Source organism: Nicotiana tabacum, chromosome 14 (assembly GCF_000715075.1).
Source record: "Nicotiana tabacum cultivar K326 chromosome 14, ASM71507v2, whole genome shotgun sequence".
Classification (NCBI taxonomy): Eukaryota; Viridiplantae; Streptophyta; class Magnoliopsida; order Solanales; family Solanaceae; genus Nicotiana; species Nicotiana tabacum.
Genome location: NC_134093.1, coordinates 13,536,165 through 13,607,987, shown reverse-complemented (window position 1 = coordinate 13,607,987; position 71,823 = coordinate 13,536,165). Strand labels below are relative to the sequence as shown.

Sequence of the window (71,823 nt, the reverse complement as noted above, 5' to 3'; positions counted from 1 at the left end):
TTATGGTAGTTACTCAGAAGAGAATTATGACACTCAGAGAGCTCATGATCGGTAGAGAAAACTTAGGCAAATTTATAGGAAACATAGTGGAAAGGATTCCCACAATAGGGGAAATCAGAACCTTAGACCATTCCAATTCTTGTCTACAACCTGTTCATAGTTAGTTATTAATTACTGCATTTTCATTACGTGATATTTAATTAGTAAACATCCAAATTGTTATTTAAATATTTCTGAATATTGATTGCGTGAATTTGTGTGAGTCTAGTAGTTGTGCTTAATAGGTTAATTCCCTGTGGGATTCGACTCAGGACTTGTTAATCGGAATATATTTGCAATGACCGCTTAGTCATTTTTATAAGGCATAGTTGGGCGTGATCAAATTTTGGCGTCGTTGCCGGGGAATTAACGGTGTTATTAATTGCAACTAAAAGAAGTGCTAGAATTCTTAGTGTAGTCAATATTCTTCATTTTAAACTAAATACATTGAAATTCTAACGTTTGTAGTCTTGGGTGTTACAGGTGCATGCCTAGAAACTCCTCAAGAACTGGTGAATTGTTCGAAGCATTATCAGATCCTGAGAAAGTTTTCAAGGCACTGAATCATGAAAACAAGAAGGGCAAACAGCAATAGAACTCAACAGAACAAATCGAACCAGACATGGATGATGGAACAGAAAATCCAAACAACAAAATCAATACGAATGACCCGAACAATCAGGGTGTGGTGCCTCTTGTGCCAGAAGCAGCATTGTATGATTGAGCACAACCCACCGCCAAAAATATGGCAACCGCAATTGCAGTCCCTCAGATACAAGCAGAATCATTTCAAATCACAAACAACATGCCACATTTGTTGCAGAACAAGGGAATATTCTCAGGGTCTTACATTGAAGATCCTCGGCAGCATCTGAAAAATTTCATGTCGATATCTGTCACGCAAAGGCGACCTAATGTGACACCGGAATCAATAAAGTTGTTATTGTTTCCATTCTCGGTGACGGGAGAGGCTCAGACTTGGCTTAATTCACTCTCCATAAACTCCATCACTACTTGGGAGGAATTAGTCAAGCAATTTTTGAACAACTTCTACCCACCCAATAAGACTACCAAACAAATTGATGAGATATTGAGCTTCATGCAGAGACCAATAGAAACACTACAAGAAACGTGGGAGAGGTTCAAGGGTATGCTGGTTAAGTGTCCACATCATGGCATTCCATATCAGAAGTTGGGGCAGAGGTTCTACATGGGATTGGCAGACAGCTTAAAGGCCATTGTTGGTGCTTCAACAGGTGGAGCATTTTTGAGCAAATCATTCAGAGAATGCAAGATCCTACTTGATAAGATGGGTCAAAACTCAGGATGGATGATGTCACATCCCAATTTCCCCTCTGTTTGAGTATCGTGATGGCACAGAGTCTTAGGGACTAGGTAAGCCTAACATTAATTGAACAACAACCTTATTCAAATAAATCTAACAATTTAAATAGAAATCTCTTAAAATTTACAATTCCCAAAATCGGTGTACAACTCATAAGCTCTATAGAGTGTTTGCTAGAAAACTTCTAAATACAATTGTCCAGAAATAAGAATAAACAGTGCAAAACGAAAACTTGAAGGTAACTCCGAAGCCTACGAACGCAGCAGCAGGTTTACCTTGAGTCTCCACAGCAATGACCCACACAGCTACTAACGAACAAATACCTCAATCTGCACAAAAATATGCAGAAGTGTAGAATGAGCACACCACAGCGGTGCCCAATAAGTATCAAGACTAACCTCGGTGGAGTAGTGACGAGGAACAGTCAAGACACCCACAAGTCTAAAAAACTGAACAAGTATATGTATAGGAACAACAGAAAAATGATATCTACATAAGACTATGCAATATGGCTCACAATACAGTAATTGCAATAAGAAAGGAAACAACAAGTATCAACGGAATACCATAAAAATGACATAGAAAGTGAATGGAACACAACCTAAATCCAGAATCACAAATACAGCAAGGACAAGTAATAACTCAGCAACTACAACCGCTTTTACATCAGTTTTTAGTCATCAAACTCCACGAGGTACCGAATATCGAACAAATCACAACTCACAGGTCTTAATACCTGAACCCTAACACTTGGCATCATGTGCCCACATAACACCTCATAAATGTACTGACGACTCACGTGCCAATCACATAGAAGGCAAGTAAACAAGGGTGAGCATCTATGCTCAACAATATCAAGAACACCTTTTATCCGATAAGAGGGCTTAACTACGTGTATGCTTGTGCAAGTGTTCTAATATAGTCCATACTAGCAAATGAGCATAAGGAAAAAAAAGAACAGACAGCACGTAGAAACTTTTCACACAGCTTTCACAAGATAAAGCTCACACAGGTAAGTGTACCACTACATAAATATCAATAACAAGAATGCCCCCAGGCCATCACAAATCAATCCCTGACACAGCCTACCTTATCTCGCCACGTGTGCAATAATAAAGTAAGTGCCCGCCTTGTCTCGCCACACGTGCATAACAATGTTCCCACCTTGTCTCGCCACATGCGCAACCCATATATATATATATATATATCCCACCTTGTCATGCATCATGTGCAAATATCAATAGTATATTTCCCGCTTATCATACCGCATGTGAAAAATATCAATAATAACAATAGCACGGCAGAAAACTTGGGCAACCCTATAACAACAACCGCACGACAGAAACCTCGTGCATCACAATAACAACAACCGCACGGTAGAAACCTCGTGCATCACCACAACAACTACAATAGAAACAATGACAATAATACAAAGTACGGCAAGTAATTAAATTCAAGAACTTTAAATCACAAAGAAACGGTAGAACCAACTCACAAGGAATAACCACAGTAAAGAATGCAAGCCGTAAAGAGAACAGCTCAACAAGGAAAAACTAATATGTAGCAACGATCCTATAATATACATTTCAATAACAGGGAACCTAACACGAGTCAAATAATTCCAAATAAAACAAGTTGACTAAGATATAGAATATCTAAACTTCATTTAAGGTTGAGAAATTACGAAGGATATTCAACAATTCAATTAAGGATAAGCAGAGGAAAGATAATCATAACCTCAAATAAGACTGAACAATTATAGGATGAGATAATAATAATTCCAAATAAAGTTAAGCAGTTATGAAAAGATAGCATGACAATAGAAGAGATAAAATCTTCAATTAAGTCAAATAAGAGTCAAATAGGCAATAAGAGTAAATCCTGAAGCAATTAATTCTAGTTAAAGCATGTAGAGGTGAAACCAGTAAATAGGAACTTAATCATATCAAGAACAACTTCATACTCAGTGAATAGAAGGATCTAAGAACCCTAAAAGGCCAACTTTCCACAAATAAGTCCGAGCACGCACTCGTCACCTCGCGTACATGGACTACAATCAACATAGAAGACTCAAATCCTAAGGGGAAATCCCCCACACAAGGTTAGGCAAGATACTTACCTCGAACCAAGCTCAATCAGTCCGTAAGAATGCCCTTTCCTCGATTATCTAACTCCGAATGGCCCAAATCTAGCCAAACACAAATGCATATCATGAATACAACCATAATAGACTCCTCTAATTAATGAAATCAATACTTAAACAAAAATTCTAAAATCCGCCCTAAAAAGTCGACCCGGGCCTACATCTCGGAATCGGGTAAAAATCACAAAATACGAACACACATTCACTCACGAGTTCACTCGTACCAAAAGTATCCAAATCCGATGTCTAAATCCCAATCAAAACTCAGAAATTTGGTTAGGGAACCTTTCCCCCATTTTTCCAACTTTTAATTCCAAATCCGAAATTAAATGGAGGAAACAACTATAGATTAATGGAATACAACCAAAAACGAGTTATGAATTGTTACCCCAAAGCTCTCTCTGAAGATTCCTCAAACAAATGCCAATTCCCGAGCTCCCAAGTCCAAAAATGAATAAATGAATCAAACCCTCGATTTGGAAAAACTTATATTCTGCCGAGGCCTGAAATCATCGCGATCGCGGAAGAGGAGATGCGGTCGCGAAGAGGATATTCCATTAACGGTTACCTAGCTTAAGGCATTACGCGATCGCGTAAGGAACAGTGCGATCGCGAAGAGGGAAAGAAATAATGGCCCAGGAACTAGGCTACGCGAACACGTGAAGAGGCACACGAACGCGAAGGAGGGAAAAGCATACCTTCATGATCGCAAATGGAATCACGCGAACGCGAAGAACAATAATTCATTCTCCACAAATTGCACTACGCGAACGCAAGGGAACAGATGCGAACGCGGAGAAGGAGAATACAGACCTTCGCGATAGCGAATGTGATCATGCGAACGCGAAGAACAACGAATTCCTCCTCCAAAATTACTCTTCGCGAACGCGAAGGAAGGGACGCAAATGCGATTAAGGAAACCAGATGACAGAAAACAGCACCCGAGGCCCCCGGGACCCCATCAAAACACGCAAACAAGTTCCATAACCTAACACGGACTCGCTCGAGGTCTCAAATCACATCGAATAATGCCAAAAATACAAATCGCACCACGAATCGAACTTATGAACTTCCAAAACTTCTAACTTCAAAAACTCGTGTCGAAACCTATCAAACCAACCCAGAATAACGTCAAATTTTTCAAGCAAGTCCAAAATAACATAACAGAGCTGTTACAACTCTCAAAATCGCATTCCAACCTCGATATCAAAAACGTCCACTTCCGGTCCAAATCTCCACAAATTCGACTTTTTCCATTTCAAGCCTAAATCAGCTATAGACCTCAGATTCACAGTCCGGACACGCTCCTAAGTCCAAAATAACCCAACGGAGCTAACGGAACTGATGGAACTCCATTCCAGAGTTGTCTTCACACAGTTCCGACTACAGTCAAAATCCTAAGACTTAAGCTTCCGTTTTAGGGACTAAGTGTCCCAAATCAATCTGAATCATCCGGTAACTAAATTTAACCACGCACGCAAGTCAATACACATAATACGAAGCTACTCAGGGCCTTATGCCGACGAATGAGACTTAAATTCTCAAAATGTTCGACCGGGTCGTTACAGATGACAAGAGACTCTACGATCACTCATGTCGTTCACTCAGTGGCTTTGGACCCAAACAACTCCAGAGCCGAAAATATGGTCACTCTGATGACGCAAATGAGTATCCTCACCAAAAAGATCGATGAATCAGGCCAGAAGCAGAAGGTACACATAGTTGACGTGACTAATGGGGGCTTATGTACACCATGCATTAACCAATCATATGTATGCTCTTGGAGTGTGGAAAGTGACAACCAACACTATCAGAAAGATATGAACTATGTGGCAAACTATGGAGGACAGAGGCAAGGTGGTTAGAATTGGGGGAAACAGAATCAGCAATATAGACTCGCACAGCAGTAGTATAATAATAGCAACAATCCTGGAGTTATGCGACCACAGGGTCAAGTTGTGTCGTACCAAAGGCAACAGGGATACAACCAGCAAAATTAGCAACTAGCTTATCAACAGCCTCAACAACAGCAAATAGTGAGACAAGATGATGGGTTGTATGAAATTAAAGGAATGCTGCAACAATTGATTGGGTCCAATGAAAAGATGCAAGAGAGAGTGGACGCACACGAATCAGCAATAAAAGGCATTGATATTCAATTAGAACAGATATCAATGGCTCTAAATAATCGCCCCCAAGGGACGTTACATGCAGACACACAATTCAATCCAAAAGAGCAGGGCCCGAACAGCTTATGGCAGTGAGTCTAAGAAATGGTAGAGACCTAGATCTAGAGCAAGAAATTGCTCGTGAAAGCCAACCAACTGAAACACTTATGCCAGTACCCATTGAGGTAGATGATTCAACAAGGTTAACTGAGGTGCCGATACAACATGCACAAGATAGCACAAGCAAAGAAAAAAAAGATGACGAAGGAGACTGGGGTAGCACAAGAAACGACAGTAGAAGTAGTGCCTGAGTAGGATAAAACTCAAATCACATGAAGGAAGCGACCTCCAGCACCATTCCCATAGAGATTGGCCAAATATCAGAAGGATGAGCAGTATAAGAAATTCATGGAGATGTTGAAACAAATCCAGGTGAACATTCCACTGATTGATGCCTTGAGAGAGATGCCTGGGTATGCCAAAATGATGAAGGATTTGATATCTCACAAGTTCGACTTTCAAGACTTAGCCACTGTTACACTAACCCAGACCTGTAGTGTTGTCATGACGAGACCCATAGCTGAGAAGTTGTCAGACCCAGGGAGTTTCACAATCTCATGCACAATAGGCAGCTATGCTTTTGCTAAAGCATTGTGTGATTTAGGGGCAAGCATAAACTTGATGCCATTGGCTATCTACAAAAGGCTAGGCATTGGAATAGCAATACCCACATCCATGTTACTACAGCTAGCCGACTGGACAGTGAAGAGGCCATCGGGTATCCTTGATGATGTACTAGTGCAGATTGGAAAGTTTGTGTTTCCAGTAGATTTTGTCATTCTAGACTGCAGGGTTGACGGGGAGATTCCCATAATTTTTGGAAGACCATTCTTGGCCACTGGGAGAGCTCTAATTGATTGTGAAACTGGAGAGCTAAAAATGAGACTGAACGATGAAGAGATAACATTCAATGTGCAGAAGTCTATGCAGCGACCAAGTGAATTTGCTAACTGCTCTCTAATAGAAGTTGTGGATGTAATTTTGGATGAGGAAGATGAGACTCTGAACGCTAAAGACCCTCTAGCAGCCTGTCTCGTGAACTTAGATGAAGTAGATGGATAGGACTTAGCGGAGTGGGTGCTGGCTCTTGAAGGCCAAGGATTCTAGAAAAGAGAGCTCGAATTTGAGTCTTTGCACTTAGAAGAAAGAAAGACTCCTCCAACTAAGCCATCGATCGAAGAGCCACCACAGTTGGAACTGAAACCACTACCACCTCATCTCAGGTATGCTTTCTTAGGACCTAACTCAATTTTACTTGTTATTATCTCATCTGGTTTGTTAGATATGTAGAAAGAACAGCTTTTGCAGGTATTAATAGAGTGCAAAACTACAATTGGTTAGACCATTGCAGACATTAAGGGTATTATCCTGGCCTTCTGTATGCATAAGATTTTACTGGAAGACGGCCACAAACCTTCCATAGAACATCAAAGAAGGCTGAACCCCAACATAAAAGAAGTCGTGAAAATGGAGGTGATAAAGTGGTTAGATGCGGAAATCATTTTCCCCATCTCTGACAGCAATTGGATTAGCCCAGTTCAATGTGTTCCAAAGAAAGATGGAATGACTATTGTGCAAAACGAGAATAATGAGCTGATCTCAAAAAGAACAAACACGGGATGGTGAATTTGTATGGACTATAGAAGATTGAACAAGGCCACCCGAAAAGACCACTTTCCCTTGCCGATCATTGATCAGATGCTAGATAGATTGGCTGGGAGGTCCCACTTCTGCTTTCTGGATGGATACACGGGGTATAATCAGATCTCTATTGCAATAGAAGATAGAGAGAAAACTTCACCTGTCCATATGGCATCTACGCTTTCCGGAGAATGTCGTTTGGCCTATGCAATACACCCGCCACATTTCAAAGGTGTATGATGGCCATCATCACAGATATGGTTGAAGACATAATGGAAGTCTTCATGGATGATTTCTTAGTGGTGGAAGACTCGTTCGATGACTGCCTTAAGAATCTGAAAACAGTGCTAAAAAGATGTGTGGAGACCAATCTGATGCTCAACTGGGAAAAGTGTCATTTCATGGTATAGGAAGGTATAGTCTTGGGGCACCTAGTGTCAAGTAAAGGCATTGAGGTGGATCGTGCAAAGGTTGATGTGATAGAAAATTTACCACCACCCACTTCCGTCAAAGCAATAAGAAGTCTCCTTGGCCATGCTGGTTTCTACAGACGATTTATAAAAGATTTCTCCAAAATATCTAACCCCTTGTGTAAACAGCTTAAAAAGATCACCCTTTTGTATTTTTTGATGACTACAGGGTAGCGTTTGAGAAGTTGAAGAAGAAACTGGTGACTGCACCAATCTTAGTGGCCCCCGACTAGGGGCAACCTTTTGAACTGATGTGCGATGCAAGCGACTATGCTGTGGGAGTATTTCTTGGGCAACGAAAAGATAATGTCATGCATTCGATATACTACGCAAGTAGAACCTTGAGCGGCGCCCAACTGAATTACACAGTGACAGAGAAGGAGATGCTAGTTATGGTGTTCGCATTTGATAAATTAAGGTCATACCCGATAGGGTCAAAGGTAATTATTTATACTGACCATGCTGCCCCCAAGTACCTAATTGAGAAAAATGAGTCAAAGTCGCCCCTAATTCGATGGGTGCTACTGCTACAAGAGTTCGACTTGGAAATCCGGGACCGAAAGGGAACAGAAAACTAAGTTGCTGATCATTTGTCCAGGCTTGAAGGAGCGGAAAAGAAGGTTGAGGTGGAGGAAATCATGGAGACTTTCCCATATGAACAACTCTTAGAAACGAGCCTCGATGCTACACCATGGTATGCAGATATTGCAAATTACCTGGCAAGCGGTATTCTTCCCTATGACTTGTCTCCTGTGTAAAAGAAAAAAAACTTTCGTGATTGTCGCATGTATTTCTGGGATGAACCATAGTAGTTTAGGATTTGTCTTGATAACATGATCTGGAGATGCATTCCCGAGATAGATCAATCTTCTGTTTTGCAGCCATGTCATGCTTCACCGTATGGAGGACATTTTGGAGGTGTAAGGACAGCGGCTAAAGTGTTGGAGTCAGGTTTTTATTGGCCGACGTTGTTTAAAGACGCACACTTATGGGTGAATCGTTGTGATGAGTGCCAACGGACGGGGAATATTTTCCGTCGACATGAGATGCCCATGAACCCAATTCAAGAGGTGGAAGTATTCGATGTATTGGGAATCGACTTTATGGGACCATTTGCCATCTCATATAACAACAAGTACATACTTGTAGCGGTGGACTGTGTATCGAAATGGGTAGAAGCCGTGGCACTTCCAACAAATGATGCAAAGGCAGTTATTGGTTTCCTGAGAAAGAACATCTTCACCCGAGTTGGCACTCCAAGAGCTATCATCAGTGATTGGGGCACCCACTTCTGCAATCGAGCCTTTGCAAAGTTGTTGGAGAAATATAGCGTTCTCCATAAAGTTGCTACTCCGTATCACCTACAAACAAGTGGGCAAGTCGAAGTGTCAAACAGAGAAATCAAGAGTGTTTTGACCAAAACTGTAAATGCTACTCGGACTGATTGGGCAAAAAATATGGATGATGCACTATGGGCTTAACGCACTGTATTCAAAACTCCGATCGGTATGTCACCATATAAATTGGTGTTTGGAAAGGCATGTCACTTGCCGGTAGAGTTAGAGCATAAAGCCTTCTAGGCGTTACGACAATTAAATCTGGACTTGGAGGCCGCTGGAACTAGTAGAGTCACAGAGCTGCATGAACTAGACGAGTTTTGTTACCATGCTTTTAAGAGTACAAGGTTATATAAGAAAAGAATGGAACTGGTGCACGACAAAAACATTCTTGAGCGAAATTTTAAGCCAGGAGACGTGGTATTATTCTTCAATTCGAGATTGAGGTTGTTCCCGGGCAAATTGAAGTCGAGATGGTCAGGACCATTTCGTGTGCTAGAGATTCATCCCATCGGAGCCGTTGAGATTGCTTTAGAAGACGGTTCTTGCAAGTTTAGAGTCAATGGTCACAGGTTGAAACATTATTTGGGCATGGATAAGACGAAAGTAGTATCGGTGACTCATTTGCTAGAGCCAACAATGTTGAGCAAGCCTTAAGTCGATTTCATGCGTCATACAGTGACGTTAAATCAGGCGCTTCATGGGAGGCAACCCATTGTAATGTTGTACTCATTATGTCGTGACGTTAACTAAGGCGCTCATTGGGAGGCAACCCAATTCGTAGTTGATTTTTAGCATAATTAGAAGTTGTTCTTTTCGTTTGTAGGAACTAACATGTTTGCAGGCAGTTTCGACGGATCGTGCACTGGACCTCGCGTTGCCAGGTCCCCACTGAGCTAGTCCAGGCGGAAAGCCTCACGTCGCCAGCATTATTTCTCGCGTGGGAGCTCGCCTCGCATGGGTTACAGTGAGGTAAAACGCGCGTACTATCTCGCGTCGCGCACCCCACATCTCGCGTTAGAGCTCGCTTCGCACGGGGTATAGCGCGCCATTAGCCTCGCGTCGCCAGGTAAGTATTTTTTTCTGGTTTTCTTTTAATCTTTTTGTTTTGTTACTTTTAAAACCCCTCCCTTAAAACATAAACTAAACACCTCAAGCATCACTCATAACAATCTCACACACTCACGCCTCAAGAACCCTCCCTCACAACCCCTTTGAAGACAAGCATTCTCTGCTCTTTCCTTCACCTGTAACATCAATTCAAGGGAATTCCTTCCTCTTAAACATCTAAGGTATGATTTATACATCCATTCTTTGGCAATTTTGAATTGTGAATGCATGTCATTGGATACAAATTTTTGGGGTCGTTCTTCATTGTAACAATGTTTTTGTGTGTCCCAACCCCATGAACCCCATAGGAATGGTGTTGTTATTGTGTGAACAAGTGGTAGAATGAAACTCCCAAGCCGATTTAGGAGGGTGGGGCAATCCCTCATCCCTACAAGCACTCCCATGGCACTAGCGCATGCTAAGTGTTTGTCATAATGCCTCAAAGGCATTCTTTGTCCCCATTGGAGCCCGAGTCTCTGGGATTGTGAGACTAGTGCTATGTAGTCGTGCACCACTTTAAAATTTTAAGTGTGGGGTGGCTCACTGGTAGCCCGATGCTTCAAAATTGGAGAAAGCACCCATGTATCATTGCTTGATTCTGATACTAAGAAAAGATGAGGTGAAGTTTGAGTAACCTCAGAAATTATGGGAAATCATGTGTTGAACTCTTAAGTATGGGGTCGCAAGACCATGTTTTGAATTTTGCAATGCGTCCTAAACTGATTAATGCTCACTTATGTAGATACAAACATTCCTCCAAGGAAGGACACCGGTAAAGGCAAGGCCACATCCACTACTCCGTCTAAGGCTAAGGCTTCCTCCGCACCTCTACCGAAGAAGAGAAAAGGGGGTGAAGCCACTGCAAGACAAGTTGAAGGACTGCAAGCAGTGGCAGCTATAGTAGCCACTCACCCACAATCTTAAGGACAGAGGGAGTTTGGACTCAAGAGCATACCTCCACATGTTAAGGACTAGTACAAACGTTGTAGGCAGAGACATATACATCCGGAATCTGCTATTAATGAGCGTCCCCTACAAGCCAAGTACCAAGCAATCTGGAGAGGTATTAATAAGTTGGGGCTGAGTTATGTGTTAAAATAACTGGGGATATCAATGTCAATCTGGTTCGAGAATTTTATGTCGGTTTTTATCCAAAGGATCCTGAGCAGCTGGTGCCCATTTGGGGAAGGTTGATAGATTTTTCAGCCTCAGCAATATGCAATTTCTTAGGTGCTCCAGATTTTCCTCAGGAACCCTTGGACAATTTCATCACCCGTCCTACATATCGAGAACTGAGACACACTCTTTGTGGTGTCAATTCTATGGTGGCGTGGGTTCGGGATAAGAAAACCAATTGTCATAGGAAATTCCCCAAGAAGCAGATGAGGGCAGAGGCTCAAGTATGGCTGAAATTGATTAATACACGGCTCCTACTTTGAAATCATGACACTCTTATTAGCCGTGAGAGGGCGTGGGTGCTATATTTCCTCATGACTGGCCAGAGGGTGAATGTGGGTCATTTGATCTGCTGCCAGATGACTCAAGTGAGAACTAGTATGAGAATTGATCTAATGCCCTTTGCAAACATGTTAACACAGTATTTGAGACGGGAAGAAGTGGAGGGGGAGAAAGCTTTCGATCACATCATTGATCAGCCCCTACGACTAATGGACATTACAAGCATCCGGGTTAAGGAGAAGACTGTTATGCCATCAATGACAGGTGTCAAGCGCAATGCTCACGATGTTAGCTTTATGGCCCATTTTTATGGGATGATGGACTTGCAGCTTCGGATTGGGGGACGTTCGACCACTACAGAGGAGAGGGCCATATTGGAGGAGTGTTTTTCGCTCAATGCTCATGCTCAGCAACTAGTTGGGCTAGGTGATGGCTACAGACTCCCAGAGGATGAGGATTTCAACACACCTAAGCAGTCCGAGGTCGAGCCGGAGCAGTAGGATGAGGAGGAGGAGGAGGAGGAGGAAGCAGAAGATGAGAAATAGGCAGCCTTCGAGGATGAAGGCAATGACGAGGCTTAATCGGGAAGTTTTCATACACCCTACTCATTTTTTTCTTGTTTTGTCAGTTTGTGTATGTACTGAGGACATTCCATGAAAAATAAGTGTGGGTGGTAACTTTTAAATATTAGTCTTGTTTTAGTTATTTTTTTATATATATAATGTACTAATTTTTTTAGTTAGTGTCATCTTAGCCTTTTAGAAAAAAAATGATAAAAATGTGTAGTGTCGTCTTGCTAAGTAGAAAAATTGGACTCTTCCTGACGATGGATCTCTTAGACAGTTTTTTTGAGGGAATTAAGTCTAAAGAAAAAAAACGATTTCCTTGTAGGTAGTGTAGTAATTCCACCTTGGTTTTTCTTTGTACCGTGGTTCTTTTCCAAGAGTTTTAGTTGAACCGGGTGTAGTTAGTTTTAATTTTCAGGAGTAGAAACCACTGGGCTATGAATTGAATTGCAGCGATATCTCTTAACTTTGTTATGCCTTGAGAATAGTGAGTACTCTGGTTGTGACGCTTAGGCTCAATGTTTGATTCTAGTATAAATACCTTAAATCGTAGATTCTTAAATTTGCTTAACTGCTTTGACTAGAGTGTCGTGATAAAACCAATTCTGAGAGAGTTATGTGCCATGTATGTGTGAGGTTTGCATGTATTCTGTGCATTGCAGTTGATGTCTAGAACTTGCCCCGTGTGTGTGCGAAGCGAAATAGTAGTCTTGTTCAGTCTGGAAAGTGATAGAGGTGTTTCTTTGTTGAGCCAGATATATATAGTTTACCCGCCTAAATGTCATATAACGTAGTTAACCCCTTTGAGCATGTAATCTTGTTTCTTTGGTAACCACATTACAAGTCTTACTCGTTATATGAATTGAACATATATTTGAACCGTGTCACCTCTCATGAGCACTTGAATTGTGATGAATTATGTAAAAGTTAAAGTGTGGGGTGGTGGTTTGGCTTTTGAGTTGAACAAATGTAATAAGGAGAAAGGTGCACCATTTTGAAAAGAAAAAAAATATATATCAATAAAAGCCACTTGGATTGAAAGAAAAAGAAAAATATACATATAGTTGTATTGTATGAAAAATAATTCTTGATGGTTGTGGCTAGTGTTGTAATTGTGCTTAAAGAAGTATGGGGTAACATACATTGAAGTAAAGGTGGAGTTTTGGTTTGACATACGCATGGGCTTGAGTGTTAAAGTATATGTATTAAAGTGCTTAAGGGAGGTGTAGTTACTCATATCTAAATACATCATATCCGACCCGCAGCCTACATTACAACCAAATAAAGTCCTACTTGATCCTAGATTGAATGAGCTCGATTAGTAGAGTATTACACTACGGGCAAGTCTATGGTGCATCATTTGTGGCATATGAATGTTATTTCTGAGAGCGAGTGAATTCTTCCTATCTTGAGTTCCTACGGTCTTAAAATTTATTGTGTGTGGAACTAATCTCTTTTTTTGTGTGAGGGCACATGATTCATAATAGAGGGGTAATGTCGTTGACCTCCATGTTAGAGTAAGTAAGTGAATTAAGAAAAATGCATGGTATTTGTGAGTCAAATCGTGAGGTGAGGATGTAACACCTTTGTGCTTAGTATATTTTAAAGATTCTTGGTGTGACGAGTTGAGGAAATTGCTTAAAAATGTCGTGCCTATAAGTGTAGTTTGATTTCTCGAGGACGAGCAATGTTTAAGTGTGGGGTATTGATGGGTGGCTATAATTTCATATTTTAGTACATTATTTACCTTACATTTTATGTGCTTTAATGTTAAACTACACTTTATTTGCGCGTAATGGGGTCTATTTTATGTGTAGGTATATTGGAGATGAGAGTAGAGCAAAAGGAATATTTAAAGTCTAAAGCGTGCTCGAAAACAGTTGAAAAGAAGAAAGAAAGAAGTGAGCAGCGGAAAAATGAGGAAGCTGGCGAAGCGAGCTATTGACCTCGCATTAGAGCTGGCAAGGCGAGCCTTTGAGCTCGCGTGGGAGAAGGCGACGCGAGGGATAAGGCGAGGTTGAGCTCGCATGGAGGTAGGCGTCGCATGGTCTGGGGCGAGGTTCATCTCGCGTTTTACCTCACGAGGCACGGTCTGAGGCGAGCCTAATCTGGATTTTGAAGGCTTATTTCGTATCCTTGTTTGACTAGGACTTGGGCTATGTCACTTAGGTCTTTTCCTACACATATAAATAGACATTAAACACCACTTTTGAAGGAGTTTTGCGATCGGGGGCAAGAATGGCTCGTGGAACACCTGTTGGGGAAAAAAATAATCGATTTCTACATTCCTTCATCTTTACTTTGTAATTTATTTATGCAAAATACTTGGGATATTGTTACTATGAGCATGAGTAGCTAAACTTCTAATCTAGGGTTTTGATGGAACCTATTGGAGGATGATTTTCCTGGTACGTTAATATAGATTTGCCGTAGTTTTTCTCTATTTGTTCAACTACATTTATATTGTGGTTTGTTGAAGAGCTCTCAATCAACTGTCCTATTTAGTGTGTATTACTCGGAAGAGAGTGCATATTTAGGTAGTTGTTGAACAACATCATTACTAACGTATATGAGGGATCAATACGGAGGGTTTAAAGGTGGGATTAGGAATAACGAAACCTTGGTGCGATCCGAGTGAGCCGTGACTTAGTGCCAGCTAGCGTAATTCGGAAGAATATGTCTAGTAAATTCTGGTAGTTACTCAAGAGAGAATTACGATACTCGGAGAGCTCATGATCGGTAGAGAAAACTTAGGCAAATTTATAGGAAACGTAGTGGAAAGGATTCCGACAATGAGGGAAATCAGAACCTTAGACCATTCCAATTCTTGTCTACAACCTGTTCGTAGTTAGTTATTAATTACTGCTTTTTCATTACGTGATATTTAGTTAGTAAACATCCAAATTGTTATTTAAATATTTCTGAATATTGATTGCATGAATTTGTGCGAGTCTAGTAGTTGTGCTTAATAGGTTAATTCCCTGTGGGATTCGACTCCGGACTTGTTAATCGGAATATATTTGCAACGACCGCTTAGTCCTTTTTATAAGGCATAGTTGAGCGTGATCAAACCTATACCGGGTTTCGGAACCAAAATACGGACCTGTTATCCAAAAAGTCAAACTTTGGTCTAATATTTTAAATTCATTAAACCTTTAACTTTTAAATTTCGACAAAGTCCGATATCTCGGGCTAGGGACTTCTGAATTCAATTTCGAACATATGCCCAAGTCTCAAATCACGATACGGACCCACCGGGACCGTCAAAATACGAATTCGGGTCCGTTTGCTAAAAGTATTGACCGAAGTCAACTCAAATGAAGTTTTTAAGCAAACATTCTTCTTTTTCTCAGTTTATAACATAAAAGCTTTCTGAGAAGACGCCAGGACTACGCACGCAAATCGAGGAGGATAAAAATGAGATTTTTAAGGCTTCAAATCGCAGAATCAGGTTCTAAAACATAAGATGACCTATCGGGTCATCATAGATCCACGTCTTGGAACCCGACAAAAGGTACAAAATATGAACGGCCATTCAACCACGAGTCCAACCATACAAGTTTTACTAAAATCCGACATCAACTCGATCTGCAAATCTTCAAATTAAACCAAGATGGTTTTCTAAATCTTCCAACTTAAATCACCAATTAAATGTTAAAAATAATCATGGATTCGGGTAATTTGACCAATATTGAGTTAAGAACACCTATCCCGTTGTTTTTCTTAAAAATCTCCCGAAAATCGCCTCTTCCCGAGGTCCAATTTGTCAAAAAATAAAAAATGGGACGAATTTCAGAACTTAAAGTTTCTGCCTAGGAATTTCTTCTTCGCAACCGCGACCCTCGCCTTGCGTTCGTGAAGCACAAAAATGTGCTGCCCAAGATTTTCTCTTCACGAACGCAAGGGTCCTCTCGCGATCCCAGTCCTTCGCGAACGCGACGCCTTACTCGTGAACGCGTAGGCTAACGCATGAAATCCACCCCGGCCCTCACTCTTCTTCGCGAACGCGTCTCCTCTCTCGCGTTCGCGGTGCACATTGGTCCTCACCCTTCGCGAACGCGTCCATTGCTTCGCGAACGTGAAAAACAAATCTTCGCCTGCCCCAGTTTCCCTTCGCGAATGCGAGACCTCTCTCGCGAACATGAAGAAGGAAACCAGAGCTGGACACCAGAAATTCTTCAACTGTTCTCCAAGTCAAAAATTGATCCGTTAACCTTTCGAAACTTACCCTAGGCTCCCGGGACCTCAACCAAATACACCAACAAGTCTTAAAATATCATACGAACTTATTTGAAACCTCAAATCACATCAAACAAAGCTAAAACCACGAATCATACTCCAATTCAAGCCTAATGAAACTTAAAAATTCCAACTTTTACATTCAATGCTGAAACCTATCAAATCAAGTCCGATTGACCTCAAATTTTGCACACAAGTCATAAATGACATAACAGGCCTATTCAAATTTCCAGAATTGGATTTTGACCCCGATATCAAAAAGTCAACTCCCGGTCAAACTTCCAAACTCAAATTTCTATTTTAGCCATTTCAAGCCTAATTTAACTACGGACCTCCAAATAATTTTTCGGACATGCTCCTAAGTCCAAAATCACCATACGAAACTATTGGAATCATCAAAATTCTATTCCGTGGTCGATTTTATATAAGTCAATATCTAGTTAACCTTTTCAACCTTGAGACTAAGTATCTCAATTCATTCTGAAATCTCTCCGGACCCGAACCGACTACCCCGGCAAGTCACATAACAGTTAAAAAGTACAGAATGAGCAGTAAATGGGGGAACGGGGCTATAACTTTTAAAACAACTAGTTAGGTTGTTACATATATATATACTTTTAAGACTTTATAAAGAATTTTATTTAAAAGATGTCTAGAAATATTTGAGATCCCCTCATGGGATATAATATTGAATAGAACTATAAAGTGCATTCATATGTCAAGATTTTTTATATCTTTTTTGAATTTGAAGTGGTAATTCGATAATCTATTACATGGAACCTATCATTATTTAGTTATCATAGTGACTTTTATGTTTAATTAATAAATTCGGTTAACCTTGAAAGCGTACATCAACCAAAAATTATTGGTAGACGACTAAGAAAATAAACTATTATGTGTTATTAAAAAAAAACCTCTCACAAGAACACTTTAAGAGATCATATATTTGTTAATTATTTTTAATTTTTAATAAACATATATTCACTTATCAAAACTTTATCTATAACTTTAATAAAGAAAGATTAAAATAATATTTATGTAATAAAAAAAAGTTCGAAAAACCCGAAAAATCCAACAAAACCGAACCAATCCAAACCGATATAATCGGTTTGGTTTGGTTTTGATAAAACCCTAACCAAACCGATCCGTGTACACCCCTAGAAGACAGTAAAATGATCTAGCCATAATTGCAATATCAGGTACAACTTATATATAGTTGAACATTAATGACTAGTATTATAGATCAAAATCATCTAGCTAGAGTTTCACTAACCCGAAAGAGCTTAATTTTTATTGTATTAAAACCATTAGCATCTACTTCTGCCATAATGATAAATAAATTTAAGTTATATACAATGGCAAATTTAATAATTTTTTTACAACATTGATGTAAGTTAATCCATTATATATAACTCAATAGGTAAGTCATATTTTGAAAGAACAAAAAAATCGTGCGTACTTGATATAAAACGCACATGTATACCATATTGTTAGGAGTGACTTTAAATTAATTGAACCCAACAATATCAATGATGAATAAAAAGTCACCCACGTATAAGAAATTAACAATACTGGCAGGCTAATTTGATAAATTCTCTTGCTCACACCTCCCTTGAGATTGTAACGGCGGAGGCAGGATTAACTAAAGAGGTTCAAAATAAAAGAGATTGTGGCCAGCGAGAACTGAACCAATGATCTTACGAAGGTTTTAAACCGATTATGCCCCTTTAAATCCGCCCCTCGACCTTTGAAAAATAAAAACTGTCCAAACATATTGACGGCAGGGGAGACTTGGAATCTCTGGACATATCAGGTAATGAAACAGTAACAAATTGTTTCTGTTTAGGATAATAGATGACAAGTTGATTCATCGACTGCCCATGGAAGAAAATTTCACCATTTTCACTGCACCACAAAAGCTTCATATTACATACAAACGATATGCAAATTGTGGGCAAGTTGTAAATTTTCATTAACAATTTCCAACCATCTCGTTCCATAATCCATATGTCCAATCCTTCATTGTTGTGTGTGCCGGCCGCCATATAAACTAAGACAACCTTTAAACTAGTCAAAACAAAAATATCTTTCACACCCACGAATTCTGGCTTTGGAAGCTTTTTTACTTCATCTGATTTCACGTTATATAATTATAGAAGTTCTAATATCTACATAATCGCTGATTAATCCCCAACTCAGAGACCAAAATACACAACTTTCTATGTTAATCCCCCGATAGCAATAACTAATAGATGGTACGAGTGGACAAGGGAAACTTGTTTTCTTTATCCAACAACCCTTATTCAAAGAGCAAACAACATAAAACATACTCATAGGACTTATGGTCCTTAACAAGTACCAAACCATCACATGAGCACATGATTTCAGCACATTGTTGTAATCTTTTTAGAGGAAATAGTTGTTTTTCCATCAAAATTAATTGAGGATTTTCCAGGTCTCTAATGAAATAACCAGTAGGTCTTTGTACCAATAGCTTTTTGCGGCCTAACGCTTTGGTTTGATGATGGTGAATTTTTGTGAATTCATCGTCAGATATTATAGCATTCCATGGTTTAGAAACAGATTTAAAACGTAACAAAGATTTAACCGGAAGCCTAGTAAGTATGGAAAAGATGGTATCAGTTGGAACATCAATGGATGTTTCACCTTTAATGGCTAGCCTCTTTTGAACTTTCATCTTTGACATTACGATGTCAAGAGCGGTGGAAGTGGTAAGTTGTTGAGGGAGGAGGGTTGTTTAATGTACCTAAATATTTATAGTTTTTTGTTTCTTTTCTATTTCTATTTGGAAAAGTAATTGTATCTCAATATAATTTTTCCTAATTATATTTGGAAAAGGTATGTTAAATGTTGAACGACTAAAATATTAACTGACACTACTAAAAAACAGTGTAATTCGATCGGCTATTTCCGACCGAATTCCGACCGATTTTAATCGGTCGGAAAAATGATGGTCGCAAACGTGTACCGACCAAAATCGGTCGGAAACATCAAAGCGTTGACTGACTGTCAAACTTTAATTTCCGACCGAAATCGGTCGGAAACTATTAATTTTTTTTATTATTATTTTCATTTTTCGACCGAATTAAGTCGAAAATTTAAAAAAAATAATTATATTTAATTAAATAATTAGTTGTAAATTGTAATAAATTATTAATTTATTTTAATAAATAAATAAATATTCATAATTTCCTAATTTCCGACCGAATTCGGTCGAAAATTTCAATAAACTGGAGAATGTATTTGAAATTTCCGACCGAATTCGGTCGGAAATCTGGGTAAAAACTGAGCAAAAAATGCCTATTTTTGAGCTACACCACCTGCCAATTACAACCAATATCCATCCTATAATGGCAGCATTACATTGCTGCCATTCAACCATAATTAATCAACAACAATGAATATACTAACAACAACAACAACAACAACAATAATTAACTAACAAAAACTATTAACTAACACTAATAACCATTATCAAACAACAACAACAACAACAACAACTAATAACAACCACAACAACTAATAACAACCACAACAACAACTACTAAAATGTTCAATAACAAAATAACAATATAATCATCATTCAAAACTAGTCTCAACTAAATATTGACAAGTTCAATACTTTGTTTAGCAATACACACCATTCAATGAGTTTTTTATCTAGCATCATCTCCATCTTCACTCCTATAACCTTCATCGTCGGCACATGGGGAAGGCTCATGAGATCGGGTAATGGAGAAAGCACCACTAGCAAGAAGATTGGCCAGCTGACCTTGAAGGAGATTAAATTGTCCGTCCCTCCTTTCTAGCTGAACTTGAAGGGTACCAAATTGTTCATCTCTCTTTTTTTCTCTAGCCTTTGTCTCTTCAAGCTCTGTTGTCATCTTTGCGATCTTCTGTTCCATAGAAGATATAGTCGACCTATTAATTACCTCGCCTTGGGCGGAAGTCCCTATACTTTACAATCCAGCCCTGTAGCGCCGAAATGATTTATCTGGAAGGTCGTATGCTATCCCCTTTTTAGGACCATCGACAACATCTAACCATATCCTCTGCGCTTCTTCGTCTGAAATGGGCGGTCGCTCGCCTTGCTCATTCGGTGGCAAGATCTGAGTGTACTCCTCCACATTAATCTTGTAGCGACCCTTTATTTAGAAGATAGAAAATTACTAACTATATAATATTATAAACATTTATAGTAGTTATGAAACTTACATGTGTAGTCTCCGCCCGGTCCTCAACCCATCTAGTTGGATCTGTCGGTGCCTTCTTTTTCCGGATGTGAGTCTCCATAAAGAACTCATCATGACTCATCTTCATCTCATATTTTTTTTCCTACAAATATAATAAAACGTGTTAATGAAATTAACATATATAAATATAATTCCATAAAAATAGACCAAAATATTTTAAGGAATTACCAGTTGTCTCCTCGTATCCCCCATGCTCCTTGAACCCAGACAGTGCAAGGAGCCACCCTTCTCAGATGCTCGGGCCTTCTTTCTCAGTTCACTCTGCTTCTCGAATTTCTCGGTGGCCCAATACCTCTGCAGATCCTCCCATAAATCCGGTAGAACCCATGAAGGCTTCTTGTTAACCTTTCGAGCGGAGCAGAAGGAATTAGAGAGTCTCTTACGGCATTTGTACTCCTAATTTGCACAAATTTCACGGTTATATCGGTCCTCCCAGGCCCACTTAATCTGCAAATAAAATATGTAACGTTAGATAAAAATATTATTAATATAATGCTTAAATAGATAAGAATTGTATTAAAACCTTAAATTGGTTGAACATTTGTTGCACGAGATCCTCTGGAAAGTCACTCCAAGTCGGATAGGGTGCATTATACAACCCGCCAAGAATATCAGTGATTATCTTTGTAACCTGATGATTAGGAATGAACCTGCAACATAGCAATTACATTAAATAAATAAGAGTAGCTATTCCCTTCCCTTAATGGACGACTAACGGCCTCTAACTGTTCATAAAAATATTTTGCCTCTTCGTTAGGAGGTTGTTCAACACTTTCATGGGTTTCAAAATTGAAGTGCATCCCAAATGCATCCGCAACCATTTCATGGTATCTAGGATGTTGAACGTTATTACCCACCGACCTACTACTTTTACCAACAACTACGTTATGAAATACACCATCACTACCATCAATCTCTTCATGACTAGTCCACATAAAATAATTATTCATAAACCTTTTTTTATAAAGATGAGCCTTAACATCCTCCGATCCAAAAAAATACAAACACTTGCACTTTACACAAGGACACCTAATCAACCCTCCAATCCGAAACGGTTCAAGTGACATTGCATGCGTAATAAATTCCTTAACCCCTTCTATAAATTCCTCCCTCAAAAACCGACGATTAGGATAATTCCTATTATACATCCAACTACGATATTCCATCTACATAAAGAACGAATAAATTATATTAATCATAGTTCAAATTAATTTATAGAATTAAGTTATATAATAAAATTTAGTTATAATATAATTAATTTAAATAATTTGAGTGCTTATTAATTTGAAAGTTCATATATATCCCTAAATAAGTATTTTTTTTAATTCAATTAGACCATTAAAGGGAAATATAATTAAATGAAATAAAATTAGCTAACCCTAGCATTAATCATAATTAAAATAAGTTAAATTAAAAGAATTAAACTCTAGCATTAATCATAAATCATAATTAAACTAATAGAACAAATAATTGAAAGAATTAAACCCTAGCATAATCATAATCAATATAATTGAAAGCTATAAAATTATCTAACCCTAGCATAATAATAATCTTCTAACATAGATAATGCTAGCATAAACATAATCAAGAGGTGTAAACCCTAAATCTAATTAATCATTAACTAAACCCTAGTTTATACAATAGAAGAATTAAAATTACTTAGATTAAAAAATATAGATAACTAACCTTGAAAGAGAAGAGAGGGGGTTTGATTTTGGGTGCTAAAAGCAGTGGGTGGTGGTGGCGAAGGAAGCAGTGGTGGCAGCCGGCGGCCGAACAGTGGCGGGGGAGGGGAGGGAGACGATGAGGGACTTTGATTTTGGGTGAAGAGGGAGACAAGAGTTGATTTTGGGTGTGGTTTTGGGTGGAAATGCAACTGGAGAGAGAAGATGAGAAATGGAAGAGAGATAGAGAAAATGGGGAAATGGGGAAGAAGCCCGTCACTGGCAGATCTAAATTGGAAATTTTCGACCGAAATCGGTCGGAAAATTCGGTCGGAAATATTAAGTGACATTTGACCGTTTGACCATGCCATTTCCGACCGAAATCGGTCGAAAATGTTTAGTTAATATTTAATAATTAGTTAACTACTTATTACTTATTATATTATAAGTTATATATATATCAAATAAGTATTAAATATTATTTATTTAAAAGCTCTTTATTATTTACACACACAAATATATAGTATAGTATAATATATATATATATATATATATACTAAGTGTATAGTATAGTATATAAGCTATATTCGATATAACATTTGCTGTGAGACTAGTCTGGTAGGGTTTTTGTCTAAGCGAGCTAGAGACAATGTCGTGTTTTACTATTTTGCGTTTCAGTGTCAGACCTATTTACTAGTTATCGTTTTTATTTTTGCTTTTTTTCGTTTTTGCTTTGCATCTTTCTTTTGTGTATAGTATATAGATGTATATATAGTATAGTATATATCACGACCCAATTTTTTTTTCGTTGGGTATTGTGATGGCACCTAATCTTAGGAACTAGGTAAGCCTAATAATAATTAAAACAACAACATTATTTAAATAGAATCTCTTAAAATTTTCAAAACTGGTAGTACAAGTCATAAGCTCTACAGAGTGTTTGCTAGAAAACTTATAAATACAACTGTCCAGAATTAAGGATAAACAGTGCAAAACGAAAACTGAAAGGTGACTCCGAAGCCTGCGAACGCAGCAGCAGGTTCACCTTGAGTCTCCACAGCAACAGTCACACAGCTAGCTAACGAACAAGTACCTGGATCTGCACAAAAATGTGCAGAAGAGTAGTATGAGCACACCACAGCAGTGCCCAGTAAGTATCAAGACTAACCTCGGTGGAGTAGTGACGAGGAACAGTCAAGACACCCACTGGTCTAATAAACTGAACAGATATAAGCACATGAATAACAGAACTATGATGTCTACATAAAGACTATGCAATATGGCTAACAATACAGTAATGGCATTAAAGCAAGAAAACAACAAGTATCGGCGGAATATCATGAAAATGACGCAGACAAAGTAAATAGAACACAACCTAAATCCGGAATGACGAATACAACAAGGACAAATAATAACTCAGTAATTACAACAGTTTTTACATCAGGTTTTAGTCAACAACTCCACGAGGTACCGAACCTCGGACAAATCACAACTCACGGGTTTCAATGCCTGAACCCTAACACTTGGCATCTTGTGCCCTCATAACCACACTGACGACTCACGTGCCAATAGAGTCATTCTCACATATAAGACAAGTAAACAAGGATGAGCATCAATGCTCAACAATATCAAGAACACCTCTTAACCGATAAGAGTTCTTAACTACATGTATGTTTGTGCAAGTGTCCTAACATAGTCCATACCAGCAAATAAGCACAAGAAAGAAGAAGAACGGACAACACGTAGAATATTTTCTCACAACTTTCACAAGATAAAGCTCACACAGGTACGTATACCACTACACAAATATCAACAACAAGAATGCCCCCAGGCCATAAATCATCACAAATCAATCCCTGACACAACCCACCTTGTCTCGCCACGTGTGCAATAGTAACATAAATGCTCGCCTTGTCTCGCCACACGTGCATAATAATGTTCCCACCTTGTCTCGCCACATGCACAACCCACACGTATATATATATCCCACCTTGTCACGCCGCATGTGCAAATATCAATAGTAACAATAGCACGACAGAAACCTCGTGCAACCCCATAACAACAACCGCACGGCAGAAACCTCGTGCATCACAATAATAACAACCGCACGGCAGAAACCTCATGCATCACCACAGCAAATACAACAACAACAATGGCAATAATACAAAGTACGACAAGTAAATCAACTCAAGAACTTTTAAATCACAGGAAAATGTGGGACCAAATCACAAGGAATAACCACAGTAAAGAATGCTAGGCGTAAAGAGAACAACTCAACAAAGGGAAACTAATGTGTATCAACGATCCCACACTATACATTTCAACAATAGAAAAACTAACACGAGTCAAATAATTCCAAATAAAATAAGTCGACTAAGATATATGATATCTAAAACTTCTTTTAAGGTTGAGGAATTTCTAAGGATTTTCAACAATTTAATTAAGGATAAGCAGCGGAAAGATAATCATAACCTCAATTTAAGACTGAACAAATCATATAAAATGATACAATAATAATTTCAAATAAAGATAAGCAGTTATGAAAAGATAGCATGACAATAGAGAAGGTAAAATCTTCAGTTAAGTCAAATAAGAGTCAAATAGGCAATAAGAGCGAATCCTGAAAGCAATAAATTTTAATTAAAGCATGTAGAGGCGAAACTAGTAATTAGGAACTTAATCATATCAAGAACAACTTCATACTCCGTGAATATAAGGACCTAAGGATCCTAAAAGGCCAACTTTTCACAAATAAGTCTGTGCAAGCACTCGTCACCTCGTGCACACGGGCTACAATCAACATAGAAGACTCAAATCCTAAGGAAAAAATCCCCCACACAAGGTTAGGCAAGATTCTTACCTCGAACCAAGCTCAAACATTCCGTAAGGATGCCCTTTCTTCAATTATCCGACTCTGAATGGTCCAAATCTAACCAAACACAATTGCATATCATGAATACAATGATAATAGATTCATCTAATTAATGAAATTAATTTTTTAATAAAAATTCCGAAATTTGCCCTAAAAAGTCGACCCGGGCCCACGTCTCGAAATTAGTCAAAACGGCAGAATAATAAACCTTGTCCTCTCCCGAGTCTAACCATATAAAATTAATCAAAATCCGACATCATTTGGTCCCTCAAATCCTTAAATTAACTCTTAGAAATTCCAAGCCCTAACCCCCTACTTTCACTCCAAAATCCTACTGATTAATGATGAACAAAGCCATAGATTCATGAAATTTATACCATTATGGTTAGAATCACTTACCCCAACGTTGCTCCTTGAAAACCTTCGGAAAATCGCCTCTCTCCCGAGTTTCTCAAATCCAAAAATTGAAAAATGAAGACAAAACCACGAACTAGGAATTTTGTGCCCAACACAATCGCACATGCGGGCCCTTCATCGCACCTGCGCTTCCGCATTTGCGGACACAGGTGCGCACCCGCGCATTCCACTTAACCGACCAGGCTTCACACCTATGGCTGCGATCCACTCTTCGCATCTGCGACCAAGCCCCAGGCCTCCATCTCCGCATCTGCGAGCCTCCCACGCACTTGCGATCATCGCACCTGCGGATCCCAATCCGCAGGTGCGGACACACCAGAACAGCAGCTCCAGCTGCATTTCCAACGTCCAAACTCCCCGATACCTATCCGAAATCATCCCGAGTCCCTCGGGACCTCAACCAAAAATACCAACCAATCCTAAAACACCATACGAACTTAGTCAAGCCCTCAAATCACATCAACTAACGTTGAAACAACGCATCGCACCATGAATCGAACTTATAAATTTTTAAATCTTTCAACTTCTAAAACTCGTGCCGAAACCTATCAAATCAACCCGAAATGATGTCAAATTTTGCATGCAAGTCCCAAATAACATAACGGAGTTGGAACCCCGATATCAAAAAGTCACTTCCGGTCCAAATCTCCAAAAATTTGACTTTCGCCATTTCAAGCCTAAATCAGCTATAGACCTCGAATTTACAGTCCGGACACGCTTCTAAGTCCAAAATCACCCAACAGAGCTAATGGAACCGACGGAATTCCATTCCGGAGTCGTCTTCACATAGTTCCAACTACGGTCAAAATCCTAAGACTTAAGCTTCTGTTTCAGGGACTAAGTGTCCCAAATCACTCTGAAACATCCGGTAACCGAATTCAACCACGCACGCAAGTCAATACACTTAATATGAAGCTGCTCAGGGCCTTATGCCGCCGAACGAGACTTAAATTCTCAAAACAACCGGCCGGGTCGTTAATAATTAATTAACTACTTATTATTTATTATAAGTTATATATATATCAAATAAGTATTAAATATTATTTATTTAAAAGCTCTTTATTATTTACACACACAAATATTATTAAATTTATATTTTAATTTGTATAAAAGCGTTTTTCCGACCGAATTCGGTCGGAAATATTGAATTATAATTATTTCGGTTGGTTAATTAAATATATATAATTTTTGTGTTGGGCGGGAAACAAAAATTTCAAACTTTCCGACCGAAATAGGTCGTAAATTCTAAAAAATATTAATATATTTTATATACAAGTATGACCAAATATTTGACCAAATTTCCGACCAAATTTCAGTCGGAAATTTGGAAAAATTTTAATAAATAATTATTTTTGTACATTATATACAAGTATGACCAAATATTTGACCAATTTCTAACCAAAATTGGTCGGAAAGTTGGAAACATTTTAATAAATAATTATTTTTGTACATTATATACAAGTATGACCAAATATTTGACCAATTTCCAACCTAAATCGGTCGAAATTTTTATTTTTTTGCTGTCAGAAAATTTTTGTTGACTTTTGCGACCAAATACTCTTATTTCCGACCGATTTTGGTCGATTTTTTTTCTGACCGATTTCGATCGGAAAGCCTTGGACGAAAATCATCTGATTTCTAGTAGTGAAACTAAAGAGAGGGAGAAAGAGAACCACCCAATATCACTTATAGGTCGTGATGGGGCCCAACACTATAGATAGGCAAGCCGACTAATAAATTAAACGTATATCGATAAAATTTAAATCCAAGAAAATATAAGACACCAAATTCTACCAATGTGTGTGCCAAGACCTGGTGTCACAAGTGTATGAGCATCTAGTAGATTATACAAAACCTCTACCACTGTCTGAAATAAAAATGGACAGAATAAAAAATACAAGGAGAGACACTGGTAACTGCAGAACGGCTCAGAAAGGCAGCTCACCACTATGCCCCTGGATAACGTGGGTGTAAGACGTTAGGTCCCCCACTAATACTTGCCTCAGGTCCTGCACAAAAAGTGCAGCAAGTGTAGTATGAGTACATAAACAACATGTACCCAATAAGTATCAAGCCTAATCTCGAAGTGGTAGAGACGAGATGGCCGACTTTGACACTCACTAAGGGTCAACAATAATAAATGAAATAAATTATAATTATTCAAATCAGCATGATTCATAGAGTTAACAATAATTTTTTTCAATTAGCAGAAATAATAAAAATCTTTCAAATGCAACAATTTTCAATCTATTAATTAAATCCTTCAATTTCAATAAATTTCGTATTTATCAAATAGCTTTACAAGCTGCAATAAACTGTCCAAGTATCGTGTAATTATTATTATTATTATTAAGCACGATTTATGCTGAGGTCGTACGACCCGATCCAGAGTTTCGTATACACTGTTGAGGGACGTGAGGCACGATCCATAGATGCATCTATCATGCCTAGATTAGACAAGAGACTTACCTCAATTTGCTCCAATTTAATCCACTAGAAGGCCTTTTCCACGATCATCCAACTCTATCTGGCTCGAATCTAGCCAAAATAATTCGATATAATCACTAAAACTTTTAGGAATCAATTCTATAAGAAAATACTACATTTAATAAAAATTTCAAAATTAATTAAAAATTCATCTGTGGGGCTCACGTCTCGGAATCCGGCAAAAGTTACGAAATATGAACGCCCACTCAACCACGAGTCTACCCATACCAAAATCACTAAATTCCGATAACAATTCGGCCCTCAAATCCTCAAATCTATCCAAGAGGGTTTTCAAACTTTTCCAACTCAATTCACCAATTAAATGATAAAAATAGTGATAGATTCGGGTAATTTAACCAATATTGAGTTAAGAACACTTACCCCATTGTTTTCTCTGAAAATTTCCCAAAAATCGCCTAAATCCGAGCTCCAAATCGTTAAAAATGGAAGTCCCATTTTCAGAACTTAAACTCTCTGCCCAGTGATTTCTTCTACGCGATCGCGAACTTCCTCACGCGATCGCGTAGCACAAATTTTACTCCCAAACATTAACCCTACGCGATCGCATCAAGTCCCACGCGATCGCGAATGCACCTCCTCACGCGATCGCGAAGTATTAAGCGCGTGGCACAGCTCCTCCCCAGTTTCCCCTACGCGATCGCAAATAACGACACGCGATCGCGATGCACAAGCTGGCCTAACCTACGCGATCGCAAACGTGCCCACGTGATCACATAGAACGAATTTCCAGTTGCCCAAAATAAGCCTACGCGATCGCAACCCCATTCACGCGATCGCGTAGAACAAATCCACCTCTGTCCAAATTACTCTACGTGATCGCAGACCAACTTACGCGATCGCGTATAAGGAAATCAAAAGAAAAATACCAGCAGTTATCAGCAGTCTCCCAAAGGCCAAAAGTGATCCGTTAGTCGTCCGAAACTCACCCGAGCCCCTCAGGACCTCAACCAATTATACCAACAAGTCCCAAAATATCATACGAACTTAGTCGAACCCTCAAATCACACCAAACAACGCTAAAACCATGAATCATCCTCCAATTCAAGCTTAATGAAACTTAAGATTTCCAACTTCTACATTCGGTACCGGAACTGATCAAATCAAGTCCGATTGACCTCAAATTTTGCACTCAAGTCATAAATGACATAACGGAGCTATAAAAATTTTTAAAACTGGATTCAGACCCCCGATATCAAAAAGTCAACTCCCCGGTCAAACTTTCAAACTTAAATTCCTATTTTAACCATTTCAAGCCTAATTTAACTACGGACTTCCAAATAAAATTTCGAACACGCTCCTAAGTCCAAAATCACCATACGGAGCTGTTGGAATCGTCAAAATTTTATTCCGGGGTTATTTTCTCAAAATGTTGACCGAAGTCAAGCTTGGCCTTTTAAAGCCAACTTAAGGAATCAAGTGTTCTGATTTCAACCCAAACACTTTCAAATCCCAAACCAACCATCCCCGCAAGTCATAAACCATTAAAAGCACATACGGAAAGTTTTATTTTAGAGAACGGGGTTCTAAAAGTAAAAATGACCGATTAGGTCATTACAAAAAACTTGCGTCTTTCCAACTTCAATTTGCATGGAATTCTAATAAATAACAAGTGTCCTACCAATCGTTGAAGTTCCAAAGCTACACCAACCCTATCCTATATGTAGATAAAAACACTTCTTAAATGTTATTGGAGGGAATACTCTGTATTTTATGTAAATTTCCAACATATTAATAGTCAGTAGTTAACTGATCACTGATTACTATAAATCTAAATTTCTTCGTAGCAATTTAGACTGACTACATAAAATATTTCAATCGATTTCTTGCAATATAGTCTTGAAAACAGCTCTTGTACACAAGTTATACAGTCTTGAAAGTTAATCTACCATAATCGACTCTTTGCAATATTACAATACACATTTGATCCAATTGGGACTGAATATTTATCATTTTTAATCTGCAAAAACAAATTAAATTTTAACAGTTGGCTTTAGGAGTATAAAACCAATATGCATAGAAGAATAGAATATATTGATTCAGTATCGGAGTTTCCTATTTAACTTTTGAATCGTATAGCCAGCAATTCATTCCTATTCAAATTTATAATCTAAGTCATGATGTTTGCTCCTTTCATATCGATAATTTTTTTAAAGGACTTTATTTGATTATGAAATATTGGTTATATTTATCTAATAGGAAATTAGCTTTTGAGAAAATATTACACTTGGAATGACCTGTTTCGTGATCAAATAGACGTGTTAGAAGTTAGAACTAGAATAACGAAACTCGAGATATCTAGAAACATTCAACAATATGTTATCGTAGTGGTGCAAGAAAGAATGTACTACCAAGTCCATGCATGTATATGAATTTTGTTTGCACCAAATATCATTACATTTGCTCAAGCGAAAGTAGTTAAGTATCTATTAAACTACATCGATACTTTTGATTATTGACAATGATCTATCATTCCAACAGGAAGAACTTGAAAATCAAAGGCATACGCCTATTTAGAAAAATATACAATTAGTTCTAAGCAACAACTTACACACAGAGGCGGATGCAATGTATTGACACCAGATTGAACTGAACTCAGTACTTTTGACGTGGAGCATAAATTTATGTGTAAAAGTTTACTAATCTTGTAATTATGAAAAATTTCCTAAAATAAGGTTGGCTTGGGCTAAGCCATGTTGATTATACTCGAGGGGGAAAAAATGTATGAACAAGATCGACAGGATAATCTCTAAAAACATGTATTACATGCTTAAACATTACTATATGTACTCGACAATGTGGACGATGAACAACAAAATAAGCACCATATATTATAACTCCAATGCAATAGTAGGCCCTCTTATTGTCATTTCCTATGGCTACTCTTCTGCGAGGCTTTAACCATATCGTTTCCATTTCCTTTCCGCGATAAAAAATTCCAATGAATTTACATTTCCAGGATTAAAACCAAATTACAATCACGCAAGAATATTGATAGAGAGAGTATGATTACTCGCTCGCTACCTCATTTACAAACACAATCTACACCGACATGTGGATAACAAATTTATATCCAGAGTACAGATATCATACATCTAATGTGTTGTCAGTCGAGCTGTTTAGTCCAGTCAAAAGGCTGCCAATCTCGAATAAAACTAGCAACAGCTTGTCTCTGTGTCTCCACTGATTCACGCTTCCGACGCTGCTGATGCATGTCTTCAGGTGGCAACTTCAACATTCCTCTTACCACATTGAGGCCAAAGCTGCTATTGAACTGTGTCTCATCGTCAATTACATGAACGAACCCCTTGTTTAAGCCAAATTCAACGTGGAAGTACGGAAAATCCTTAGGAATTGAGGACCGCAACCCTTTCACACTTGTATCTATGAGCTTCTTAGCATTGTGTTGACTCCATTCATCTTCTGCTTCATCAATCGCCTACAGTGAATATTTGTTAAAAGCAAGTGTAGAAAAGAACACTACTACAATGACATTGCAACAAATAGGGCATAGAAGAAAGGGAAAAGCACAAGTATGAGCGTGAATGGAAGCGCAACCACGAGTACCTCTAGTACTCTATGCGTAACCACGAGTATCTCTAGCCAATCTTCATTATTAGCAAGAAACAAATCCTAAGCGACTTGATTCTGAATATCCAACGGGTCTAATATTAAGAGCCAAAAGACAGTTCTATGCTTTCTTTCACATCGATACATAAGCATTTAGCTAAAAAGAAGCGATGCAATTGTGAACATTAGCTTCCACCAAATAAGCCAAGTACATCCTATGACTTGTTAAGAGTAGAAGACCAAGAAGTGAGACTTACTAGCACTAATCCTAACGACATTTCATATTTCACAGTTTCCGACCACTTTCTAATCATATTGACTAAAAACCAATTGGTAATCTTCAGATGCTTTGTCAAAAACCCCTTCATATCACAATTAGGAAGTCTAGGCAATTTCTAGATCCCAACAGAGAAATCCCAACTCATTCCAAACCAAAACTTGATAGACAGTAGCTAAAATAATAAAATGGCCAACTTATAGGATGGTTTTGCAAACCTTCTTAAAGTACAGAGGTCCCTGCTTCGCAACTTCCTTGGGCATAGGAATGCACTCGATCAAACAATGCCGCTTTTGCCGGGCCAAACCCATCACAGTCTCGAGAAAAATAAGATCCTTCTCCTGCTTTGCAAACATCATTATGAGGCATTTCTTGAAATTCCTAAACTCCTCCCAGACATTATCATCCAAAGATCTTGTAGCTGATTCATGCTGTTCAGAGAGCAAGCGAAGGTCATTATGACAAAAAACAAAGAATTGGGAGCAAAGATAGTGATATAACAAGAATTTTGGCAGCAACAGTGTCCTGACGTATCTACCACAACAGAAAATATTTTCTTCTGATGTAAATGATTTCTTGAAATGCAGTAACACGGACAAATAAGAACAGGGATCTCCGTATTGCTAATACGACATTTTACCCAAGGAGATCTAGCACGCTAAGATTATTTCTTCGAAATTCAATTAGTTAGCTAATTATACACAATAATGAACGAAAAAGATAACATACAAATGTATGACCAGAGAAGGGCTCAAAGTCACCTGCATTGTCAAGATGCAGCAATGACCTGGGACAATCGGCTGCCAAACTGGCAGTGATAAGTAAGTGAAATTTGCAATGGCAACCACCAAGTGCTTTGGTCTTGTTGGATTCTCAAAGCAGAATTGGCATCTCTCTTGCTGAGTCAAAACGCGCTTTGCATGATGAGCTACCTCAAGAGATTTCTGATTCTCCATTCCTACTTTTTTCCGGGACTTCCTCCTCGGCCCATCATCATAATCATACTCATCATCTGCCTGACCATACGTACTATATTGTTTGTTTTGCGCTATCTTCTGAGCAAGATGCATATCAGCATCCTCCATTTTCTTCTTTTGCCGAGCAGATAGGTCATGCATCACATATCTAAATAAAGGATAAGAGCCAGCAGATTCAGTATGCTGGTAGGCATTGAGATCAAAAAGATAAAAAGAACCATTCATCAAGTCAAGAAAGCCACAACTGACGATTCAGATCCAAAATACCTGCTTGTGCTCCCATGAATCGGTGGTCTGCTCGACACATCATTAGCAGTTTGTTTCATTTTCATCTCCTCTGTTTCTTTCTGAAAAGAGAAAGTGATACACTATAAGTTGAATACAATCATGGAGCCTACACAGTCAGCTCGAGACTAAGTGTCATTAAGTCTTATAATAAACCTCCCCCTATTAATTTGCTTACAGAAACAAGAAGCTGCCCAACATGGAGATGCTTTAACAATGTCACTAGTTTCGAGAAAGCGGGAAAGAAAGAAATTTAGAGACTGATCTAGCCATCAATTTAGAATAAAACAATACTAGCTAAGAAAATAAGATCTACGAAAGATGAATCATTTTGGCACCTATGACCAATAGATAAAGCAGATGATACATAACAAACTATTGGTACGTTTTAAAAAGCCTGCAACATCAAATATCAGTGATGTTACTTGAAATACATATGGTCTTGACCTAAGTTTCTCGGACTCTTCACTTTCAGTGCAGCACCCGTGTCGACACGACGTGGGTGTGGGTATGGGTGTGGGATCCGTGTCGGATCTGGTCAACCGATTTTGGATACTTTGACCAAAATCAACGGAGAAATTTGGGACAGATACTATGATTTTTAAAAACAAATCAAAAGCTAGGGTGATATGGAAGAAAATGGAATACCTTGTATATATAAATTTCTATGTCAGTCCTTTTCCTTTTATCTCCTTCTAAAATTCTACTCTTGTTCAATATTTTCTCCTTCTCGGAATACCTTGTAAGTTTTTCACACGTCTCATAATTTATACATATTTTTATAACTCGATTTTTAAATAATTGAATTATTTTTAGCCGAATCCCCGCACCCGTATCCGTACTTGGATCCGTACCCCCGAATCTTTAAATTTAGATCATGAAGGATCTGACCTGCACCCGTATCGGACACCCGCACCCGAGTCCGAGCAACTTAGGTCTTGACTGTCAATTTAGAATAAAAAGGACACTAGCTAAGAGAACAAGATCTAGGACAGATGAATCAATTTGGAACCTACGACAAATAGATAAAGCAGATGACACGTTACAAACTATCCATGTGTTTTAAAAGACCTGCAACATCAAATATCAGTGATGTTACTTGAAATAAAATGGTCTTGACTAACCGTCGTGCTAATTTGAATAATATACAAAAGAGAATGAATTATTGCTCACCAGAAGTTTTTCTGCTTCATCATGCATCCCTCTCATGCGAAGCTGCATCACTTTTGCAGCTAATTGATTTGCAGTCAAGGCTGGTTTGATATTTGTTCCATCTTCACTTGTTTTCTCATATACTGGTAAATCTGGTTTTGATTCCGAGACTCCTGACCTTGGATTTGAAGAATCACGAGCAAGACTGGGATCACCACTCTTTTCATGCATAAATTCACGCATAAAATTTCCGTCGTTGGAAAATTTATTTACACTAGAAATTGCAGTGGCAATAAGCCCCGCATCCGCATTGGATATATTTTGATTTTTCTCTTTGCGCCATGATAAAGAATCTTTAGAGTTGGGCATTCGCATTTTAGAATGACCAGAGGATGTGTCCTGCAAACACATGTTTATGAGACAACTAACACCAATAAAACACAGCACAAAAATAGCCAAATTGTCATTTCCTCTTACTAAAGGAAACTACACCACTTTCCTTCTATATTTAATAGGAGCAAGGCACAGATTCTTAGAAATGAGACTACTGCATAATTGTTTAAAAAAAGCCAAAATTACTTTAACAAAAACTTGATATTTAGAAGTTACTCCATCAAGAACTGAAATTACAAATGTACAAGCCTAAACTGTAAAGAGAAACCAAAGAAATACAAAGCAACTAACTGTCGTCTTATAGTAAATTCACCGGCTCTCATTTGACATTACCTTTTTAGCATAAGTCTGATTTCTTTTGTCTGCAACAGCTTCTTTGTCATCCATTACCCCTCGCCTCCTATCGTTGATAGCATGTAGATGAGCACGGGTAGGTGCAGCTTTACCAGAAGCCACAGAAACAGCAAGCTGACTAAGTGAGCCCCAGCGTTCTGCTGCCACCTGTAACTGTAAAAGTTAGAAAGTGACTGCAATAGAAGCGCAAGACAAACACTGAAATGCCAACCTCATCAAGCTTCCGTCCTTCACGATCTGCTTGTTCTTGAGCTCGTCTCAAGGCTTTGAGCCTCCAACTTGCACCTCCATCACCAATAACAGCAGTAGACAGAAGTTGGCTACCACCAGTATTTGTTCCTTTTGAATCATCAGGATAACCACCTCCACCATCCTTCAAATATGGGTTCAGTTCTCTGGGATTTACTTTTGGCACCTAAAACAAGAAACATATGGATGTCAGTCTGGTCCCAATACATAACAATATCAAGCAGTGCGCCAAGATTACCCTTGCTTCATATCCCCTCAATGAATTGAAATGAGTAACAGTACTGGGAATAATAAAGATTCAGGATGGTCACTCACTATGCAATCAAGATAAATCTTGTGATACGTTGGAATAAAGACATAAATACAAGGGAGAAGGTCCAGATTTACCCTTGTACTTTGCAAAAAAAGTCTAGATTTACTCTCCGTTAGAAGTTTGCCTCAATTAAGCCCTTAGTCGTTACACTTCTGGGCTAAATATACCCCTATTGACTAACAGACCCTTGTTTTAAATTAATTAATCTCTAATCAATCTGATTTAACTCCAATGACTGCCATGCGGCTTAATTTTTAGGCCTGTTAGTCAATAGGGGTATATTTAGCCCAAAAGTGTAACGGCAAGGGCTTAATTGAGCCAAACTTCTAAAGGAGTGTAAATCTAGACCTTCTCGCAAAGTACAGGGGTAAATCTGGACATTTTCCCTAATACAATTAACAAACAAATGGAAGAATTGTGGAAGACTGGGAAAAAAGCAACTCTAGCATTACAGTTTTTTCAATGTGAACACTATATGACATGTCAACCAGCTCTAGCTCTTGCATCCTTAACATAAACAGACTGATTAAAGCAAATTACATACAAAACAGAGGGCATAAGGCTTGATAAGCAAGCCCGCAATATTGTCCCACTATAAGATATGATAAAATGGAAAGAGACTAGCATTCGAAGTGGCACAAGGATATGACATCAATTAAAAATATACCTCTTCGGCTGGAGTCTCCTCGGCTGAACAGTTAGAAGCTGGTTCGGGAATCTTATCCACATTGTCTTTTGGCCGCAGCATCCAATCCAACCCCATTTCTCTTCTCACAAGTTCATGATCATTACGCGACTTAGATCCACCAGTGTCATTATCTTAAAATTCCACCAAAGGAAAATAACGCAATAAATTACTCCATCAGTTAATCTTGGGGAAAGGGCTATTCGTAATTAAGTGGATAATAACTGAATTTATGCTTACCAAGCAAGTTATCTTCCAGTTCATCATCCTCGTTCCGAATTTGTCTATCTTTCTTACTTCTTTTCCTTTTTTCACTTTCAGACTCAGATGAAGATCTTCTGCTTCTTTCTTTACTTTTTCCATCCTTGCTTCTTCTCTTCTTACTTGTCTTCCTACTACTACTCTTTCTCTCATAATCAGAAGAACTCTCACTCCCACTTCCATCTGAATACGAGGACAAATCGTCATCTGAGGCATACCATTTCTTTTTCTTTGACCTCGCTCTTATTTTTTCAACGTCGTCATCTTCTGAACTAGTGGAACGAAATTTTTTCTTTTTCTTTCTCTCCCTTTCCTTCTTATGACCAGATTTACTCCTCTGTTTTCGAGAATCATCCAAGCTTTCATCCTTTGCCTAACACAAAATTAGTAGCGAGCATCAGAGGCATGTAACTTTCTCATACACTACCAAAGAACCCAAAAAGAAAAAGGTTAAAAAGTTATCCACCCAAACGAAAAAGAAAACCTTCAAGAAAAACATTCACAACAATCACAAAAAAGAAGAGAAGTTATCTTAACACCAAAACGATTCATGCTACTTCATCATTATTGAATACTACCCTGTGATGACAAAATGTCAGTAGCCTCACCTTTTCTACCTGCTCGCGTGGTACGAACTTCAATCCCGAAAGCATGCTCTTTGTTTGTCACCTTAACACCAAGTTCGTAGAATTTTACCTTTTCAAACACTATCCTGGAGCCTGCGTGAACGCGGGATGCCTTGTGCACCGGCCGGCTCTTTAAACACTATCCTGGAAATCAAGATCAAAATATAACAAATTAGAGTAGTTGCATGATTGCAACTTACAAAAGATTATAAGAGTAACTTTTACTAATATATACACAGTAAAAAGTTAATGTTGGAGGGGTTACAACCAGAATACAATAACCAGCACACGCGGAGGCGGATGCAATGTATTAATACTGGGTTCATTGAACCAAGTATTTCTAACGCGAAGCATAAATTTATGTGTAATTCTCACTAAAAGTACAATATATTGTAGGTATGAACCCATAACTTTAAAACTACAATGGGTTCAATGCTAAGAATCTTCAAGGTTGAACCCATAGAACTTAAATCCTGGATTCACCTCTGAGCACATATTATGTAATTTGCTAATGAAGGCAATCATGGCACTGGTTCATAGACAGATTACTTCAATGACAGTGGTGTCCGGGCCAGCTTCTACTCCAAGAACTGAAAACTCACAGAGCACTGTAATGCGTACAATCGTAATTTTGGATTTAATAAATAAACCTTTTGGAGCCAAATACACATGGGAACCGGATTTGAAAATGCAAATCAACTTGTAAGATAAAGAAAAGACCTATGTAAAGAGAAAATTTGGGGCTTAGCATAAATAAAGCATCACAACCTAATTTAGAACACCAAATTTCATACTACTAGGTACGTTAATTAGTTCCTACTTTTCCCAATTAATTCAAAATAGAGATTAAGTTCTTTTACTGGTGAGAGAAAGAGATGATAAACTAAAAATCGAAAAATTAAAATTTAGAATAAACTGTTTTCACAATTCACAATTCACAATTTTATTGTGCACTTCAAATTTTTCACTTAAGAATTGAGCTATCTGAAGGAGAGATAGAGTTTAAGATGAAACTTACGACTGAATTTAGCCAGAGTGCTGTTGCAGACGGCGGAGAGCGGTGGCGATTCGAATGACTTCGGCGAAGATCAGATCGGCGATCGGTTGACGGGCGATCGAATGGCATATGATTTTGTTGGGCCTAAGTAGATTTTTTCACCGCCTTACGTGGTCCAAACTTTACTTTGATGGGCTGCTTTTTCGGCCCAATAAATGGGCTCCCAATGCCGATGGACTTTGCTCTCCTATTTCCTCGTAGAAATGACACCAGATAGCCACTTTAAAGGGAGGCTATTAAGGAATTAGCCAAAGTCTTCTGAAATTTAGTTTATCATTTCAATTTTTCATGACTCAAATATACTGGTTTGTCCTGAAATTAAAATTTTTAATTTAAATTTTCATGACAAAATAAATACTGGCATATTTCTAAATAACAGCCTTAAGAATGGCTATTTGTGCACTTTCTCCTATTTCCTTATGAGTCGTTTGGTTCACTTACTAATTTTGTGAGAATTATAATACAGTAATTTTTTTATGTAATGATTAATAATAAAATAATAATTTTGTGGTAATTATTATTAATAATAATAAAAGAATAATAATATTGTACATAAATACTTACTTCAAAAAGTATATTTTTAGTTTTAAATAGCTAACTCCTCTTCATTGGTACAAGATCTTTATAAAAATATTTTTTCTATTCATATTGTAAGTGAACATTAGGAGATTATTTCATCTTAATAACATGTTAAGTCAACAAGTCATACTTAGGTAATGATAAAATGAAAAAATAAATTGCTGATTAAAATAGTATTTCATGGCCAATTACGAGCGGTTCAACTTATTTCCGGTATCTTTGTGTTACACTTATTCCAAGGTGGAGGATTGTGATCATGTGACAAATACATTAGCCATTTTTTGTCCTTTTATGTGAAAATCCACAATGATTCTCATCACTTACTTAACCAAAAAAACCCACACGTGACTCTAATAAGTTGGCCACTACAGCATATGTTATGATAATTGTGCAGTCAGTACAATCACAGTATCAAGAACTCAAAAAATTATGGCTTTGAGATTCTCTCTTTTCATCTGCGTCTTTTCTCTATGCTTTATCGGTGATTTTTCAGCAATATCAGCTCAAAGAGATGATGAAGACATGACCATCAAAACAATGGAGGAATTTTCTGGGTACCCAATTCATGAACCAATCTATCCCAATTCCTTATCTTCACTCTCTGTCAACTCTGAAAGTCTACAGAAACAGGTAAATTTAATTAGCAAATCCCAGGATAGTAATTTTGTGTTTGCTCACTTTGTTGTCTGTTCTTGAATTTGTCATAAAAATTGAATCTTGAGTAACAAGAGCCTCTGAAGATGGAGTTCTTGTGAACTCTGAATTGGGTTTATATTTCCTTTTTATTGAAAACAAACTAAAAAAAATAATGAATAATAAATAAATAAATAAAAAGAAAGAAAAAGAGCAAAAAATTTGTTTTGTTTGCTGGAAGCGTTGGTCTAGAGAAGACTATTAGATTTCTTTCTACCCAAACTCATTCATGAATAAAGAGAATATATATATATATATATATATATATATATATATATATATATATATATATATATATATATATATATAACTTATACTTACTTTTTATTTGTATTTGCATAATATCCGCATGAGATAAGTTTAAGTGGTGTAACGTGGTCCGTGGGGATTCATATAACTGACCCCAACTTATTTGGGACTGAGGTATAATTGTCTTTGTTGTTGGAAACCTTAGTAATGATGTCTCATTTTACTAAGCATTAGGAATTGTGTAAAGTTCACCTGTTTAACAGCATATTGAAATGTGAATTGATTATTGATGAGACAGAGTGGTCATTTCAACTGCTGCATATACTCATCATTGTTCCTAAAATCCAATCAAATGCAGCTCAAAGTGCAGAAGAGAAGGAGAAAAAGGAGAAAAAACAAATCTTTCGTGTTCATCGTTTCAACCACTTTCGTTTACTGTTGGATATCTTTTGTGATTTACATTTAGTGTTGAGTTTAAAGAACCTTATTTAAAGTAGGATACAATTTGTAGTATTGAGTTTAAAAGTACCTTATCTAAAGTAGGATTTATAACTGTTTTGTCTTTTCAAGTACATGGGAAAAGCGTAAAATTAGCAGCTTCATTTCTGTGATGTTGTGTTTGAGAAAGACAGTAACTTAAATAAACTGGATCTTTTTGGAGGATATATTATGCATTTGGAATGTCTGTTTTTTGACAAGAGGGCTGTTATAGTTCTGTATATGCTATAACTTATTTCATTTGGTATAATATTGAGCTGAATGTTATCTAGAATTTTATCTAATCACAAGGGCAGAGCTAAAGGGAGGCAATGGGGTTCAGTTGAATTCCTTCGCCGGGAAAATTGTTCTGCGCGAATAGGGCAAAAAGATACTACTTTTTGGTTTTATATTAGTCATTGAATCCCCTTGACACAAGGGATGATTCTGTTTAATAGTAAAAGGGTTAAAAAATTGCTTTAGTCACAAGTTTAAATCCTAGACATGACACTCTAGCATTTTTGGAGTCCCCTTGTATGAACTTCTGGCTGTCTAATCATAGTTTGTTATGTGTGTCATTCTAGATAGATGAGCTAGCAACTTTCTCGGATTCGCCTGCGCCGTCGGTCACCAGGATCCTGTACAGTGAGAAGGATGTATTAGCAAGGAGGTATATAACCAGCTTATAATAAGTTTTTGCTTAGTTGACATTACATAAAGTCTATATCAGTTGTGCTATTGTATTTAAAAACTACATCAGTTGTGCTATTGTATTTAAAAACTGTACTGAGCTAAAAGTTGAGCAAATGTGAACTTGAATTTGGAGTAGCTGGCGTACTCATTTCAGTACCTTCATTGAAAATAAATTGAACTGCCTTTGTCTCTTCCTCTTGTTTGAGTAATCACAGGATACAAAACGGGTAATCAGGTGTATGACCTGGTGCGATGGAAATTGTATTTCCCATACAGCACTCCTCCATTTCCTATATATGTCCTTGGCAGAGAACATGTTCTGCCAAAGAAGAAAACTGCCACGATCCTTGTATCCTGATAATGTCAGCTCGAGAAACTGCTTCAATCTTTAATTTTAAGTTCTGAAAATGTGAAGATGGTATTTGCTTCTACTTTAACTTTTGAGGAGAAAAGTGGAATAGTATCTTTTGAGAAGTGTAAAGTGGGTCTGTCCTAACTTTTTGGGTTTTAAAATACAACATGCAACAAATGGTCTGCACTTGACTAAACAAAGAAAATAGATACTTTTAAGGAAGTAAGCATTACTCTGGGAAACCCAAGATGGATATGAGTGCTAGAGAGAGGAATTTGTATATGGACCTGGAACTGAAAAAGAGGGGCGTATTTAAGGTAGTGTAGTGAAATTCTACAGGTTCCTTCTGTGTGTTAATGAAGTTCCAATTTTATGTTTAATCAATTAGTTTTGCTTCTGACTTATTCTTCTAGGATTAGATGATTCAACATTTTTTGCACTATTTTTCTCTTGTAAGATTTCTAGCTTGTTGCCCATAGATCCTTATGAAATGCATATTTCATTTCTGGCCAATTTCACAAAAAGCAACATTGGAAGCATTGTTGTTACTTCTGAATTAGTAAATAAATAATACATTGGGATTGCTTGTTTGCTTATTTTATCATGCAGGTATATTAAAAATTTGATGGAACTTTCTGGTCTCTCTGTCAGAGAGGATGCTGTTGGGAACATTTTTGGCCGGTGGTAAGCGTTTTTTCATGATGCTTTTCTCTATTTATTGTAAAGCAGATGTTGCAAGACACTCATTTTTAATACCTCCGTATTACTCAAATATGCCAAATGTTTGACAATTTTCTGTTCCCTAGATTCAAGCTAGGCAAACTCTGACTAACATTTTGAAATATATTCGATTCCATTTGATACGAGGAAATACATTTCATGAGATTTTCTGAGTATCCACATTTTAATTTTCCAAAAGCGAAAAATGTTAGTTAAATTGGCACAGTTTTTTTTAAAAGTCTGGTTAGCATTGATTTAGGTAATATGATCTCTTTACAAGATAGTCTAATTTAACATTTATTTGCACCCATCTACCATTCTACTTGCATTGGGTCTATGATATCTTGAACATGACTGTCATTTGGTGGTTCTCAGGAATGGCTATGAACCCGAGCTCGCCCCTGTTTTAACTGGTTCTCACATTGATGCTATACCATACTCCGGGAAGTATGATGGTGTGGTTGGTGTTTTGGGTGCAATAGAGGCCATTAATGTGCTAAAGCGGTATGCATTATAATTGTGGAGTGTTAGAAATTTAAATTTTTTGATGAAATTGTCAATGCAAAATTGCAGTTCTCTGCTTAAACTGAGTTGCTTTTATTTGTTACTCATGATTATGTTTCTTTGATAGGCCTCTGTCGAATTCCTCCTTTATTGGTTTTTGTTTGATTGGGTTTGTATGCTTTCGTGTACGGGTCCAGTCAGCTTTACGTGTGCTTTATGACCAAGATTTAGTTTAACCGGAAAATAGCAGATACTTACGGAAGTGTAAAAGCGGGCCTGGTTAACTTTCTTAAGTCATACGATGCTGAAACAGAATGAAGAAGGAATGAGAAATCTCTTATTTTGGAAAAAGGAATATTGTTGAAGTAGTGTTGGTATCAGATTTTGTGATGGTTTTGCTTATTCCTTCATTGAATGCTTCCCTAACATGCAATATTTTAATCAAGTTTAAGCTAACTATGTATGAAGGAATTGGCTAAAGTTTAAAGGATTGTGGCATTTTATACTGTAAGAAAACTCTTTTGCCATTAAAAGAGGGTATTGGCCGAGTCATGGAACTCAGAGAGCTCAACTATAGATACACTTTGCATTCGGCTGCTACTTTGTTTGACTGCAGAATTCTGTCTTTTGTTTGCTGATTTAAAATCTAAATTACGCAGGTCGGGTTTCAAGCCTAAGAGGTCATTGGAAGTGATTATGTTCACCTCAGAAGAGCCTACGAGGTTTGGGATCAGCTGTCTGGGAAGGTTAGGAGCTTGATCACTTACTCTAGCACCTAAGAGCATAAGCAAATGTATTCACGGAATCAGTTCCTTTAATGGACGGCATACATTAATTATTCAGTTCCATTTGGTTTTTAACTGCTTATGTTGCAATATAGGAGTATCTAAACGCGTCCCATATCCAGTTGAGATTCTGATGGTCACGATATTTGCAGCCGTTTGCTAGCAGGAAGTGTACAACTCGCGGAACTTCTGAAGAAGACTGTTGACGGTCAGAATATTTCCTTTTTTGAAGCTGCCAAGTTTGCTGGTTATGGGAATGCTAAGGGCGATCTGTCTGAAGTCTTTCTCAAGAAAGGAAGCTATTCTGCTTTCGTAGAGTTGCACATAGAGCAAGGTCCCATTCTAGAAAAAGAAGGTAGGCTGCTTTTAAAGGGTTATCCTATTCTTGATGATCCAATTCTAGGACCGATTTAAATGTGTTCCATATCAATAATAAAACTGGTTTATGTGTCAATATACAGGTACTTCCATTGGTGTTGTGACTGCAATTGCCGCTCCAGCAAGCATCAAAGTAACATTTGAAGGCAATGGAGGTCATGCTGGAGCTGCACTAATGCCAGAAAGGTAACTGCTTTTTGAAGAGCTAGACTTTGTTCCATGATTCTGCAGATCTCTCTGCCTGCTTACAACTTCTCTTTCATTTTTTAAATTATGAATAAAGATGTGTTTTGTACTTAAAAAGTATTAAGATGGTTTTCCTGTTTGTGATAGACAGATAACTACCACCACTATCATGTGTTATGCTGTTGCTTTTGCTTGGAATTTCCTTAGAAAAGTTTAAAACTTTATAATATGGAATTTCCAGCTTATGAAGAATTCATTCTGGCAGTTAGTGCATCAACTTTCAGAAATACGTGCTTGCCTTTTCTTAAGTTGTGTTTCTCATTACTCTAAGCTTGAAAACTAAAGGAAATTCTAGATTTGACCATTTCCTGTCATATACTTCTTGAAAACCCGTCTTCTTTGTTGTAAGCTCCCTATTGCCTGACTTGCATTGCAACTTCGAGCTGTAAAACATTTTGTCTGATTTTTAATTGATTGCAATAGGGAATATTAGTCATATATATATTCCTTCCTGGTGCAATGTTACTGGTTATAATGCGTTCCCTTATATGGCTGATTGATCTCCGCAACTAATTTGGAACAGAAACGATGCTGGACTGGCTGCTGCAGAGTTGGCTCTAGCTGTGGAGAAACATGTACTAGAATCAGGATCCATTGACACTGTTGGAACTGTTGGTAAGCCGATTTTTTTGCCTCATACCAGAAGACACTAGTTTAAGGTCAACTACCTTGTGCACTGATAAATGCTTTAATCTGCAAATCTGAGAATGGAACTCTCAGAGAAATTGGGGATTCATTAAAGTATGGAACAACTAATTATTGTGAGTAACATTTATGAGTACAATAGGCATGTTGATGAACCTAGACCTTAACTTTGAGTAGTGAAAGTAACAGCGCATTATGGTATCAAATTAGAAGATAGTCAAGCCTTCCGCTTCAGTACTATTGTAATCTCTCAATAAGATTTAATGAATTTGTTTTTTTTAAGGCATACTGAAGCTGCATCCTGGAGCAATCAACAGCATCCCGAGCATGGCACACCTTGAAATAGGTATACTTCCTGTCAAATTAATGTATTTTATTCTCTACGAATCATGTTCTTCTCTAGTTTATCACAAAGAGTAGCATTTCATGATTTTAATATTCACATAAAACTATACATTCTATCCAAATCCTAGTGCACAGTCTCTATTTGCTGTATCTGATAACAAAGTCATGTTCTTTTGGATGAGACAGATACGCGAGACATTGATGAAAGCCGTCGAAATCTTGTAATTGAGAAAATCCATCAGTCAGCTTTAGCCATTGCTAAGAAACGCAAAGTTATACTCTCAGAATTTGAAATAGTGAATCAAGATCCACCTGCCCTTTCAGATGAGTCAATCACTAAGGCGACAGAATTAGCATGTCAAGAGCTAAATTTGACTCACAAGAAAATGATTAGTCGAGCCTATCATGACTCCCTGTTTATGGCAAGGTAAGTGAAGGGGAAGCACCTCCGCGCTCATATTTATCGATGCAACTTATGTTCTTAAGATCATAGGTCCCCTATGAAACTCGAGAATCCATGCAGCTTAAATAGGACACCAATTGAATATAACGCAGTATAATATCTCAATGCTATCTGACCAAAAATTTCTGCTAATCGTAATTTCTGAAATCCTTGCAGAATATCCCCGATGGGCATGATATTCATTCCTTGTTACAAGGGTATGTCATCTCGCTTTCTTTTGGCGCTAGTTGTCATTTTCCCATTTTCTCTGTGTTGATGATGGTCTTACTCTCTTCAAGTTAAGTTACCTATTTTCCGTTTTTAAACACAAGATAGTAATGACACTAGAAGAACTATGCTAGGGTAACTGTTTCAGATGAATATATACTGGATGATTATAAAAGAACTACACAATGAATTAACTATCACGAGCTAGGGATAGCAACAAGGACAAAGCATCTGCGCTAGTTCTAGCATACTCTTGTTATTGGCAGCTTCGAAGGAGGATTGGATTGATATTTATGCTTTGTTACTTGTTGATTTTGCAGGATATAGCCATAAGCCTGAAGAGTTTTCATCCGTTGACGATATTGCTAACGGGGTAAAAGTTCTAGCATTAACTCTTGCCAAGTTATCTCTCTCATAATGCCTTAATTTAGTGAACACTTCCTAATGCTTTAGGGCATCTGTATTTTTACTTCTACAAGTAATTTACAGATAGTGAATTTCCTCCTACTTCTCTACAGCAGTTGGCTTTGTTAACAAATCATTCACTTCATCTGCAGCATACCAATTGCTTCCATTGTTAGTTATGTAGAAAAATAATTTAAAAGCTAAGTAATGGTATGTAGTCAAATTCATAATTTCTGGTGTATTATATATGACAGAGGAGAAGGGAGCCTTGGCGTATAGCCTCTTGCAAAAATGCAGAGTAAGATTGCGTACAATAGACCCTTGTGGTCCGGCCCTTCCTCGAACCCCGCGCATAGCAGGAGCTTAGTGCATCAGGTTGTCCTTCTAATGACAGAGGACGTGAAAAAACTGAGAGACCTATGCCAATACTACTACATATGAACTAGTCACAAGAAATACAAATCATCTCCATAGATGCACAGTAGAAAGCTACAGGTTCCTCCGTTCAGCTGAACCTGGTAGCTTTGACTCATACCCTATATATGTCTTAAAGAAATCTATTAAACATGTACAAATATTAACTTTTGACAGTAACTCAAGTAACTCATATGATCGGAGGGTATAATGACATTCCGAACCAATAAAGTTCAAATTTTGAATTCGTCTCTGTCAGCAAAACTCTTAGCCAAATGAGTAGAGGTAGTACACATTGATTCGAGTAGAATTCTAGCCAAAAGAGCTGATCAATCAGATAATATACCTTGTCTCCATAATATGGTGTTAAAGAATACACTTATCCTAAGATGACAATTACGCGCTACTTCACTCATTGTCTTAAGATTTTTGATCAGATGTTCAGATTTTTCACATATATTTCAGAATAAATACTTTAGAACTATGTCACGTTTAGCCAGTGAAAAAAAATGGAAACACAAACACGGATAAAAAGAAGATTTGTTCTCTAAAATTGTACATATACATCGTATACAAGAAATTACATTTAGATAAAATTGGAGAAAGAATCAACAGATTTCCAATTATATATTTTTATTTATTTATATCACTGACTATATATTGGGTTATAATGTTATAGTTGGAAATCTATTGATTCTTTCTCCAAATTTATATATAATATTTTTATTTATTTATATCACCGGCTAATATTAGTACCCGTACAATAAGCGGATAATATTGTGATCCTGCTAAAATTCATAAATTTTAAAAAAAAAAATCATATGAATAACTATTGACAGAAACTCAAATATTATAACCCAATATATAGTCGGTGATATAAATAAATAAAAATATTATATGATTCAAAATAAATCATATTATGTGGAGTATTAATTAATAAAAATATATTTATTAATATCTTAGTTTAAATTATAAAAAAATATTTTATTACTATTGTAACAGTCCAGCCCGCTAGTGATATTGTCCGCCCTGGACTTAGGCCCTCAAGAGTTTAAAACGCGTCACTAGGGTCTAAGGCTTGTTAAGTTATATACCCAGTATCCCTCTTGTGTTTTGTCGATGTGGGACTCTGTCTAAAGTCAGCGTACTCGCTGAGGTTTGCCCCAACGCATGGGATTCGCCTAGACTCAGCACTGAGGTTTGCCCCGCCTAATCGGGATTTGCCTAAACTCAGTTGAATTCTGACCCACCATCGGCAAGGCTGACACAAGAGTGGCTCTGATACCATTTGTAACAGCTCAGCCCGCTAGTAATATTGTCCTCTCTGGACCTAAGTCCTCACATGTTTAAAACGCGTCAGGGCCTAGGTCCAGAGCGGACAATATCACTAGCAGGCTAGGCTGTTACAATTATCTCTACACAAGTACCTCCCACAACAACATCAACTTCTACCAACCTAAAGTTATACAATTTATTACATTTAGTATTTCAATATTGAAAGACAAACTAATATATACATACGTGATGATTTATTGATAACCAACATATTCTTACTTTTGGGAGTTACCAATATATATCATAGTTGAATTGAAATTTGCTCAATAAATTTGATATCACTTAAATTTTAACCACACAATTAAAGTCACTTTGGGATATAGTGAGCTGTTCACCATTTAACCAAAGGTGATAAATGGCACCTTTGTGATATAGTGAGCTGTTCAGATTAGTAAGAATTTTCGATAAAACTCTTCAACTTTATGGGTTTTAATTATATTTAGCAATTAATTTCATAAGAATCAATATTTTTCCAAATAAAGTTACACAATTTATTACATTTCGTATTTTAATATTGAAAGACAAACTAATATATACATAAATGATACATAATTTATACCAATATATTTAGTAATATCTTAAATTAAATTACAAAAAGTATATTTGTAATGCTTCAGAATATCTTTCAGTATAAATGCTTTAGAACTATGTCACGTTTAGCCAGTGAAGAAAACAGGAAACACAAATACGGATAAAGAGAAGAATTTGTTCTCTAAAATTGTACCTATACGTTGTATACAAGAAATTACATTTAGATAAATTTGGAGAAAGAATCAATAGATATATCCTTACATCTTTTTTTAATATAAAAATTCCTTACAATATTTAAAAAAATTGCAAATGCACCTATGAGCTCAGACTGATACTTTTTCTTTACTAAAAGTTTAATGTATTTTGTGGAGTATTAGGTAGCTACCAATTGTGATAATATTTTCCTTTTTAAATATTACAAAGGGTACTTACATCACCCAAACACCTAACCAAAATCACAGATGCAAACTAATGAGCTCATAAAACTAATCCATTTTCCCAAATAAATCTATTTACACTATTATTATTTGCCAGCTATCAACTGTCATTATATTCCCCTCTCGCTAATGCCCAAAACCTTCCAACACTTTGTAAAATAAATTAGAGATATTAAAATGGGAAAGCAGTGCATCATCTATTTAATTCATTTTTCCAATTTATTAGTACCATTTTGCTAGTCTTCATTTCTATTACTATATGTTATTTTTTCTTATTTCTGTTTTCTTATTGCGTGATATTTTGTTGTTGTTATTGTTATTGTTTTTATTATTTTCAATATGGCTTCTTCACTACTTTTTTTCTTGAGTTGGAGATCTACCGAAAACAGCTTCTTTACCTTCACAAGATAGGGGTAAGGTCTGCGTACACTGCTCTTATCAGACCCTACACTGTGAAAATATATTTAGTATATTGTTGTTGTCGTCGTAGTACCATTTTGCTCTAGACACACACAACACACACATGTATGTATGGATATACAATTATATAGGTGTAGTTTTGTGTATTTGGTAGAACTTTCTCAAAACTTATGCATTTGCATTGTAGTGCATGGAACTACCATCATTTGTTAATTTTTCTATCGAGATTATATTCTCAATAAATTCGTAGAACAACACGAATCATTTCCAGCTCTAATTATCGACCAAACAATCAATAAAAAGTTAAAAATTACCTCTTTTTTGGTAGCTAGAATATAACTTTATTCTATTTATAGTTAGTTGACTCATGTCATTTAGTGAGCAAGAAATAAGATAATTCTAAGATAATCGTTGCATATCTGTCATTTGTTTGCTTTTAAGCCTAACCTTCCTATGATTGCGACACTAAAAGTTCACAAGTCACTATACTATAATATGATTCATGTCATATATCAAACCAACACATCAACTTTTATCCTCAAAGAATTTGGAATATTATTCAAATAAATAAAATAATTAGATGTGTTGGATTTTAGGTGGATTCTTTATCAAAAAAAAAATCAAAATTTAGGTATTACATCCATCGTAATAGAGCATAAGGGTGAATGCTTTTGATAAACCACTTCATTATTAGATTAAAGTGTTCTAAATATTAAACTTAATTAAGAAGATTATGGTATATTAGTTAGATGTTGGAATTTTCATGGGCCACTTTGCTTTGAGTGGAGAATTAGATTAGATGAACTAACCTCCAAGAAGCTTTAGGATTTTTGTTTTATAGTTTTAGTTAGGGTTAGGAAACGTAAATAAGAACAAATGGCTTAATTAATGAACTTTTTTTTTTGATTTCTCATCTGGTATTCGGTTAGCTTTCTGTATAATAACTCTGTCACTTCAATATTTTTTTTGGGGGGGGGGGGGGTAATAAGAAAAGGTGAATACGGATACTGCGTATATTGCTTCTTCTTTTTTCGAGCATATGGTAGATTTTCGGTATATGTGATACATTGATTATACACAATTATACTCTATTATACATACCGATCTTTACACAAATATCCGGTCAGATCTACTGTTTATTTTTCATAGTATATTGGTTTTACACAATTATACATATATATTATATATGAATTATACATATATTATAATCGACTATTTTTAATCTAAGCGGCTGAATAGATGCCTATTTAAAATTATTTATTCATGAATGCGCAATTTGTCGCTCTCCCTATTGAAAGATATCATGATACATGCATGAGTTCTCACAAAATTAAGAAAAAAGATAAAATAAACAATTTTTCATAAATGCAATTATTGATAGGTTACACACATTGGATTGAGACAAATTTTATGCACATAAATTCGTTCTAACATTGATTCCCCCACTCACCAAAAAAGGGGGGAAAACAAAGTGAAAGAAAAAGAGGGAAGTGTTCTTAAGAAGATGCATGGAAATAATAAGTTAAGTAATGATTTTTATTCTTAAAAAAAACATGCAACAACATAGTGACAGTCTAGTTGCTTGAAATAGGTTCAATAATGGGTCCATATATGAAGGATCCAAATATTCTAAATTAATTTTTATATTTTGGAGAATAAATTTTGGTCAAACTAGAGAGATTATAAGAATAAACTAAAATAAAATGTGTGGTTGGAATTAAAATATTAAAAAAGGTTTTAGTGCTTTATCAAAAGGGTTGGCAAATAGTAATCAAAGATGGGACCAAAGCAATAATTGATTGCACAATTCTTTGTCTCTAATCATGTTTTAGTTGAGACATAAACGTCATCTTGACTGTTTAACTCTTTATGGTTAAAGCGTCAAGTTTAGGCATTTTTTCTCTAATCTACTTGAGTTAATCAAGATCATCTTCTTGTTTAATTTAAATTTAGGAATTAATGAAAAGAAAACCATAAGCGACCAAGGTGAAAATATACACAAATGGTTAGGTATTTTTTACATTTGATTAAGTCTTAGCAGATAATAATATCGGATATATTTACTAGTAGAAGATAACATATACCTAATAATTAAGTTGCATGCAAGTTGACCAGATATATCATTATAAAGAATAAGAGAATGAGAAATGCAATAACTCTAAGATCCTTAGTTATAAATGTAATTACATGACAGACATGGTAATTTATGTCTTCAAAACTGAATAAGATTACAAATCATTATACATAATTACATATATCTGCTGTTATTATATTACAGTACCAGTTAACCTTATAAACCTATATGTCTGCTGCAACGTACACGTATTCTTATTTTTACGACAACATGTATTTCGATTCGTAGTGACAAATATATTATTAATATGTATCTTTAAAAAAGTTTCTTGAATTATATTGTGTTGGTAAAAAATTACTTAGTAATGGTTGTTTCAGATCGTCCTTTAGAATGAAACTCCAATTTTTTAAAGTAAAATCCTGGAACCATAAAAGATAGAAATTCAAGTTTAATGATTACGCCACCTTCGAAGATCAACATTACGCAAATTAAGTTATTAGTTATACTATATAGTTTGTTTGGTATTTGCAAGTAGTTCAAACTAGGGCGGTACGAAATTTGGTAAATACCGAATACCGTAACGAAACCAAAAATTTTGGTATTTGTTATTCGATATTTTGGTATTCGGCATGGTATTTGATTTAAGTTTTTTAAAAAATTGGTATTAGGTATGGTATTTATAAAATACCGAAATATCGATATTGTACCGAAATATATATTATATTACACAATACACATATTATTATTTAATAACATAAATATAAGAAATCTAAAATTTTACTTTCCTTTATTCTCTAACTTTATCAATTAACTCTAAGCAACTAACAAGACATTTCTAATGATCAAATCTATTCTTTTATGTACAGTTCTATCTCTCTGGGTTGGTATCTGCTTTTGTCAACTTAGTATTCAAACCGAATAAACCGAAGTTATCGAACTGAATAAACCGAAACCGAAAGGAGAAAAACCGAACCATACCAAATTTAATTAGGTACGGTATTGGTATAGTATTTCAAGAAATCGAATACCAAAAATACCAAATCGAAATGTGTAAATAACGTACCGTGCTGACCGACGAACGCCCCTAGTTCAAACCAATTCAAAGTCTTACCGTCCGTCTCTCTCCCTTCTATTTTTATTTTTTTTAAAACTCCGATACTCATTAAAGTTTGCTAATTCAATTAGTGCAACTTCGCCTTGAAAAAGCTAAAGGAAAGCATTCTCTATCGAAACAATTTCTATTATTATAGCTAAAACCAGGGCGGAGCTACTCCTATGCTTACAAGTTTGATCTAATTTTGTAACTTTTGTCCAAATCCTCAATTTATCTTATAAAATTATTAAATATATATAAATTATAAATTTAAAATTCAATAATTTTAGTTAAAATCGTGAACCCAAAGCTTCTTCTGAATTAAGACAATTCGGTAAGGGTGACAAGCTCAATTACGTCGCCTAGCTACATCTTTGGGTGATTGTTCAATTTTTAGCTTAGGTAAATATAGATGTGTGTTGGCTGTAACAAGTTCAAATTTCATTGGCCTCTTAGCCATTATTATACCTAATTAAGGTTTTCATATTTCTTTCTTTTCTTTTTCCACTTTTTTTTTGGTTAACTGGATGATAATATATATATATATATATATATATATATTACCAATAATAGGTAAACAAGTGCATCGTTTTCAGGGGTATGAGTTAACCCCTGAGCTGTGATCAAAAGTATTAATATTACGCTTCAGAATTTTTCTAGGAAAAGCAGTTCCAGTTCTCACATTGTCAACCTATGAATGCATGCACCTAAGTGAAAACTGACAAAAATGATCCCTTAAATATATTTTAAAGCAGTTTTAATTTTATAAGTTAGTAAAAAATAGCATTTTTGATCTTCATCAAATATTAAACAAGCCTTGAATTAAATTCAACGAAAGTTTTGAAAATAAAAGGAGTTTAACATGAGCTCACGTTTGGTGATGTAGGTTTGCAGTTTCTACTATTTTTTGTTTATTTCTGGAGTTTAGTGCAACTATTTGATATGTACTTTCTACATTATTTTACTATTTCTGGTGTTTGGTTCAAATTGAGGCGTAGCGATTTTTGGGATTTGACTGATTTTCTTGCTGTTTCTGATTAATTTTCCTTTCCATAATATCCTGTTGAATCTAATAATTAGCGTTTGTTAATTATTTGACGAATATATTTAAGGGACCATTTTCAACTCTCAAACTAAAGAGACTATTTTTTCATTTTTTTCTGCCTAAAGGATCTAGAAAGTATCCTGAAATTTACTAACAAATAGTATTTTTACTCAAATAGTGTATTTGTATTAAGAAATTCATTAAACATGTATAAGTATTAAATTTATATACTTAAAGTCGTTATTTTAAAATTCAGAACCCATTAGATTAAAATTTTGGCTCCTTATTTAGGAACAAATTGGAACAAATAAAAAGAGATCTCTCATTTTTCTATTTTCTTATTGATACTTAAAATCCTCTTTTTTTTGGTCTTATTATCATTATTACTACTATTATTATTTTATCTATTCCTGTTTCCTTTTTCCTTTTTTTCTATTTTCCATTAAATTATTTGGAGTTGAGAAGCAGAGACATATAAATATATCAGTAACAGGGACGACCTACATATAGTGACACACCGCTCCCTGAACCGCTGGATAAAGGCGCAAACTCACAGAAACAACTAAACCCAAACCCAAACAAACAAACTAAGTACACCCTTTCCAAGGTCAGTTACAAAAAAATTCAAACATTTCACACACATTACACATCTCTCTTCTGGGTTTAATGTTCTTGTTCTTCTTGATACATTTTTGGTAAATCTTTCTTCCCTTTTTTTTTTTTTTGTAAATTTAAATTTACTGTGAGTTCATTTGGTTCGTTGTTATTGGTTCTTGTATTGGGAACTTTTGGTTTTAATGCAATGTAAATTCTGGGTTTAGATCCACATAGGGTCTCAACACTGTTTTTTTAAAAGCAAATGTTGTTTTAAAGGATGAGTCCTTTTGGGTATAAATACCGAGGTTTTACTGAAGGGGTGACATGGCGTAACTGGCATGTGACCAAGAGTCCGTGTGTTTGAGCCGTGTAAACAGGCTCTTGTTAAGGCTGCGTGCAATAAATAGACACTTATGGTTCGGCCCTTCCCGGACCTCATGCATAGCGGAGGGAGTTTAGTGCACCGGGCTGACTTTACTGAGGTTTTAGCTATAGTTTTGGTAGGTGTAAGAATTTAGAAGGAGCTAAGGAATGTGGACTGTGGAGTCTTGAAATGGGTTTATGAGGGTAAAATTGTGATTTTTCAGCTGACTCCACATTTCAGTTGAAGAATCAAGTGAAGTTCTGGAGTCTTGGAATGATTTTTTTCCATTAATTAAATAGAATTATTCAGATTTTAGAGGTTGACTTAGAGGTGAAATTCTGATTTGGGGTTCCTGAAAATTTACAATGTTTCGTTTTACATGACACCAATACATGTAATTTTGTTTTTTTCTACGTTTCAGCTGGTACTCCCTCGGTCCCAAGTTGTTTGGCTTTTTTTTTTTTTGCTTAGTGAGGATAAAGTTGAAGGGGAGCCTTCGGGTAACTGTTAAAGTTGCTGCTATGTGATCAGGAGGTCACGTGTTCAAGCAGTGGAAACAGCCTCTGGCAGAAATGCAGCGTAAGACCGCGTACAATAGACCCTTGTGGTTCGGCCCTTCCCCGAACCCCGTACATAGCGGGAGCTTAGTGCACCGGACTGCCCTTAGTGAGGATAAACTTAGTCATTATTTTGAGCTAAAATGATACTCCATCAAAGTGGAAAAAGACACACCTTAGACTGTTACTGAGCTTAGTGTGACTTCTGGGAAGTGGAATATGCGAAATATTTTGGGACGGATTAATTAGTTAGCACTTATAAAATATTTGTTGGCTCCTATCATACATTCAGCACTGATAATGTTCAGAAGAGATATGTGGTTTTTCTTGTTCGTGTATCCCTAATGTATATTGCTTGTTGTAAGGACTTATGTGTTTCTAACTTTCAAAATAGTTACTCATTTCCATTGAAATGCATGTAAAAGATTCTATCTTTTCTCCAATCACTATTATCTAGAACCTCCTTAACAAACAGGGGCAGATGTAGTATGGAAAAATTAGGTTATAGAAAATAGGTTCATCCAAACCTAGTAGCTTTAGTTCAGACCCTGTATATGTGTATGCACTAAATAAGTTATGAAGGATTTCAAATTCAGTAAATCAAATGAGCTGTGCTAGATTTTCGAACTCGATCCCATAAAGTTCAGACACAAACTGTTGACTCGTTGGAATTCTTGGATTTCCTGCTTACTGTAGTCTGTAGCCACTTATTTTCATATATAGGTATATATGGATGCTTTCTGTTTATAAGTTGAGGTTCATATTCACATAGTATGTAAATGGAATTGATCACCTGGTGTGGGGAAAATGTTCTGGTGTTATCATTTGAGGTATCGACTTTCCTTTCTTGAGCCATAGTACTAGTACTGCTATCTTTATGTTCCTTTTGCTTATTTAATTGTTGAGGAACAAAAAGATTTTGCCTCTTTTCCTTTTCATGATTGTGGGGTTACCTTTTCATGTTGCCTAAACTGTAGTCTCCATCTTTATTTTGCTGTTGCAAAGGCTCTATTATTATCACCCTATGTTCGTTAAAAAGCTCTACATTAAATCATTTGGTGTCAAACACATAATGACAGTGACGAGATGTTGACTAATTTTTCGTGAGATTGTGACTGGTTTGAAATTTGGCTATCGTGAGGGGATGCTCAGACTCCAAGGCAGCTCAATACTCAGATTCTGGAATTTTGGGGTTGGGGTATTCCCTCATTTAAAGACATGAGCAAGTTTAACAATGGATAACATAGTCCTTAGAGAAACTTCGGTTTATTTTGATGAAATGTCTTTGTAGTTTGTCCTGACTATAAAATATACAAATAGAAGGACATTAATGATCAAATATTACATAAAGTACATCAGTGGTTTTTCTTTTTTGATTTAGTCCATCGCTAATTATGACGGCAAGCCTTATGTGTTTGTTATATGGGTATCTTAAATTCATTATGTGCGCAATTTAGTGGCTTCAAAGTTCAAACTAAGATAAATGTAGCTCCAAGCCTCCAACTGCAAAGTTCAAAGTGTGCTTTGCTAGATCTCTGTTTCATATAGTTATTTTCTAAAGGACCTATTTCAGTTTAATGCATGCACTTGCTTATTCAGTAATCAGTGTGCATAGATTGATTAAAACATTAGATGGATGAAGAAAAAAATTTAGATACATAAAAGTATATGAGTAAGCAAACATTTTCTTGGTAGACAAATAACTAAATTACATGATCCATATGTGGTGGATCAAACAGATATTTTTTCATGTTTGAAGCCCGTAGTTTTATTTAATGCTTTCTTATTTATTTTACTTTATCTCAGAGATTGATGGAGCTGGAAGTTACTGATATCTGTATGGACAAGGAGCAAAATGGTAGCGTAAGTTACTGTGATGGTGCGTCTCCAGATTCAAGTTACATAATTGACGGTAATCAAGATGTTCAGTCACCGAAGCTTACTATAGGGGAGCAAGAAACTGATACGCTGAATGAGAGTGTTGAAACAAAGGAGTATGAAGTGAAGGAATGCACAGCTGAAGTATCAGTTGAGATATCAAAACTTTGTGAAGTTAAAAGTACCAACCAGCAATATACACAGAGCTCAAAATGTGAGACTGAATTACCTACAAAGGAGAACAAATCTGAAGTCTCAAAATTAAAAGATGATAACAAGAGGTCAAGAGCCTCAGTGAAATCGGCAATCAAATCTACTGCTGGAAACTGCAAAACAAAGTGTACAGTTCCTCAGCCATTTGCTTTGGCAACTGAGAAGCGTGCGTCTCAAGGAACTCGTCTTGTTGGGAATGATCTAGACAATGTTAGTTTTGTGCATAAGTCACCTGAAGCCAATAGTTCGCGAGTCCCAAGTACGAAACAAAACCAGGTTAGTTTCCTATGATGAGAGAGCTTCCTCCTAAATTTGTTACTGTTTCAGAAATGTTAATGCTTAGTGATTACACTTTTAGTCTATGGATCTAACTGCCTGTTAGTAACTGATTCCGTGACTATTGTATTTGTGTCCAGGTGTCCTCACCAGTTGCAACTAGGAAGCCGCTACAACCTGATAATAAGAAGCATTCTGATGAAGAAGACTCATGCTCACTTACTTCTTGGTATCCACTTTCTCCTCCTGATTTAAGTTAATAAGGTTTGCGCTATTTCTAATGTGTTCCCTTGTCTTATGATGCTGCTTTGCTATTTGATAACTTATCCACAATGAGAAGTGCTATGCTACCATCAAGAAAATCCAGGGCCACTGCTGCGTCAGCCCCTATATTCCGATTATCTGAACGGGCAGAGAAAAGGAAAGAGGTAGCTGTTGATTTACTGAATTGCAGAAACTGCTCATTTAGTTCTATGTTTTATTGTGTTTCGGGTTCCTACTTTCTACAATGTTGTTCCTCTCACTTAGCCCCTTTTAAATGACAACAAGAACAACGATGAGAAAGGAATTTTCACTTCTTTTCTTAAAGTAAAATGTTTAAATATTGGTTAGTTCTTATATTGATTTTCTCTTTGCAGTTCTACTCAAAATTAGAGGAGAAACATCAAGCTATGGAGGCCCAGAAAATGCAATGGGAGGCAAGGACAAAGGTGCATCTTATTGCTGTTACCACTATTGCTTGTTATTCTAGTATAAGTGGAATACCAATGGAAGACTGAGTATATGAATATCTTAACTTCAACTATAAATATCTTTTCCTTCATTATTTCTTACCTTCAATAATTAGGAAGAGAGAGTGGCAGCTATAAAGCAACTGAGAAAAAGTTTGATGTTTAAGGCAAGTCCAATGCCAAGCTTCTACCACGAGGGACCTCCACCAAAGACTGAACTGAAGAAGGTAATGCATTACCGTCACTGTTATGGATTGAAGAAGGTGTTCACCAAAATTTTGATCTGCACTTAAATATTTCCATTGTTGTAAGTGGCCTTACGAGTGTGTGAAAGTGCCGACAAGGTTACTCAAATGTTGATATCCTTAACTGTCTATGGAATATAACCACCTTATAATTCTAAATTCTTATTGCTTTGAACTGCAGGCACCGCCAACACGTGCGAAATCACCGAAGTTGGGCAGAAGGAAGAGCTGCAGTGACTCAGTTGGTTTAAACAAAGGGATGGGCGCTTATGATCGAGGAACTTGCCACAGTCTTGAAGTTTACAATGAAAATGCTGCCTTTGATTCCAGAAATAGGAAAGACCGTGTAAATATTCAGAGCAGTACTGCCATTTACAAATTTAACAATGAGGCCAATCATGCAGAGGAGATAAATGAGTCGTATATGACTAAGATACATGAAGAAATGAATGTGGACATAACTGTTCATTCTTGAGCCTTTTGTGAGTCTTCTAATTTAATAAGAGGAGGAACTTTTCTTTTCTTTTCTTTTGCTTCTTGTAACTGCTGTTAAGGGTTGTGCATTTGACTGTTATTTAAACTGCAAAAGCTTTTTTGCAGTGATCTGTGTGGCGTTTATTTATGAAGTGTAAATTTCTGTAAGTTATGTCCATACTTGTGTAAAGTGACTCATTTTCTTGTAATCTATCTATGAAGAAACTGGCTATCATGACCACTTTGTATTTGTAAATTGCAATTTGAATAGTAGCATGTCTGTCAATGTTCTGCCTTAGTGATCTTAGTACTATCTATGTCTCTTCAGTGTGGACCAGTGGTCAATGAAGTGGGATGAAAACTATGAGAGATCAAGGTTTAAGTTCCAAAAGAGACAAATAGTCTGTTTAAGTTTTGATGGGCAGAGTTACTCACTACATGTGCTGGTGGAATAGTCAAAGCACGCACAAGCTAGCCGAGAAAACACTGTTATAAATCAAAAGATAAAGTCTAGGTAGGCTTGTTGCCATATCTGGCGACGGGGATGGAAGGTTTCGGGCGAGTACAAAGAGGCAAGCTTTAAGATGTTCTTTAGTGGTACATAACTATTGTTTTTATCAATCAGGTAAAGAGTAATTATGAAAAATTTGTAAAAAAAAAAAAAAGGAAAGATGCAAATATAGCATAAAGCACATTCTGTTGAAGTGTTCCTGTAGATAATCTGCCAAAGATGACTTCCCGATTAGAAAATCACTAGTCAAAAAGGTCAGTCATTTAGTTATGGTTGCTTTTGACATCTTGAATTTATTGACACTCTTATCTTAGTCTATTTGCCTATATTGCATTCAGTCTACATTGAATTTGTTCACAAGTTGACTCTAAACATAAATATATGGATTTATGTTCTTCAATTGGCTCTAAACTATGTTACTTAATGTCTTTGAGTTGAATGTAGAATCCATTCTAACAGGGTGTAATCTATGAAAATTTCTAATCATATTCATTACTGGTTTGTCAAATTGGTACACCTGCTCTAACTTTAGAGTGTCAACTCCTGAGTTTTCGTATGCTCGAGAGCCTCGTGGTTTAGGATATGGTGCTAAAAGTCTTAAACTCAGTATTAAGGTCAATGCTTAACAATTAAACTAGAGTACTTTTATTTTTTTTTTAATTATCTAGTTGTGCATTTTTTCCCAGTTAATTAATCATTGTGATGGGTAGATGGATGTATGTTGTTACCATTCTTTGCTAGAGTTTTTGTCCCTCGCTTGTTTGTCATACCATGTATAGGATGACTCGCCGTAAGGAACGAGCAGGGTTGTGATAGAATGATAAGTACTTCTTCATCTTGAATTAGGGTCTCGGGTTCGAGTCTTGTATCGAGTCGCCTTTATTAGAAAATATTTTTTCCCCCCAATGTGGGATTTCGTGTAGCAAATTCGAATTTAATCGGGCCCTAATACGAATATCGAACATAAATGGGAGACCAAAAAAACACACAATGTGGGACGTTTAACATGCACACCCACAATTAGACATGTTGCATGAGCAATATAACACGGTGATCCAACATCGGATAAGCTTATCATGTCATGAAAACAGAATTTGAATTTAATTCAAATGCGAAAAGGTAGCTCATGATGCGAGAATAATTTTGATATCATATTAATAAAATATATATTAGATCTCATTTAAATTCAAAATTTATTTAATGAGATAAAAACTACCTAAAATCATATGAGGAGATAATTGTTCATCCCCTTAATCGTTCGGCCTTAACAATTGCCAACCACAGAAAGAAGAATTATTGGTTCAATCAAAGCTGTCAAATAGTCTATTTACTAGCTATGATTGATTTTTCTTAATTAGCAGCCAAGTTTGGAGCTTAGCACTCAAGTCGTGTGATTATTTTTTGTGAAGTGATCGTTCAATAAGTTTCTAAAAGAAAAGCATGACCAGGAAAATGATTAGGAAATTACTGTTAATGTCAATCTTAAAGTCAAGATTACTGTCCCTATACATTCTATTATGGACCACATTTATTTACCTTTTACTTCATGAACCTTGTTTGGGTGACGTATCAATGGGATCAAGGTTGAGTCAGTGGCGAAATCAGAATTTTTTTCAACGGTGTTCAAACTTGAAATAAGTAAAAAACAATTCGACAAAGGGTGTTCAATATATGTTATGTTCATCTAAAACGTAATATTTTACCTATATATGCAGTGTAATTTTCCGATAAAGGGTGATCAATTGACCACCGTAACCATAGTGTGGCTTCACCCCTGGTTGGGGTAGGGGTGGGGTAAGTGCCTCGGGGGCGGACATAGAGTTTAGCTTACATGTTTGGCCTTAGCTTATATATAGCTTCGGCTGAATCCAATAATTTTGGTTCAAATTTTGTATTTATGTTAAAAAATTTGTTGAATATATACAAATTACTCCCTCCGGTCCACAATAAGTGATTTTTTCCGACTTCAAGAATGAATTAATTATTTTTTCCTACATTGCCCTTGGAGTAAATAGTGTTGGAGTACGTGCTAGGAGTGTTTATGTGAAGAGATAGTAAAGGTTAATATGACCAATTTCATTGCTAATTAATGTTAAAAGGTGAATTTCTTAATCTGTGTGAAAACAGCCAAAAAATTACTTATTGTGAACCGGAAAGAGTAATAATTTAGAACTTAATAACTTAAACGGACTAAAATTTCAGACTATGCCTCAAATTTTAGCTCCCCTATGGACTAACTGAGTAAGGGGAGTTAAAGTATTGAATACCATTAAGCACAATGTCATTTTCAAGATGTTAAAGTGTACATACCTTTGACTTTGAGAACAGTAAATACCATCCAATACAGTAAATAAAACATTTTTTTTTCCATCTCAACTTTTTTCACCTTCTTATGCCCACTTCATATTTTCCTTTACTCTGTGTTGGGCTAAGATCTGCAAAAGCTTTAATTAGCCAACCTGTTTTTGCCTTTTCATTTAAGTTTGGAATCATTCTATCTAGGAACAGCAAAACAAAAAGATTGCGTTTGTTCTCGGGTTCATATTATTTGTCTTTTAAGATTTGTGCACACTAATTAAGAAAAGAAAATTGATAGTTTAATCATAAGTGTTGTCGGCTATACTCTATACCTTTTTTCTCTCATAGAAGTCTCATTTAATTAATAATTCACTATTTGAAATAGTAAGGGTGGATTTGAAAAAGAAAAGTAAATAACTGATTTCTTATTTTTTTAAAACGCTTAATATTTTAAAATAAATTCAGTTTGCAAAATGACTAATACTTGGAACGATGTAGTATATTGATTAAAATATCTCCATATGGGGAAAAGAAGTATTAACGTTATAAAGTTATTCGATACTTGTGCGGAATACTCCCTCCGTCCCGTTTTTAATGTCATTTTAGCTCATGTCCGTTAAGAATAATAAATACAAGGTGTAGTTTACTAAATTACTCCTATTAAATACTTTTTGAAAATTGAGTAGTATTAAAAAGAAGTACAACTCCTTTAATATTATGGGTATAGTTGAAAATAATTAACAAATTTAATCTTGAATTTCTAAAGTGACAACTATTTTGGATATTATTTGAGCTAAAACGATAGTTAGAATGGGACGGAAAAAGTAATAGCTAAATCATAGAATTAATCAAGGTGTCCGCAAGTTGGACTCGACGCTACGTTTGTTAACAATGATTCTTGATTGGACGGTTATTATTGAAGAGAGACAATAGTTATGGCACAATTTCAATTATTAGGGATGTTTTAAAACATGGGGTTTGTAGGGTGGGCAGAGTAGGCAGGGCTAAGCCTTGATTTTCTGGCTTATTGCTTCACAAGTAACTCTTCTATTGACTTTTTCAGATATATCATTTTGGACTCTATTAATTGTAAATAGTTACTAATACTTGCATTAGAATAGTATGTATACAACTTTACATCATACTCTTAGGGGTATGATTCTTCTGCGGATCCAGCGTGAATACGTGATACTTTATGTATCAGGCAGAGGCAGATTTAGGGGGGCGGAAGGGTGTTCACTCGAACCCTCTTCGCCGGAAAATTACACTGTATATATAAGGTAAAATTCGGTCTGTACCTCTATATATTACATTTTGAATTCCCTTGAAACAACCCAAAAACATAGCTCAATGGTCAAGTGGTTCAAAATCTTTGTTAGATTGCCGGGTCAATTCCCACTGCCACAATTTCTTCTATTTTTTCAACTTTTTTCTCTTTTTTGAACCCCTTAGCAGGAAAGACATAATATATAACTACCATATATCTACTCTTGATGATTGTATTCATGAGATTCATCCCAATTTATTGCGAAGGCAAATGATCTTAATTCCTCTTGCCTAAACTTCAAAAAACTAAAATTGTAATAAAAGGAAAATGGTCATAACTTCCCCTAACCAAAAGTCCAAAACTAAACTTAATCTTACCAATAAAATCTATTCAAATAGCTGTTGTTTTAATAAAGCTCCCTTCACAATTTTGAGTCAAAACCATGATTATAGAGCGTGTAGTAGCTAGAAAAGTAGGAAAAGACAACGCATATATTAAATTGCCCTATATATATATATCATGCATGACCCTTACCCTAACCAAAATCAAGAAATTAAACTCTCTTTCTCTGTCTCAATTCCAATATTCCTACTCCCTCTCCTCAAGAAACCAAAGCAAAATTGAAAACCAATTAGATTTTGTTGAGGGGAATGCTGTCTGGTTCGAAACCATTCTGTAAAGTGATCCAAGTCAATGTTTCTGGGTCGAATCTTATATATGTGTATGAAAACTAAATATAGATAAAATTTGATATACATTCAGAACGCACAACGTCTAAATTCTGAATTCTCTATCGTAAATCAGAGTTGATGATCATTTGATCATGAGTGATTTCGGACCAGGCTTCATTCCCCTCAACTCAAGAGTTTTTCATATATATACTACTCATCAAAAGCTTATAAGGATCATTGCAGGTTAAACTTTATTGCTGTTGTGAAATATATACTTCAATTAATATTATGTCATTTTCCTTATTGTGTTAAACAGCTAAAGGATGGTTCAAACGGAGAGACATCATACCACTGGTATTTATTTACTGTCTTCATTATTTGCAAGTTTAAATTATTTTTTTAAAGTTTTCTAGCTCGTGTCCGGTATTCACATTGGAACTCCAATTAAATTCTGATGCACACCGAAAGTCCAACATTAGGGTAAAGTACTCCCCAATCAGAGGCGGACGCACATGATGAGTCGAGGAGTCACCGACACCCGGAAATTTCGGCAAAATCTCCATATATACCTACTAATATCTTCAAAAAATAGACAGATATTAGCATAAGCCCCCGTACCAATCTTCATGTGTACTGGTAAATTTATAAATGTCATGGTGCCCTCGAGGCTGCCGAATCCTGGGTCCGCCTATGTTCCTAACAAAGGTGATTCCATACTCAGGGCTCAAACCAGAGACTTATGGTTTGAAGATGAACACTATTCACTGCAAAAAAAATTTCTCTTTTAAATTCACTTTAGCTTTCTGGGCATCCTTTATCTATTGATGATGATACTTATAGTGGTTGGTCTGTGCCATAATTATTTTTACATAGGTTTATTAAATGGAAATAAATAAAGATGCCCTCGCTGTTGATCAATATAGCCATAGAAGTGTATTTTAATTTCCTTGCTCCTTGAGTTTATTATTTTTAAGAGTTTAATAATAAGTGTAGCAAAAAAAGAAATGAGTACGTATCTGAGGTTGCTCCTATTTTCAAGAGTTTCAGTTTTATTCTTTTTTATCTAAAAATGGATCATAGAAATGTAATATATGTCTTGGTGTTTGTTAAGGAATACAACTTTAGTCCCCTTTATCTTTTTATGTTTTTCACCAAATTCATTGAAAAACATGGATTATGTGTAGTGTGAAAATATGACTTGATTGGGCAAAAGAATTAAAAAGTTTGGAATAGAAACATAAAGTAATTGGGTTAGGTTTTCACCTTTTTATACAGTTGGGAAGAAGAGTCTTAGCTTTTAATTACACCTTTACTTGTAGAGAGTTGCAAAGAATATGAAGTTTTTTATTATAACTTTTCTTTTCACCATTTCACTTAATGATGGCTTAGCTGCATGAGAAACTACGTTGATATTTGACTTTACTTTTTTCTTTTGGGACTTTATCCATTAATTTTGTATTCGTATCGGAGTAATTCGACTAATTCAGATTTGTGCTGCGTATGTTCAGTAAAGGGAAAAACGCTTCCAACCAAGTGCTTTTTCATCTAAAGCGCTCAGATTTGAGAGCTTTGAGTAATGGTGAAGAGATCAATCTCAGTCAACCCATCATACTTTTCAACGGTAATAATTAACTTTTCCTTAATCCCTTCACCTAACTTTCATCATTAACACTAAGCTCCTCTTGTAAACTTTTTACTACAATTGTGGGACATGTTGTGTCACGTTTGCATGAAAATCTAATACTGGTCCATATTGTTGCTTTTGCTATCGATAGCCTATATTCTAGTTTTAATTTTGATTCAAATGTTCCATAAAATCTTTTACTTGGTTTAACTTAGAGGACAAGAGATTAACTTTAGAATGAGAAAATTAAGGTTGAGAATAACATTAAGACAAAAATAACTATAAATGATTTCGACACCTGAAAATCGCGTTACAAAATCTATATATAATCCGATTCTTAGCTTCTAGTATTTGAATAAAGGAATAACAACAATTCAGTTGAGTTATATATAAATTTTGTTCTTGTCTATTTGTCTATACAAAATGTAGGTAAATACATATCAGATTGTGTTTCCATCAATATTTTCGTTAGAGCGAATCTAAGATAATTTCCAAGCTAACATAAGATATCCAAGTGTGTGTCAGGATAGTCCAAAGTTTCGATAATTAGCTCTCGGCATTCCGGTCAAAAAATATCGATAAAGAGTACACTACTCCGTGGTGGGGATTATAACTTTCCATAAATTTCTCATTTGTCACTCAATGACAAAACCTTGCTTTATTTTTTCTCTTTTTTTTTTACGATCGACGAATCGAACATTTTTGCCTCTTCTTCTCCCTCTAAATTAAATTTTTCGTTGCCATAATAGTTGAATTTCTATTTAGTATTTATGATACAAGTTGAATCCTAGATGTAGAAATAGAAGAAGGTGTACCCCTCTCCGTCGAAAGAAATGAGATTATTGCGGATACACACATTAAAAATATTAATCAAATTTGTCCGACGTAGAGGTAAACAAGAAAGCGACGTAAGTGAATATATATAACCTAGACTCTTATTTTCCGTACAAGAAATGTATTTTGACTAATAATGTTTGTCAATATTTTTGGTGGAAAATATTCTTGGAAGGAGTCAGAAAAAAAGAGAGATAACTTAGTACCTTCTCTTTTGTAACTCACTTGACTATATTTAATGAAATTTCTCAAGAAAAAGTGGAAAGTTTTGATTCTCCGTAGCGATACTAAAGCACTATGGAGTGCACATATCTATGAGTGAATTTCTACATTTAGCGACCAAAACAATTGATAATCATTAATTATATAAGAGGTTACCGTAGGCATGCAAAATTTATTGAATTTAAATTCAATAAAAATTTTGGACGATACTTTAAATATATGTTAGTCCAAATAAATATTATGGGTCAATATGATTAGATTAATAATATTAGTCAAATATATATGGATTAAATAAATAAATTCAAATTTATTGGGCTAAGAGTGATGAGCCCACTTCATTAGGCCAAAGAGGTCCAGTTTGGTGCCACGTGTCAAATGGCGTTGCACGCTAAGTCAAACAGAAGAGGCAATAGGATCGTGTCATGTGTCAAAATGACAAGGCATGCCAAGTCAAATTAAAAGGCCAATGAAATCACGCCACGTGTGCAAGTGACATATTTTGACCAATCAAATGAGGTCTTGTCACTCTTCAATCTGATTGGTCGAAAAGAGTTTGTTCTCATCACAACTCTTCTCTTCCACAACTATAAATAGGGGTCTTCATAACCCAAAAAAGGGACCAGAAATTATAACAAGAAGACACAAGAGAGCTCGTGGATCAAAGGCCACAATTCTCTGCAAACTCCAAGTGTTCAAGCATTCAAGCACTTTAACAGAAATTTCAAGTATTCAAGATCAAGAACGAATCCAAATCAAATACAAGGCGTTCAAAATCAAAACTACTTGTTCGTGATAAAATTCGTGGCAACAATCAAAGTGTTCGTGACGGATAAATCAAATTCAAATTCAAGATCAAGCCCAAAGGCCCTTGAATTTATATTGAAAAAGTAGAATCAAATGGATCATAGAGATTGTAACACTCAAATTACTCGAAATCAAATACTATGATTGTTGCAATATTTTTCGGTCTTGATTTTATTTTCTTGACGCAATTTATTGCCTACAAATTCTGGCACGCCCAGTAGGAAAATCTTTACCTCTCATCTCAACTTTTCAATCTCCAAAGTTCAAGAATATCGAAATGGCTTCACAGAAAATTAACCGCAGATCAACTTCCAGTTAGGCTGTTAATTCCAAGTTCTATGTTGATGTGGAAAGCATCATCGATGTTACCTTCGGAAGCTTTGGGCCAGTTACAAGGAGCAAAGCAATCTCTTTAGGACAACAAACACTCCAAGTGTCGTCCGCATCAACCTTTATTTTTGGATCTTCATCTTCAAAAGGAGCAAGATCCGCTACAAGCACGACCCATAAAGGGAACGACGTCGACAAAAGATCGAAAAGGTTCTTACCTAACTTAGTTTACCTAAGTCCGAGAAACCTTTCATGCAAGCTTATGATGATGACTTGAGCGCTGGATCTACTTTAGTCTTCATTAATGCGACCTCCAAGCTCTATCTCAATAATGACCTATTCCAAATTTGACGAAAGCAGTTGAAGGCTTGTCAAACCGCGTGCAGGATCAAGATGAAAAAACTTTCTAATTTAACAAATAAATTGGATAGCGTAGTAGAAGGAGAATCCATACAAAAAACTTTAAATCTTCAAAGAATACAAGAGAAATAAGACTCCTCCGAAAAGTAAGCAACGACAACTAAAGAGATATAAGTCTCCGCTGAAGGTCTAATTCCCGTTGAGAAATTGAAGGACTTCATCATGGAGGCTATCAAAGATAGACATGAGTCGTCATCCAAATTATCTCTCACATATCTAAAGCCGTATACGCAAAGAATTGATAACTTGAAGATGCATGATGGTTATCAACCTCCTAAGTTGCAACAATTCGACGACAAGGGAAATCTGAAACAACATGTAGCGCACTTTGTTGAAACTTACAAAAATGAATATACAATGATTATCTTGTCAAACAGTTTGTTCGATCTCTCAAAGGTAATGCATTTGATTGGTATACATATCTCGAACCTGAATCCATCGATAGTTGAGAGCAGTTAGAGCAGGAGTTTCTTAATCCTTTCTATAGCACAAGATGCATCATAAACATGATCGAACTTACAAATGCTCATCAACAAAAAGATGAGCTAGTTATTGATTTCATCAACTGCTGGAGAAGCTTAAGCCTCAGCTACAAAGATCGCCTTAGTGAAACTTCTGGCATCGAAATGTGCATTCAAGGCATGCATTGGGGTCTTCGCTATATCTTACAAAGCATAAAGTCCAAAACACTTGAAGAACTAGAAACTCGTGCTCATGATATGGAACTAAATATGGCCATAAGTGCCGGCCAAGGGCTACCTGTCTTTGAGGCTTACGACGAAGAAGAACAAGAAGGCGAGGATAGGAGCAAGTTTTCATTCAAAAATGAAACCGAAGAGTCTATGCATGTCTCTATGCTCCTTAACGCATGAGCCTAAACTGCAAGTTATAATGATCCTCAACGCAGGAGCCTAAATTGCAAGTTATAATACTCCTCAACGCACGAACTTAAACTGCAAGTTATAATACTCCTTAACGCACGAGCCTAAACTACAAGTTATAATGCCCCTCAATGCATGAGCCTAAACTGCATGTTGCAATGCTCCTCAACGCACGAGCCTAAACTGCAAGTTATAATGTTTCTTGGTACATGAGTATACATTGTATGTCACTAAGCTCCACAATTTTGAACTAAATCTTTAAGACGTAAAGCTCTTAAAATTCGAGCAAAGTCTTCAAGTTGTAAAGCTCTTCGAATTTGGGCGAAGTGTTCAAGTCGCAAAGCTCTTCAAATTCAATCAAAGTTTTCAAGTTGTAAAGCTCTTCAAATTTGGGCAAAGTGTTCAAGTCACAAAGCTCTTCAAATACGAGCATAGACTCAAGTTGAAAGCTCTTCAAAGTCGAGCAAGGACTTCAAATCGCATTTTTTTCAAATTCGAGCAAAGTCTTCAAGTTGTAAAGCTCTTCGAATTTGGGCAAAGTGTTCAAGTCGCAAAGCTCTTCAAATTCAATCAAAGTCTTCAAGTTGTAAATCTTTTCAAATTTGGGCAAAGTGTTGAAGTCGCAAAGCTCTTCAAATACGAGCAAAGACTCAAGTCGAAAGCTCTTCAAAGTCGAGAAATGACTTTAAATCACAAAGTTTTTCAAATTTGAGCCAAACTTCAAGACGTAAAGATCTTCAAATTCGGCAAAGTCTTCAAGTTGTAAAGCTCTTCAAATTCGAGCAAAGTATTCCAGTTGTAAAACTCTTCAACTTTGAGCTAAATCTTAAGTCACGAAGCTCTTCAAATTCGAGTAGAACTTCAAGTTGCAAAGCACTTCAAAATTGAGCAAGCCTTAAAGTTGCGAAGCATTTTGAATTGTAAGCTAAATCTTCAAATTACAACGCTCCTAGACGCATGAGCCTAAACTGCAGGTCATAAAGCTCTTCAAATTTGAGCAAAATCTTCAAGTTGCAAAGCTCCTCAAAATACGAGCTTAAATTACAAGTCACTACGCTCCTTGACGCATGAGCCTAAACTGCATGTTCCTACACTCATAGCCCGCATGAGTCTAAACTGTGTACGACCCAAAAAAAAAAAAGTACGCTAGGTTGAAAACCTCGAAAGAGGCGGCCTAGGCGATTAAAAACAATCACCCATTCTGAACTACGGTATGATTTGATCATCTTCACCGAGGTACGTAGGCAGCTTAGAGTTTCATTCTGAGTTTATTCGCATGAATTCAAAAGATACACATTGCCCCAACCGTTGTCCGAATAAAGTATGATGGAACATAATCCATTCAATCAATACTTGAAAATCGGACTGAAATGTCATTCTTCTATTGAACTTTGGATCCCATATGATTTAAAGGGGGTGATACTTCATGGTAAATTAGTGTCCTCAATGAGATGATTATAGTCTTTTAGGAGGCTACCAAGTATTTACATCGAAGTCTGGAGATTCACTATGCCTTCGCTAAACCTTCAAGTTTTTGGTCTTCAAGTTGAAATATTTAAATCTGTCAAGCCTCCAAGTTGAAGTCTACGAGTACTCCAAGTCTTCAAGTCGATCGGTCTTCTAGTTAAAATCTTCAGATTCACCTATTCTTCAAGTTGAATTTTCAAGTCCACCGCCCTTCACATTGAAATCTGCAAGTTTGCCAGTTTTTAAGTTGAAGTCTTCAAGTCTGCTAATTCTTCAAGTTGAAGTTTAAAGCCCATCGCTCTTCAAGTTGACGCGTCGAAGTTTGCCAAATCTTCAAGTCCATTAAATCATCAAGTTTGTCGGTCTTCAAGTTGATTTCTACAAATCCACCAAGTTTTTAAGTTGAGGCTTTCTAATTTCTAATCTTAAGGTGGACGTTTAAATCCCTTTGCACCTTAAGTTGGCTTCTTTATGGTTTGTCCTTAAAAGGAACTAAATTTTTCAGTCTTAAGGTGGACATTTAAGTCCCTTTGCACCTTAAGTTGGTCTCATCACGGATTTGATCCTTCTATATATTGTTAAGAATTTGTCCGTCTATATAGTGATATGGATTTATCCGTCTATATGGTGATGTGGATTTATCCGTCTATATGGTGATGTGGATTTGTCCGTCTATATATTGATGTGGATTTATCCGTCTATATGGTGATGTGAATTTGTTCGTCTATATGGTGATGTGAATTTGTTCGTCTATATGGTGATGTGGATTTTTTCGTCTATATGGTGATGTGGATTTGTCGTCTATGTATTGAAATGTATTTGTCCATCTATATATTGCGAGGGATTTGGCCTTCTATATGTTGTTGAGGATTTGATCATCTATATGTTGTGATAAATTTATCTTCCTATGGAACGTCATGAAATTGCCCGTTAACTTGGCACTCAACGACTCTTCTCTTCTAGACTTACAAAAAAGGGGAGACATAAACAAATATAAAAAAATAATGCAAAAGAATTTTTTTTACCTTCAGTGATGCTCCGCAATCGTCAAAACATTGTGAATTGGTGTTCAATGAAGGAAAAAATACGCCACCTTATATAGATGATTCAGGATGGCTATGTAGAAGGCTTTTCGATGTGGGACATTGCTACATATTGCTTCCTACAAGGATTTGGCTAGTGGAGGCAGCGACAGTAAGTAAATTCAATATAGGAGTAACTATCTTGGAGTCTAAAGCAAATTAAATTGTCAAAGTAGATGTCACGTGAATGCATCAAGGATACAACACGTGAATTTGACTTTTTCTAGCCTAACCACTATTGTTGTACTATTTTGCTAATAAAGGAAAAAATAAGATCTTTGGCACTGGTGGTTCAAGTGTCAAGAATTATTTGCCTAAGTAATTTGACATTATTCTCATACGAATGTGGATTGATATTCAAAGTCTCAAGGAATAAATTGTGGGCACGACCTCTACTTATCTCGAACCCCAAATTTAATGCTCCGTTAATACTTCATGTCTAGTCTTAAAAAAAAGGGTTTAAAACTCCGACAAGCTTTG

The 71,823-nt window shown here is 36.4% G+C and overlaps 6 protein-coding genes and 1 non-coding gene across 8 annotated transcripts; 3 read left to right on the top strand and 4 right to left on the bottom strand.

The window, feature by feature from the left end:
• Window positions 1-1,111: 1,111 nt before the first annotated feature.
• Window positions 1,112-1,218, bottom strand: LOC142169243 (small nucleolar RNA R71). Its single transcript, XR_012698955.1, has one exon. It is a non-coding gene; the product is annotated as a small nucleolar RNA R71 (small nucleolar RNA).
• Window positions 1,219-7,222: 6,004 nt separating this feature from the next.
• On the top strand, window positions 7,223-8,624 carry LOC142168818 (uncharacterized). The gene is made up of 2 exons (XM_075229975.1): window positions 7,223-7,377; window positions 8,465-8,624. The coding sequence occupies exons 1-2, from the start codon at window positions 7,223-7,225 to the stop codon at window positions 8,622-8,624; spliced, it is 315 nt and encodes a 104-aa protein (XP_075086076.1).
• Window positions 8,625-18,875: 10,251 nt separating this feature from the next.
• Window positions 18,876-19,283, bottom strand: LOC142168817 (putative F-box protein At2g02030). Its single transcript, XM_075229974.1, has one exon. It carries the CDS (start codon window positions 19,281-19,283, stop codon window positions 18,876-18,878), a length of 408 nt encoding a protein of 135 aa, XP_075086075.1.
• Window positions 19,284-20,556: 1,273 nt separating this feature from the next.
• LOC142168816 (uncharacterized) lies at window positions 20,557-21,671 on the bottom strand. Its single transcript, XM_075229973.1, has 5 exons — window positions 21,577-21,671; window positions 21,374-21,500; window positions 21,019-21,246; window positions 20,813-20,932; window positions 20,557-20,742 (listed from the first exon to the last, which is right to left on the bottom strand). The coding sequence occupies exons 1-5, from the start codon at window positions 21,669-21,671 to the stop codon at window positions 20,557-20,559; spliced, it is 756 nt and encodes a 251-aa protein (XP_075086074.1).
• Window positions 21,672-31,107: 9,436 nt separating this feature from the next.
• Window positions 31,108-38,600, bottom strand: LOC107770651 (uncharacterized). Its single transcript, XM_075229351.1, has 11 exons — window positions 38,469-38,600; window positions 37,433-37,594; window positions 36,804-37,197; window positions 36,546-36,697; window positions 35,528-35,731; window positions 35,296-35,463; window positions 34,591-34,968; window positions 33,400-33,479; window positions 32,917-33,280; window positions 32,374-32,586; window positions 31,108-31,747 (listed from the first exon to the last, which is right to left on the bottom strand). The coding sequence occupies exons 2-11, from the start codon at window positions 37,475-37,477 to the stop codon at window positions 31,415-31,417; spliced, it is 2,331 nt and encodes a 776-aa protein (XP_075085452.1). The 5' UTR covers window positions 37,478-37,594; window positions 38,469-38,600; the 3' UTR covers window positions 31,108-31,414.
• An 821-nt stretch (window positions 38,601-39,421) lies between these two features.
• On the top strand, window positions 39,422-46,360 carry LOC107770650 (ureidoglycolate hydrolase). The gene is made up of 12 exons (XM_016589986.2): window positions 39,422-39,716; window positions 41,090-41,175; window positions 42,160-42,234; window positions 42,646-42,774; window positions 43,434-43,520; window positions 43,712-43,914; window positions 44,021-44,123; window positions 44,707-44,798; window positions 45,112-45,174; window positions 45,360-45,600; window positions 45,793-45,833; window positions 46,164-46,360. Exons 1-12 carry the CDS (start codon window positions 39,516-39,518, stop codon window positions 46,259-46,261), a joined length of 1,419 nt encoding a protein of 472 aa, XP_016445472.1. The 5' UTR covers window positions 39,422-39,515; the 3' UTR covers window positions 46,262-46,360.
• Window positions 46,361-54,061: 7,701 nt separating this feature from the next.
• Window positions 54,062-59,171, top strand: LOC107764043 (protein WVD2-like 3). 2 transcript variants are annotated; one of them, XM_016582599.2, is made up of 7 exons: window positions 54,062-54,204; window positions 56,922-57,482; window positions 57,623-57,711; window positions 57,823-57,910; window positions 58,121-58,192; window positions 58,330-58,440; window positions 58,640-59,171. In XM_016582599.2, the coding sequence occupies exons 2-7, from the start codon at window positions 56,928-56,930 to the stop codon at window positions 58,931-58,933; spliced, it is 1,209 nt and encodes a 402-aa protein (XP_016438085.1). In that variant the 5' UTR covers window positions 54,062-54,204; window positions 56,922-56,927; the 3' UTR covers window positions 58,934-59,171. The 2 variants fall into 2 exon arrangements, with proteins under 2 accessions (XP_016438085.1, XP_075085451.1); XM_075229350.1 differs by having other exon boundaries at window positions 54,106-54,292.
• Window positions 59,172-71,823: the final 12,652 nt, after the last annotated feature.

Bases quoted from the DNA above. Each gene is read 5' to 3' on its own strand.
- LOC142168818 (XM_075229975.1), top strand. From the start codon at position 7,223: ATGGAGGTGATAAAGTGGTTAGATGCGGAAATCATTTTCCCCATCTCT. The intron at 7,378-8,464 runs GTGAATTTGTAT...TCATTTGTCCAG, and splicing joins AAAAGAACAAACACGGGATG to GCTTGAAGGAGCGGAAAAGA.
- LOC107770650 (XM_016589986.2), top strand. From the start codon at position 39,516: ATGGCTTTGAGATTCTCTCTTTTCATCTGCGTCTTTTCTCTATGCTTT. The intron at 41,176-42,159 runs GTATATAACCAG...TTTATCATGCAG, and splicing joins AAGGATGTATTAGCAAGGAG to GTATATTAAAAATTTGATGG. The intron at 45,834-46,163 runs GTATGTCATCTC...TTGATTTTGCAG, and splicing joins ATTCATTCCTTGTTACAAGG to GATATAGCCATAAGCCTGAA.
- LOC107770651 (XM_075229351.1), bottom strand. From the start codon at position 37,477: ATGCTTTCGGGATTGAAGTTCGTACCACGCGAGCAGGTAGAAAAG. The intron at 35,732-36,545 runs GTATATTTTTAA...TTCTTGTTTTAG, and splicing joins AGGAGACTCCAGCCGAAGAG to GTGCCAAAAGTAAATCCCAG. The intron at 33,281-33,399 runs GTATTTTGGATC...TCCTTTATTTAG, and splicing joins ATTCATGGGAGCACAAGCAG to ATATGTGATGCATGACCTAT.
- LOC142168816 (XM_075229973.1), bottom strand. From the start codon at position 21,671: ATGGTTGCGGATGCATTTGGGATGCACTTCAATTTTGAAACCCATGAA. The intron at 20,933-21,018 runs GTAATTCCTTAA...TTATATTTGTAG, and splicing joins GGGATACGAGGAGACAACTG to GAAAAAAAATATGAGATGAA. The intron at 20,743-20,812 runs GTAAGTTTCATA...TTCTAAATAAAG, and splicing joins ACCGGGCGGAGACTACACAT to GGTCGCTACAAGATTAATGT.
- LOC142168817 (XM_075229974.1), bottom strand. From the start codon at position 19,283: ATGTCAAAGATGAAAGTTCAAAAGAGGCTAGCCATTAAAGGTGAAACA.
- LOC107764043 (XM_016582599.2), top strand. From the start codon at position 56,928: ATGGAGCTGGAAGTTACTGATATCTGTATGGACAAGGAGCAAAATGGT. The intron at 57,911-58,120 runs GTAGCTGTTGAT...TTCTCTTTGCAG, and splicing joins GGGCAGAGAAAAGGAAAGAG to TTCTACTCAAAATTAGAGGA. The intron at 58,441-58,639 runs GTAATGCATTAC...TTTGAACTGCAG, and splicing joins CAAAGACTGAACTGAAGAAG to GCACCGCCAACACGTGCGAA.